The 72,089-nt window shown below is 40.2% G+C and overlaps 1 protein-coding gene across 2 annotated transcripts; it reads right to left on the reverse strand.

The window, feature by feature from the left end:
* Positions 1 to 27,382: 27,382 nt before the first annotated feature.
* Positions 27,383 to 54,938, reverse strand: Prrc1 (proline rich coiled-coil 1). 2 transcript variants are annotated; one of them, XM_048356826.1, is made up of 10 exons: positions 54,796 to 54,938; positions 53,352 to 53,451; positions 51,036 to 51,152; positions 50,053 to 50,442; positions 49,442 to 49,596; positions 45,834 to 45,936; positions 42,920 to 43,083; positions 38,202 to 38,305; positions 35,364 to 35,466; positions 27,383 to 31,396 (listed from the first exon to the last, which is right to left on the reverse strand). In XM_048356826.1, exons 3-10 carry the CDS (start codon positions 51,130 to 51,132, stop codon positions 31,187 to 31,189), a joined length of 1,326 nt encoding a protein of 441 aa, XP_048212783.1. In that variant the 5' UTR covers positions 51,133 to 51,152; positions 53,352 to 53,451; positions 54,796 to 54,938; the 3' UTR covers positions 27,383 to 31,186. The 2 variants fall into 2 exon arrangements, with proteins under 2 accessions (XP_048212783.1, XP_048212782.1); XM_048356825.1 differs by lacking the exon at positions 53,352 to 53,451 and having other exon boundaries at positions 54,796 to 54,937.
* Between the last annotated feature and the right edge of the window lie 17,151 nt (positions 54,939 to 72,089).

Consider the following 72,089-nt stretch of genomic DNA (forward strand, 5'->3'; position numbering starts at 1 on the left):
GGAGTAATCTTCCCTGAAGCTTCACCTTTTCTTGGAGTGTGGTCATTTTCTGGTTGTTGTCAGCTGCTTCATCGTCCAGGCGAGAGATTCTGGATTCCATATGGTCCACTCTTTGTGTTATGGTTTCAATTGCGGAGTTTATGGATGTCAGAGAGCTATTCATGGTTGTCATATCAGCTCTGATCGTGGAAATTTCTTCCTTTAAAGAGTTGTATTTTAAATCTATTTTTTCATGCATTTCAATTCTCAGGGTGTGGAGATTTTCTTTAAAGGCGGCTTGCATTGTATCCATTTTTGCTTCCATTTCTTTAAACGAGGCTTGCATTGTATCCAGTTTTGCTTCCATTTCTTTCTTGGCTTCCTGGGTGTCCTTCCAGATTTCCGCTCTAAACTCCTGGAATTGTTTTCTGATTTCATTTCTGACGGTTTCGATCATTCCTGTTAACATGTCCTCATTTGCTTTTTTATTCTCCATCTCCTCTCCAGTCGTGCTGCTTTTTGGAGCTGGCGAGTTGGCTTGTCCTTTGATGAACTGAGTTATGTTTCTTTGTGATTTGCGCATCTGGAAGTCTGTGTAGATCTTCCCTCCCTTCTGTGTAGGCGTGTCTGCGTCAGCAGGTGCTGTCGCTGTGGCCCCGCCCACCAGTGCAGGGCACGCCTATCAGAGCGGGCGCTTTCGCCGGGGCCCCGCCCTCCTGTGCACTGTGAGTCCCCTACAACAGGCACTTAAGTGGGGTCTGCCTCCCAGAGCGAGCCCTGGGTTGTTGGGTTGTGCTTGCGCCCTCCCGCGAGTCCGTTGGGTGGGGGAAGCAGTATGTGTGGGGCCCAGTGGGATCGACTGTCCGGGTGTGGCTTGGCACCCTCAGACCTCGCCTCCGCTTCGAGGAGGGGGAACGAGATCCGGCTCAGGTGACCCTGCTGGGCTGGTATTGCCCACCAGCGCCTGTGATTTTAGTTGTAAGAGTCCGCAAGGTCTAGGCGCCTCGGGTGGGGCTTGCCCTGCCGGCCGTCCCTGGCCCCTGTTGGGAAGGGGACGGGGCCGGTTCTGCCAGTTCAGGAACCTTTGGGGGCTTGGGGCTGTTCCGCCCTTCCCCTGCTAGACTGGCTTCCCAGTGCCTGCTGGGAGCTTCCCGCCTGATTTGGGGAATCTTTGTTCCCACGGGAGTGGGGAGGGGGAGGGAGGGAGATATATCGTCTTTGTCGGGCTTGGGTCTCCCGTTGGGGGAAGGGATTATGGGGGACTCACTTTTGCTGCTTTGTGTGTGTGTCCCGCACCGCCGTTGGCCCTTCAGGGGTTGGCGAAGTGTCGTGGTGGCTCCCCCGTTCCCTCTTTCTGCCGCGCTGGGTTCCCTTGTCCGAATCCGGTGTGGACCCGAACTTCTCGTCGCTGCTGGGTGTGTCTTGGTCCGCACCCTGTTTTGTGTCCGTGGGGTCTCCCGCTATATGGATTCTGCGCTCCTGGCAACCTGTCTGCCGATCGCCGGGTTTCCCTTTCCCAGCCTGACCCTGTTTGGGCCAGGGCCGGCTGGTGGGGGGAGGGTGCCCCGATTAATCTCCGGCTCCGTGTAGGTTTTCGGTTCTTCTTTTTTGCTCCTTTTTGTTTTCCTGCGTTTCTCCACTGCTTCTGGATGCTGGTTTTGCTGGGTTCTTGGTGGAGTGTTGGGTGTTGGAGTTCCCAGCTCGCTATTCAGTTGGTGCGAGTCGGGGTGCCTCCCTATTGTCTCGGCGCCATCTTTCTCCCTCTTTCTCTTTCTTGATGAGTTGCTCCTGACATGGTATCTAGTTCTTGGTAGTGGGTAATCTTGCCTTGTTTGGGAACTCAAAGGAACAATTTTCAGTTTTATGTTGCTAGTTGTTCAGTTAGCCCATAGGCTTTTCATACACAGTCTTCATTAAATTGAGAAAGTTTCTACTTTCAGTTTGCAGAGAGTTTTTTGTTTGTTTTTTTTTTTTTGTTTTTTTTGGCCAGTCTTGGCTCAAGCCCTGAGCACTGTCCCTGGCTTCTTCTTGCTCAAGGCTAGCACTCTGCCACTTGAACCACAGTGCCACTTCTGGCCATTTTCTATATATGTGGTGCTGGGGAATTGAACTCAGGCCTTCATGTCTAGGAGGCAAGCACTCTTGCCACTAGGCCATATTCCCAGCCCTGAGAGCTTTTTTTTAATCATGAAAGATTATTGGGTTTTTTTTAATTAAATGCCTCTTTTGTGTCTATGAGATGATCATGTGTTTTTTGTCCTTTATTCTGTTTATGTGGTATGTCACAATATTTGATTTTGTTCTGTTAAACAATCTTCACATCTCAAGGATAAATCCTTCTTTGTCATGCTATAGTATAGGTTCATTTGCACTATGAGCAGATAGGCCAGTATTTTATTAAAGGTCTTGTTAATATACATTGTTTTATTCAGAAATATTAGCCTGTAGTTTTCTCTTTTTATAATGTCTTGTCTGGTTCTGATATCTGACTTCAGAAAATGAGTTTGGAAGTATTCCCTCCCCTTCAACTTTTTGGAAGAGTTTGAGAGAGATTGATATTAATTCTTCATTAAATGTTTGGCAGAACTCATTGATGTTATCAAGCTCTAGGATCATCTTCAATATGCTATTTTTTATTACTTTAGTTATTTTTTGGTATGGTCAGGTTTTCTATTTTATTATGATTCAGTCTGAGTACTTTGTATATGTCTACAGATTTAACCATTTCTCTAGATGACCGTATCTATTGGTATGTAATTGTTCACTAGTAGTCTCCGGTAGTCTGCTGTAGTTCTTCAATAGTATTTCAACAGGAGATAGTTGTAATATCCCCTTTTTTTCTGATTTTACTCAGTCTAATCTCTTTTCTCCTTCATCTAGCAAAAGGTTAGTCCATTTTATGTCTTCTTAAAAATACAAGTCTTGGTGAGTCTGGGGGAAGACAGCAGAGGAGCAGCAGAGCCCTAGCTGAGCTCCCTCCAACATCACAGTTTTCCCATCCCAGAGACACTTTTACCCCTAGAAAGACAGCAAAAGTAAGTTCTAACATTACAGGGATTCTAGCCAGGAAGGAAAAATCCACTTTGCTGGCCTGAAAACACAGATTTGAGCTCCAGGTGGCGACCAGCCGCCATGCTAGTGCCGGCGCTGGCACAGTGCCCCACACTCCCCACAGCTAAAGCACTCAGCGGAGACCAGGGAGAAATCCTCTAGATGGCGGCGTACAGACAGATCGCAGGCTGAGCACAGATGGGCTGAAATCGCAGAGAAAGCGTGAGTACCCCCACGAAAGACATTCTCACTCACGCCCACAGAGCAGCTCCTTCCCCGACCGCCAGAGCAAAGTGCCATCTTTGACACTGGCATACGGCCAGACCAGACTGGAACTAAAGCGGGCCTGGGGAAAGCAAGGACAAGGTGGCCATCTTTGAAAAGGGCAAGAGGGACCAATCAGTGAGAGCCAGCTCCGTCCAGGAGAACGCCCCCCTGCCCTGGCCGGAGGCTTGTTCTGGGCTGTGGCTCAAACACTCAGAGTTGCCGGCCCTCCCTGCCAGAATTTCTAAACTAAAACCGAAAGTGGCAAGCAGCTACCAGCGGCATGGAACAACCAGACAGGAGAACAAACAGTTCCTGAGACAGATAATCGGTCCCATCACAGGGGAAGCCCACTCCCAGCCCAAAACAGAGCTGAATTCCATAGTCAGCTCTGCCCAGGCAGCCGCCCGGCCCAGGAGGGAGGAGCCTCCCCCAGGGAAGTGTCTCTCAGCCAGGTAAACAAGGCCAAGGCATCCCGCCCTGCTGAGTCCACAGCCTATTCATAGCCAGGCATTAAAGGCAGCTGCCCCACAGCAGACAGAAGGACCCAAGTCTGTTCACGTCCCCATCTACAGAGGACGCCCAAGGCCTACCTGCAAGCTGTGGGAACCAGAGAGACCCAGGATTTCACTAAAAGGGGAGGAGGGTCAGAACAGATCCACCCCCTGGCAAACTGAAAGCAAGTCAAACCAGCCAAGTGGCAAAATAGACTGCAGACCATCGCAAGGAAACAAAAAACTGGAGAAAGCCCACCCAAACAAGGAAGACTCCTTTTTTTTTTTTTGCAAAACATTTTTTACGTTTTGGTTTTTTTTTTTTCTCATTTCTGAAACATCATTGGTTTTTTGGTTCTCCATTTATACCTGTTTGTTTTATCAAGTTTTTTGTTTGTTTGTTTTTCTTTTTTGGTTGTTCATCTTACCGTATTTTTTCTCTTTTTTAAAATAACTTTTCTCTGTTTTGTGAATTTGTCTTCCAGTATTTTTCTTTATTTCTCTCTTCTCATTCTTTCTTTAAAAATTTACTTTCCTATGAATAACTCCTCTATTCTTTTCTACTAATACTCCATTGACTATCATTGTAACCTTGTTATTTCTACTGATTCTACTCTTCTCCACATTTCCACGTCACTGAAAGTAAACCAAGTCATCACCCCCCATACACTTTACTCTATTCTCTTTACTATCTCTAACTTACCCTCCTGACTTACTTCCAGGATCTCCAGATTCCATTGACCCCTGGTTATTCGATAGAGGGTATCTCTGCTCAAACACAGTGAATCAAAGGGGTTCAAAGACAGAGCCATATAGTCCAAAAAGAACTTAATATAAGAACAAAAATTGCCCATAAGGGTGTAACAGTAAATAAATAAATACCGAATACAGGGGTCAGGAGTGGTTGTTATATCAAAATTGTGTTATTCAGGAACACCAAATCTAACTTTATATACAGGTATACAGGTACCTGTATATAATTGTGAACTAAGATTTACACAGTAGTGCTCGGTAAGGTCTGCTTTGGGTCTTAAACCGTGCTCACGAGTGCTTGTAGATTGGTATTCCCAATCCAAATGGGCAGAAGAAGCACAAGAAAGATGACAAACAATGAAGGCTCATCTCCCACTCAAAACAAGCAGGAAGCAGAGCAATCAATCAAAGACATAGAAGAGAACCCTCAAAATGCTCTACAAAGTCTACTGATAAGAATGTTAAATGAGAAGTTTTAATCTCTTCAGTCAACTATTCTAAAGCGTGAGGAGGCAAACCAAAACTTAATGGAGAATTTCATGGCCTCCACAAATAGAAAGAAAATTGAACTTCAAGAGTCAAACAAAAAGATAGTTACCCAGCTAAAAGATTTGAGAGACAACTCTCAAAACCAAATCAATGGAGGAGGAAGATGGCGCCACCACAGTAGGGAGGCACCCCGACTCGCTCCAACTGAATAGTGAGCTGGGAATTCCAGCACCCAACACCTCTTCAAGAACCCAGCAAAACCAGCAGCCAGAAGCAGTGGAGAAATGCAGGAAACAAAAAGGAGCAAAAAAGAAGAGCTGAAAACCTACACAAAGCCGGAGAATCTCCAGGGCACCCTTCCCCCACCAGCCGACCCTGGCAGGGCCAGGCTGGGAAAGGGGACCCGGCGAATGGCAGACCAACTGCCGAAAACTCACAATGGGAGCACAGATCTGAATAACAGCAGACCTCCCCACACAAACCTACCACGCGTGAAGAGAGTGGAAGAACACCATCCAAGTTCTACAAGCCAACAACATGCAACCTAGGATAAAATATCCAGCAAAGTTGGAGTTCACATTCAAGGGGAAAACCAGATATTTCCATAGCAAAGAGGATCTGAAGGAGTATGTGAATAAAAAACCAGCCCTACAGCGAATTCTAAGAGGGGAATCCCACCCAACAGAAATCGTACAGGACACACAGACAGCAACAGAAAGCAACTACAATAGCCAGAGCCCAACAGAAAGAGCAGCTCACTAAAGACAAGAAAGGAAAAAAAAAAAAGAGGAAAAACAGCACAACAAGAAAATGGAAGAAGAAAAAACACTCTTATCCTTGATCTCTTTGAATATAAATGGTATAAACTCTCCGATAAAGAGGAACAGACTGGCAGAATGGATCCGCAAACAAAAAGTTGCCATCTGCTGTCTACAAGAGACCCACCTTACAGCAAGGGACAAAAACAGGCTCAGAATGAAAGGATGGAGCAAGATCTTCCAAGCAAACGCACCTACCAAAACCGCAGGTGTAGCCATCCTGATCTCAGACAAGCTGGACTTTTCAGTAAAATCAACTCAAAAAGACAAAGAAGGACACTACATTTTACTACAAGGAAAAATCCAGAATCAAGACATCACGGTGATAAATGTATACTCACCAAACAAATGAGGCCCTACATATCAAGCAAATTCTCACAAAACTACAAAACAAGATAGATCCAAACACAATCATAGTGGGAGACTTTAATACCCGACTCTCTCCAAGAGACAGATCCAACACCCAGAGGATCAGCAAGGGAGCTGAAGACCTAAGTAACACCATATCCCAAATGGATCTGACAGATCTATACAGAATCTTCCACCCTACAGAGATCCAATACACCTTCTTCTCAGCAGCCCATGGAACATACTCCAAAATACACCATGTCATGTCCCACACAAAGAACCTCAGCAAATACAAAAGTATTGACGTCATCCCATGCTTTATATCTGACCACAGTGGATTAAAGGTAACCCTCAATAACAACAGTTACCACAGAGGCTATACACATTCTTGGAGGCTAAACCCCACACTGTTATCCAACACTTGGGCCACAGACCAAATTAAAGATGAAATCAACGAATTCATAAGCCACAATGACAATGAAAATACATCACAAAGAAACCTATGGGACACCGCTAAGGCAGTACTGAGGGGCAAGATCATTGCCCTCAGCACGCACATTAAAAGAATGGAAGCAGAGCAGGTGAATAACCTCATGATGAAACTAAAACAAATGGAGAAACAAGAAATGATCGAATCTAAAATGACTAGGAGGAGAGAGATCACAAAGATTAACGAAGAGATAAATCTGATTGAAAATAGAAAGACCATTCAACAAACAAATAAGACTAAAAGGTGGTTCTTTGAGAAAATAAATAAAATTGACAGACCCCTCGCAAGACTACAAAAAAAAGAAGAGAAGAGACTCATATACGTAAAATCAGGGACTCCACCAGAAAAATTACAAGTACACGCGATATTCAATCATAAGGAGCTATTTCCAGAACCTCTACTCAGTAAAAAACAAAAATTTTACAGAAATGGATCAATTCTTAGAGAAGTATAAACTACCCAAACTGAACCAACAAGAAATAAATCAACTAAATAAACCAATAACTTACAGGGAGATACAGGGGGTAATCAAGAACCTCCCAAAAAAGAAAAGACCAGGCCCAGATGGATTCACCAACGAATTCTATAAAAACCTTTAGGGAGGAGCTAATACCAATACTCCTCAAACTCTCCCGCGAAATAGAAACAGAGGGAGAAATCCCAAACTCATTCTATGAAGCTAATATCATACTCATTCCCAAACCAGGCAAAGACCCAACAAAAAAAGAGAACTATAGACCAATATCACTAAGGAACACAGATGCAAAGCTCCTCAACAAAATATTAGTTAACAGGATCCAGAAACTGATCAAGAAAATTATACATCATGACCAAGTAGGTTTCATCCCACAGTCACAAGGATGGTTCAACATCCGTAAATCAATCAATGTAATTCACCACATAAACAGAACTAAAATCAAGAATCACATTGTTATTTCAGTCGATGCCCAAAAAGCCTTTGACAAAATACAACTTCTATACTTATTAAAAGCTCTGGAGAGAACAGGAATAGATGGAACATTCCTCAAAACAATAAAAGCCATATACAACAGATCAACTGCTAGCATCATATTAAATGGAGAGAATCTTAAATCATTGCCCCTAAACTCAGGAACAAGACAAGGATGCCCACTCTCCCCACTTCTTTTCAACATAGTGCTGGAATCTCTAGCCATAGCAATAAGGCAAGAGGAGGACATCAAAGGCATGCACATCAGCAAGGAAGAAATCAAGTTATCCCTATTCACAGACGACATGATCTTATATCTGAAGGACCCAAAAAACTCAGTCCCCAAACTCCTACACCTAATAAACCTTTTTGACAAAGTAGCAGGATACAAAATCAATCCACAAAAGGCAGCAGCTTTTCTGTACACCAGCAATGTACAAACAGAAAAGGAAATTATGGAAACAATTCCATTTACAGTAGCCAAAAATAGAATAAAGTACCTAGGGATCAACTTAACCAAGGACGTGACGGACCTATTTAATGAGAACTTTAAAAATCTAATAAGGGAAATCAAAGAAGACACAGGAGATGGAAAGACCTCCCATGCTCATGGGTAGGCAGAATCAATATAGTGAAAATGGCCATATTGCCCAAATTGTTATACAAATTCAATGCAATCCCTATCAAAATCCCAGTCACATTCTTCACTGAAATAGAGAAACCAATCCATAAATTCATATGGAACAGCAAAAGACCTAGAATAGCCAAAGCAATTCTAGGCAAAAAAAGCAGTGCAGGAGGTATCACAATACCAGACTTCAAGCTCTACTACAGGGACATCATAACAAAAACAGCCTGGTATTGGTATAAAAACAGATCGGAAGATCAATAGATTAGAATTGAAGACCCAGAAATAAAACTGCACTCTTAAAGTCAGGTGATATTCGACAAAGGAGCTAAAGATATCCAATGGAATAAACATAGCCTCTTCATCTACTGGTGCTGGGAGAACTGGGCAGCCATATGCAGAAAACTCAACGTAGACCCAAGCCTATCACCATGAACCAAGATCAACTCAAAATGGATCAAGGACCTCAATATCAGATCTGAATCCTTGAAACTACTGAAGGACAGAGTAGGAAAGATGCTAGAACTAATAGGCACAGGAAGGAACTTCGTGAATATAGTCCCAGGGGCACAACAAATAGGAGAGAGATTCGACAAATGGGACTACTACAAATTAAAAAGTTTATGCACAGTTAAGGGCATAGCCACCAAAACAGAAAGACAGCCAACCATATGGGAAAGGATCTTTACCAGCACAGCAACAGACAAAGGCCTAATATCTGTCATCTACAGAGAACTCAAAACACTAAGCCCATCCAAGCCCAGTAAACCAATTAGGAAATGGGCAAAGGAGCTAAAGAGAGACTTCACAAGAGAAGAAATAAAAATGGCAAAGAAACATATGAGGAAATGTTCAACATCCCTGGTAGTAAAGGAAATGCAAATAAAAACAACCCTGAGATACCACCTCACTCCAGTTAGAATGGCCTATACTCTGAACTCAGGCAACAACAAATGCTGGAGGGGGTGCGGGGAAAGAGGAACCCTTCTCCATTGTTGGTGGGAGTGCAAATTAGTTCAACCACTTTGGAGAACAGTATGGAGGTTCCTCAAAAAGCTCAACATAGACCTACCCTGTGACCCAGCCATACCATTCGTAGGCATCTATCCTGAACAGCAGGTCCCAAGATATCAAAAAGACAGTTGTACTTCCATGTTTATTGCGGCACAATTCACAATAGCCAAAATATGGAAACAACCCAGATGCCCCTCCACAGATGAATGTATCCAAAAAATATGGTACCTCTACACAATGGAATACTACATAGCGAATAGGAATGGTGAAATATTGTTATTCGCAGGGAAATGGTCAGAACTTGAACAAATAATGTTGAGCGAGACAAGCCTAGAACACAGAAAACAAAGGGACATGATCTCACTGATATACGACTGTTAAGAAAGGGTGATGGAGAGACAGTAGAAACCAGGTCTGTGAAACCAAAAACTTCTTGTCAAATGGTATTTCCCACAGGATTGGGGCAGCGACCCAACAGTATGTAACTAAAACCAAACAACTACTCAACATATAAAGGTCAAAAATTGACCTCTCAGTGGAATTCAATAGCCCAAAAGCTATGTATGTACGTTCATATAAGACTACTGTTGACATATTGTCTAATACCGACATTACATTTTAAGCCCTAGCCGAATTTTCTTGGGCTTGGTACGTGGATACTATACATGTTCTTGATACATTGTGTATTGTATATATGTCTACCTGACCTAGAGAAGGGAAAGAAAAACAGAGTGTAAGATAGCACAAGAAATGTACACACTGCCGTACTATGTAACTGTACCCTTTTTGTACAACAACTTGTCAAAAAAATTTGTGTTCAATTAATAAATAAATTAAATTTTAAAAAAATCAATGAAGTAAATGAAGTAAAGAAGTGCATGCAAGACCTAACAGATGAGTACAGCAAGGACATGGAGATCATCAGGAAAGTCCAGTCAGAAGAAAAAGAGATTTGGAATCAAGTAGCTAGCCTACAGTCCCGACTAACTGAAGCAGAGGATAGAATCTCAGGAGCTGAAGATTCCCTAGAATCGATGGAAAAAGATAAAAAATCAATACAAAACCAATCCAATCGACAAAACAGATCACTCCAGGAGAATCAAGATACAATCAGGAAGCCCAATTTAAGGATAATAGGTATTGAGGAAAACCTGGAGAATGAAGTTAATGGAATAGGCAACCTATTTAACAGAATATTAGCCGAGAACTTCACAAATATCCAGAAGGATAGGCCTATACTGATACAAGAAACATTTAGAACCCCAAAACCACCAGACCACAATAGGACATCCCACTAACACATTGTGATCGAAACAGAATCAATAGGGTTCAAGGAAAGAATCCTTAAAGCTGTTAGGGAGAAAAAACAATTACATATAAAGGAAAAGCAATCAGAATTACCCCAGACTTCTCAGCAGAGACCATGAAAGCAAGGAGAGCCTGGAATGAGGTATGCCAAACCCTAAATAAAAATAACTACCAAGCAAGAATAGTTTACCCAGCTAAACTCTCATTCCAACCAAGAATAGTTTACCCAGCTAAACTCTCATTCATAGCCAAAGATCAAATAAAAGTCTTCCACAGTATGGAAAAAATGAAACATTATATCACCACCAAACCAGCTTTACAAAAAATCCTCAAAGATGTACTATACAGGGAAAATAATCAAGATCCCAATGCAGACAGAGAAATGAACCCTAAATAGTAAACCAGAATATCAGATCAAGAAATGGGAAGATTCAGCCGGCCATTCAATGGACAAAGGCCTCATATCTAAAATATATGCAGAACTAAACAAATTACCCTCATCCAAAACAAAACCGCAAAGAACCGATAGCCCCCTCATCATGTGGGCTAAACACTTAAAAAGAGACTTCTCTGATGAGCAAATGAGAATGGCCAAGAGACATATGAAAAAGTGCTCTACATCACTGGCCATAAAAGAAATGCAAATCAAAACAACATTGAGATTCCATCTCACCCCAGTAAGAATGTCCTATATCAAGAAAACTAACAGTAACAATTGCTGGAGGGGATGTGGCCAAAAGGGAACCCTACTTCATTGTTGGTGGGACTGTAAACTGGTTCAGCCACTCTGGCAAGCAAGCGGTATAGAGATTCCTCAGAAGGCTCAACATAGAACTCCCCTATGACCCAGCAGCCCCACTTTTGGGTATCTATCGAAAAGACCACAAACCAAATCACACTAAAGCCACCAGCACAACAATGTTCATCGCAGCACAAACTGTAATAGCTAGAATCTGGAACCAACCCAGATGCTCCTCGGTAGACTAACGGATCAGGAAAATGTGGTACATATACACAATGGAATTTTATGCCTCTATCAGAAAGAATGACATTGCCCCATTGTTGGGGGCTCTCGTGACCCCCTCCCCCCTATCTTCCAGGGGGATGCCTGAATCCCAAACTATGAAAGAACGCTCGGCTTTATCCCTCTCGCCTGCAGAAGGAACAAAGCATGTTCTTATGGACTGCGCTGAGCTGAGGAGAAGGTTGCCGAGACCCCCTCCCCGGTCCCCTCACGTGTCAGGAACGTCGGAGAGAGGCATCAGGGAGATGATTCGATGGTCCATGAGTCTCAGAGGGAGGGGAGAAAAATTTATTATGGTGACAAAGGCGGAAGGAGAAGGACTTGGGGTGACTAGCTGATTGGCTGAGCTGGGCTGCCCATCAGGATGTCATGAAACCTCCTCTGTGGGTGGAGATCACAATCCCCCAAGGGCCAGGCCTCTGCCATTAGACACTTGGCCGAGCTGAGAGGCGGGGACCACTTGCTTCTCTTCGACTGGAAGGTGGGAGGGGTTCCCTCCCACACTGCCCCAGGGCTGGGGGAAGGGCAGCGTGAATCCCCAACACCCCATTTGTAAGGAAATGGAAGGACTTGGAAAAATTCATACTAAGGGAAGTGAGCCAGACCCAAAGAAACATGGACTCTATGGTCTCCCTTGGGAATAATTAGCACAGGTTCAGGCAAGTCACAGCAGAGGATCACTAGAGCCTAAGATGATGCTAAGTGAAATGAACTCCATGTTATGGAAACGATTGTTATATCACAGTTGTAACTACTTTCAACGTGCCATGTGTAACTGTAGCTTCAATTAATGATGATCTTCTTGTATCACCCTCCTGTGGTTGTACCTGCACTATCTCTGTATCTTATCTGAGTATATTGGAAACCGTGTATACTGGTGTTAGAACTAGGAAATTGAAAGGGAATACCAAAATCGAGAGATACAGGGTAAAAAAAGACAAACAACTACAAAGGCCATACTTGCAAAACTGTTTGGTGTAAATGAACTGAACAACTATTGGGAGGGGGAATGGAAAGGGAGAGGGGGGAGGGGGAACAAGGGATGAGGTAACAAACAGTACAAGAAATGTATCCAATGCCTAAAGTATGAAACTGTAACCTCCCTGTAATTCAGTTTGATAACAAAATAAAATACAATTCTTAAGTTTCATTGATTTTTTTTTCTTTTTCTAGTCTCTATTTCATCTTCCTCTCATGTTTCTTAACTGCTTCTTCAACTAACTTTAGGTTCTGTTTTTCCCTTCCTTCCTTCCTTCCTTCCTTCTTTCCTTCCTTCCTTCCTTCCTTCCTTCCTTCCTTCCTTCCTTCCTTCCTTCCTCTTTCTTTCTTTCTTTCTTTCTTTTTCACTTAGCACTATGGACTTCCTTCTCTGAATTACTGCATTTTGATACTATGTTACCATTATCATTTATGGTTGTAGTTTTCTTTTTTATTGCTTCATCTTTTTTATTGCTTCATTGCCATATTATATGAGGGGTTTTTGTTTGTTCTGTTGTGTTTTGATTGTCTTGAATTTGAACCCAGCTAGCAGTGCATTTCCAGCCGCCTGTGCATTTGCTACACTTGAGACCTTTTTACACTTTAATTCTTTTCAAATAGAACTTAATATTTTTTTTCAGACTGGCTTCAATGGTCTTTCTGCTTATGGCCTCCAGCATAGTTAAGACCACAGGTGTCTGCCACCACACACACTTTAGTGATGGAAAGAGGGTCTGGCTAACTTGTCCTGTTGCTCCTCCAACTGGTTTTGAACTGTGATCCTTCCTCCCAAGTAATGAGGATTACAAATCTAAGCCATTATTCCTGGCTGAAATCATGTTCATTTCCATATATTTGTGGCTTTTCTAGTATTATTCTTGTTACTGATTTCAGATTTCATATTATTATGGTCATATACCTAAACTTGACCTTTTAGCCATTGTTTCTATAAATAAGCTTTCTGAACTCTTATCCTTTACAAACCCCTGTTCATAAACATTCATTCTTTTCAGTTTTTCTTTTTTCTCCTCTGACTGAACATTTGCAAATGTCGGATCTTTGAAATCATATGTCCTTTTTTCTGAGTGATTGATTGAGTCTTCTGTTGATAGTTTTCATTGCATTTCTTCATTGACATAACCTGTATGAGGCACCTCAGGGTGCCTTTTCGTAAATCTCTACCCAGACCACAGTCTTGAGTCAGCAGATTTCCTAAACCCAGCTGTGTGCCAGTCCTGTGCTCACTGTCACTTTGCGGCTATGGCTGCTGCTGAATTGGAAAGGGTAAAGTATTAGCACAGAAGAGAGAATTAGAAGAGCATTATTAGAGCATTAGAAGACAGGAAATGGAGTTCAAAGTATATATAGTTCTAAGGTCATTCATTGGGTTGGAAAAGTAGCTGTACCAAGTATTATCAGAATCTTGTGCCTCTGTTCCCTCACCTGAAGGGGACAAGAAGCAAAGACTGTGCTGAGTGTGCCACAGCTTCGTTTTCCTCCTGCACACAGGGAAACCCATGTGTCCTTGTTCCCCTCTATCTATGAGAGACCTAAGTCGATGACAGGAAGTAGACTGTAGGCAAAGTAGTGAGATGCCAGACAGAGGCGTGGCTTCAATAACTCCTACTTGATCTTCCACATACGCTGTCCTCTCTAAGCCCAAGTCTTTGCAATGGTTGAGCCACATGATAAAAGCACCTTAGCACCCAGCTCTTACTTAATGTGAGACAAGCTGTCCAAGGGAGCAACCTAACCAGACAATGTCCATCAGACTGTGTGAGGGCGTGCCACAGGAAATCTCACTGCCTTCTTGGAGTTACTTACTGCAACACTAGCCTGTCTGGGCTAGCATACCACCCTAAAGGTTGCTGGAAGGCGTCAAGATGACATTTTCTCCGTAATAGTCATTCTTATTATCATCATCACCATGAGATTCACAGAGCTCCAAACTAACATGCTAGGGCTGAGCTAGGTGCCAGTGACTCATGCCTATCACCCTAGCTACTCAGGAGGCTGAGATCTGAGGATGGTGGTTCAAAGCCAGCCCAGGCAGAAAAGTCTAGAGGAGACTCTTATCTCCAATTAACCACTCAAAAACCCTAAGAGGTGCTGTGGCTCAAATGGTAGAGTGCTAGCCTTGAGCAAAAGAGGTCAAGGACAATCAATGCCTAGGCCCTGAGTTCAAGCCCAAAAGAGAAAAATGAAAAGGGCTAGGGCTGGGGGGAAATTTGGGGCATGACAGAGATGGTGGGCATGAAAGGTGACAATGGTGGTCAAGAGTTTTGAGAAAAGAAGCTGGGATCAGAGGATCAACATTTGAAGCCAAGTGGGCAGAAAGGTCCATAAAACTCATCAATTAGTCAGCAAAGTAACAAAAGTGGAAGTGTAGCTCAAGTGACAGAGTGTCAGCCTTCAGTGACAAAGCCAAGTGAGCACAAAAAGCCACAAGTTCAAACCCTAGCGCCAGCACCAAAACTTAAAAATACTAATAATTCCGAGAAAGACCATGGACAGGAGGAAGCTCGGCATCTAGGCCTGGTGCCACAGCATGCCATTTCAGAGATCTGGAGGCTGCTGCAGGAGGGTTGTGTGTTCAAGGACAGCCTGGCTGCATGCACAGGGAGATTTTATTGAGAGAGAGAGAGAGAGAGAGAGAGAGAGAGAGAGAGAGAGAGAGAGAGGATGAGAGGGAGAGAAAGTAATGAGAGAAGAACAAAATAACTCGGTAGCACAAAGGAGAGCAAGAACTGTCAGGTGGTGGACACCGTCCCTGTCCCTTTGCCAGTGTCCTTACCCGCAACCTGTGCGGCTCACGAGTGGCCAAGCCCACTGTGCGTGCTGACCGCTGCTGACGGCTCCCCACGCTCCTCCTTCATAGTGTCAAGATCCAGGTGGGGGAACCCGCGCCCGGTCCGGCATACGTCACCATCTGATGGCAAGCTCTTCCCCGAACACTTGCTGGTACTGCTTGAAATGAGTTTCTTTGCATGCCTTCCGGTCACAAGAGCCGAAGGCTGGCAAGGAACAAAGGACAGAGCGCTCTTTGTCTCCGAGGGAACAAAGGACAAATGTGCAGAATGGGACTGGAGGAGCTGCAAAGGGTTTTCCTGTGATACTGCTCTAAGCAGCACAGACATTCCCCAAGGCCTAGGGGCAGCCCCAGGCCACGCCAGGGCATTGCACCTGGGCAACCTGGCCCGCCAGCCCGGGGCGAGGCGGCACTCACCTCCTAGCTGCAGCCCAGGGCCAAGGCGGCCCTTAACTCCTCACAGCAGCCCCTGCAGCCCTCACCTCCTCACAGCAGCCCTGGGGCCGAGGCGGCCCTGCCTCCTCACCACAGCTGGTGCAGGCCCAGGCCTCTGGTGGGGAAGCGTGGCCACTCACAGGTCACTGCCGATGGCTGCTAGGCCCACCAAGGCTGGCTTAGCCAGAAAGCAGTTATAATATTACTGAGCTTGAAGAGTAGTGATAGCTCTTGCTGGAAAATGAATCCCAAACAGGCCAGAATGAACCTCATTTATTATGAAAATCTTGTGGATTAAAAAAATAAACAAAAAGGCTCCCAGGCCTGAGACACAGGAAATAACACAGGAAAAATGAGATCAAGAAAAACAAAATGAGAATGGGTGTGAAATTTGTGCAACTTTATTGTGGTATGTTCTTGCTCCAAAAAGTTCTTCTGTCCAAGTGTTCCCAGTCATCTCCTGGCCCTGATGTTTTCCCAGATGTGTTGTCCCACTCCCCATGGGAGTTTAGGAGCAGTGATTCCCACTGGCTCTCCCTTGCTAACCAAATCCCAACTAACACAGGCACAAATTAAAGCTCAATAGCCCTTCATGCCTTCTTCCTGGAAGGGAAATCCATCTACTTACATGTATCTGTAAATCAAAACTCACTTGCCTATGACATTCCTGCAGACAAGGCAAAATAAACGTCAGCTCCGGTAGGCTGGGATGAGGGCTGAGGGCACAGTGAGATCCAGTTGTACCACTGAGTTTCCAGAGATTCATCAGCCTCAGCCAAAGTCATTGATAGCACAGCCTGATTTCAGAAGTTCACTTGCCCAACTGCTGCTAAAAATACTTCTTTTGAAACAAACACTCAGAGATAAGAAACAAGCATAAAAGGAAATGTCAAATCTGATTGAAAGTTTATCTGTTCAAGACATGCAGTTTATGTTATCTAATGAACTGACAGTAATCAAAAGCACCTCCCATATTATAGTTTACTCCCTTGCAAGGTGTACTATAAAGATGTACTCTCTAAAATGTCTACAAATATTACCCTGATGTACACGTAAACTTCTTTTCTTTTGATTCCTTCCTACTTTCTGTCCTCTCTTATTTCTTTCTGTCTCTTGCTTGCCTTTGATTTTTTTCTTTTTTAATGACAGAAAAAAAATTATTGGAAACTTATTCTGGTGACACTTGCTTTGCGCATGTGATAGTATGAATCCTAACAGTGACTATAGGACTCCTTCTATTGGTCTAATCTGAAAAAGAATTTCCAATGTGAACATTTTTAATAGACTTTACTAAATAGCAATGTTAACTTATTAAATGAAATGTTTTCAGATGTCTAAGTGCTCAATGAGCAGGGCAGATAGACAAGGAGACAGGAAAATTACATTATTTTCAACAAATATCAAAAAGGCAAGGGGCTGGGAATATGGCCTAGTGGTCGAGTGCTTGCCTTGCATACATGAAGCTCTGAGTTCAATTCCCCAGCACCACATATATAGAAAAAGCCAGAAGTGGCCTGTGGCACTCAAGTGGTAGCCTTGAGCAAAAAGAAGCCAGGGAGAGTGGTCAGGCCCTGAGTCCCAAGCCCCAGGACTAGATAGATAGAAAGATAGATGAGTCACAGTGTAGGTGAACAGATGAAAATACATAGTATGAAAAAACAAAAAGCCAGACCCAATCTGAGGAAGAAAACTAAAACGAATCGGCCTCGCTCCACTCCACAAAATTATAAAATTAGGAGATATTGGGGGGAGCTCTCTAAATCTGCCTTCTCCTTTATTTATTTTTGGTGTTGTAGATAGACTGGAGATAAGTGTCCCAGGACTTTCTTGCCCAGGCTGGCTTCAAATGGAGATCCTTAGATCTCAGCCACCTTCTCCTTTGAAATGACAGAAACTCTTCATAGATGGGAATACAAAAAACAAAAGGACAAAGTCAAAAGGAAGTCCTGAAAGTTACCTGTGTTTTGTGTTGGCCTCTCCCATCTTATCCATCCAGAACTCTGATTAAACTAACCTGACCACATGTATTTCTGCCACCCAGAAAGAAGAAAGCCAGCAAGGAACAGCTGCCATTTTGAATATCTAACTCTCCATTTCTTGCATGGACAGCAGGAAATGTTTCTTCCTCTTTTCCTATTTCTTTCTACTTTAACCTTTGCTAAATACTTGCATCTTGTGAGACTCCTTTTTGTGAAACACACTGAAATGATTTTCATGAATGAATCTCAAAGACCTGAGATTTTGCATAGAAATTATTATTTGTCCAATCTCTAAAAGCTTACTCTCCTTTCAATCCATACTAGAAATACATGCACATATAAGCACATTATATTTTATTTTGGAATATCTAAACTAGGTTTCACTGATGGTTTGTTGAGTGCCTCTTCTTGCCTCCTCCCCTGTGTCATCCCCTGAAGGCCTGCATGAGTCTGAGTGCAGGGTGTAGCTGATGCAGTCCTCACAAGGAAGCCCCTCCAGCCTTTGGATTCCTGTCCTGGTGTTTGGGGGCTCATCTTTCCTCTGCCAGCCCTTGGTCCTCCTCATTTGCCCTTGGCTCCTCTGGGCTCCCAGGCAGGATGGAGGCATAGGAAGGGAAGTATGTCCAAAAGAGAAGAGATGTGTCATTACTCAGTACTTTCCTAGAGGAATACTGAGTCTCTTCAGGCTGACAATCTATGGAAAAAGACAATGCCAATGGAAACCAGCTGGATTTATTTAGAAGATTATATGGAACCTTGAGAAAGTCATAGAGAATGTCACTTATTGGGCCCATTTCCATCTTGACAGCCCTGGTCCTCACTGTCCCATAGCCTGGGGGTGACACGTGGCTTCTTACACTGGGGGCTCCATGTTCCCTGAAGAATTGGGACTCCAAAGGGGAAGAGAAGACTGTGTGCTCCAGAAATTGTATATTCTTCCCTCCCACATTTACATGCCCAACAATCCCTTTCTTTGCTATTTCTTCATATTTTCGTCCACAAAACACTATGAAAATTAACCTTCAAATATGCTTTTGGCCAAATAAATTTTTAAATGAAGAAAGTTAGGCTTTTTATTGAAACAGCTCCTAAGATGCATCTGAAGGGAAACTAAGGCTCTGCGGGGCAGCCTCACGCCTCCTGTTCTCCCTGACACCTCTCGGGCTGCCTCTCCGCTGATGGCTGCTGAGCTCTTTGCTCAATAGGAGAGGAGGCTTAGTACTGGTGACAGCTCACTCCTGTAACCCTAACTAGTTAAAAGGCTGAGAGCTGAGGATTCTAGTTCCAAATCAGCCTGGACAGAAAAGACCCTGTGATTCTTATCTCCAATTAACCAGCAAAAAGCCACAAGTGAAGCTGTGGCTCAAGTGGTAGTGTACCAGCCTTGAGCACAGAAACTAAAAGACAGTGCCCAGGTCTTGAGTTTAAGCCCCAGTATTGTCCCCCTACACAAACATGAAAAAAATAGGAGAGAAGAATGATTACATTCTCCACATGACATGGCAGCTAAGACACAGCTCTTTTACATAACTTCTTCAAGTCACAAGTAGTGGAATTTGTGTGGCCACCTGCCTGACTGGAAATCCATATCTGCTGCGCCAGTCCATTTGCAATGGGTCTCTGGGTCACCTGGGCTTGCAAGGCTGGTCTGCGAGCAAATGTTTGTACACCCACGACTATGACTGTAGTTGATGAGTATACGCACATGAACTGTAGTGGACTACATAGAATCGACTCACTTTCATCCGTTATCTGCTTTCACATGTTAACTCATTTTGTGCATGAAATAGAGGCACCAAGTCACAAAGTTAGAAACTACATGTTTTTGCAAAGAAGTGTTATTCTTGTTCAAGAAGTTTCCTCCAAGATCCAGTATTTCTGTGGAGCCTTCTGATATGGTAATATCTATTAGCAATCTCAGAGGCGTGTGACTCAGTGGACCCTTGGTGTCGGGAGCAGTAAAGGGCATTATTTTTGCAGGCATCCTCAGGGACTGACTGGGGTTGGTGGTCTGATTTTTAATACAATTTTCTAGGGTGTACAAGTAAATTGGTTAACTAGAATTTTTTTATTTTTTTATTTTTATTTTTGCCAGTTGTGGGCCTTGGACTCAGGGCCTGAGCACTGTCCCTGGCTTCTTTTTGCTCAAGGCTAGCACTCTACCTCTTGAGCCACAGCACCACTTCTGGCCATTTTCTATATATGTGGTGCTTGGGAATCGAACCCAGGGCTTCATGTATATGAGGCAAGAACTCTTGCCACTAGGCCATATTCCCAGCCTAGGATTTTTTTTTTTTTATTCTTCTCTATTCTAGAATAATCTGGGAACATAGTGTTGCAGAGGCAATGACAGGGCTGAGAGGGGAGGAAGTGAGGGTGCACCGATGGAAGTGATTTGACCTCTCCCAGCCTTGGCTTTCTCATCTCCAGACATCTCCAGAACTCTGTAGGAAATGCTGTATGTGGGGGATGTGTGTGGTCAGAGGTGTGAGTCTTTAAGTCTCCAAATTACTAGCTTTCTGAATGCAAGAAATTCTGAAAGTATTGCAAGGTCATGTTTGCCACACTTGTTTCTCTCCATCCCAGAAATGGAGCTCATCAAGGTCAGGCTGGGGAGAGTCACCATTTCCACTTGATGCTTTATGGTAATTGAATAAAGTTGCATATATTTTACGTGTCTCTGGTGCCCTCTAGTGGCTGGGTGGACAATCTCCAGCCACAGCTATCCATGAAAGCTCACCAGCATTCTTCCCAACTTTGCCTTCCCAGAGGAAAAACTCAGACGCAAAGTACTTCCTCTGTAATTCAGAACACCAAGTCAGCAGGAGTTATGAGATAGAGTTCTTAAAAAGCAACCTAAGAGTGGGGGTGGGAGGGAACAGAATTATTCTCATTACCTACTTACGTAACTAATCCCTCTGAACATCACCTTTACAATGAAAAAAGAATTAGAAGCTTTTTTTTTTATTGGCCCCAATGAGACTTTATTACTAGGGTGATCATTTTCTTCAAGTTTTTTAAATTGTAAAAGTGATGTACAGAGGAGTTCTATAAGTCAGATAGTGATACATTTCTTTATGAACAGTGTCACCTCTCCCTCATTTTCTCCCAGTTTTTCCCTTTCCTATTTCTCTCTCCTAAAAGCTTTTAAAATTTCATTTTGCTTTCAGAGAAAAAAGTCTTTTCTAACTTTCCCAGTGTCTATGCTGAGTTTTTAGAAAATGTCGGTATAATTCAGATACACAGCTCAAACCACACCATCTAGAAAAAGGTAGCTCATGCCAGTAATCCTATCTACTCAGGAGGCTGAAGTCTAAGGGTCCTAGTTGGAAGCCAGCACAGGCAGCAAAGCCTGGGAGACTCTGAACTCCAATTAACTACAAAAACACTGCAAGTGGGAACTATGGCTCAAGTGATAGAATGCCTACCCTTGAGCAAAAACAGCTCAGGGACTGTGCCTAGGCCCTGAGCTCAAGCCCAGGACCAGTGCACGAATGCCCATACACACACACACACACACACACACACATACACACACTCACACACACACAGTGGCAGTCCTCAAACATTCCACAGCCTACACCCAGGACAGATTGTGTTTCCTCATGTCCAAAAACCCTCTAGTCTCTGGTCAACCCTTTTCTGACCCCAGAGCTGATCCTCTGGATGCAGTGCCAACTCTGCTGGCAGCACTGACTTAGCCTGAAGCAGCAAACACATATCTTTCCCAGTTCCCTCTCTGAGTCGGCATTATTGCTAACTACACAAGTCTTCCATTCATTGTCAACTCTGGACACCATTGCCTGAACCCTCATCTTACCTAACCATTGAGACTCCTCCCAATCCATTCTCTCCCACTCACCCCTGCTTTATCTTCTATACTGCACCTTATTTCTCTAGAAAACATACATTAGCATCCAGATATCTTAATTGAAAATGGCCTTGTCCATTTCTTTGGCCTCTTCTCTTTCTTTAGACAGATACTTAATGAACCCTGAGCTCACTCCTTCACTCTCCTATGCTGGCGCATGATCAGCCCTCAGTGTGGATGCCCAGGCCACCCTGCAAGGTCAGCAATGTTGTGGCCCTCCAAGAAGCTCCCCACAAATTCTAGCAGCCCCCACTCTTGAGGCCACACAGTGGTCAGGGGAGATCAGGGGAGGACGACTGCTGTTCTTGTCTCTTTAGCTGCTCCAGAGGAAAACTCCAAGCTTCTTTTTTCTATGTGCCACTGGGTCACCCAGCCTGCAGAAGTATATATGTACTATGTACACGTGGCTCAAGAATGGAAAATCACCATGCTGAGCCTCTTGTTCACTTGCAAATGAAGATGAGGTACCTTTCATGTGAAGTAAAGACTAATAAAGCATTATCTGTAAAGATCCTAGGAGTGCCTAGGATGTGGTAGTTCGTAGAATCGAATTCGATCTATCTATCTATCTATCTATCTATCTATCTCTATCTATCCATCTGTATCTACCTTTCATCTATGCATGCATGCTGCAATCATCCATCTCTCCATGATATGCATATATAGATGAATAAGGGAATTTGATCTTCCTGTAGGAACTGTAGAAGCTCAGAAAATCCTGTGATCTCTGATCTCATGCTGAATCTATGTAATGCCCCCCATGATTCCTTGCACATTCCTTGACTGATTCTTTTAAACCAATGGAAGTATAATCAAGATTGTGGAAAATACTTGCCTATCATTCTTTAGTTTCATCCTGAGAAGGGAAAGCATGTTTTTACGAACAGGCAATCAATCATTCTCCTCCCACCTCCTATAGATTCACTGAGACATAGTCAGCTGAAAAAACAAATAGCATAAGTGAACTGCCCCTTCATCATTTTGTCCCAAAGCGCCTGTGGCTGCACACAGCCCATCTATTCAGAAAGGGGTGTTCTGGAAGAGCCAGACAGACCCAGCCCTCCTTTCCATTTCACAGTTTCATAAAACATTGGCTGGCTGGTTGTCTGGCTTGCTGTCGAGGTTAAAGCAGGGCATGGAGTGGGGGCAGCAAGAAGGAGAAATTAACTAATGTCTCCTGCTGATGAGATGACTTGCTTATGGCCTTAACATAGACAAAGGAATAATGGGAAAGACCTGGCTTGCCAAAAACCCATTAGGCAAATGTAAAAACACAGCATGAAGTCCTACCCTCTAAATATTCTTGCTACAACTAGCCCTACATTAATTGGTGCTCTAGTCACAAAATGACTTCACTTTTCATATTACAGAAAAGGCATAAGAATTTAATTACATTTGTTTAGAAACATGAATACCTCTTTCTACCCACTGTTTCCATGTTAAAGTATTCATAAAAGGGTAAGTTATGCTGTGTGCTGGTGGCTCACACCTGTAATCTGATTTACTCAGGGGGATGAGACCTGGAAGCTCAGTTCGAGGCCAGCCTAGGTGGAAAAGTCCATGAGATTCCATTTCCAATTAACTAGTAAAACAGTAGGCTGAAATGGTGGCTCAAGTGGTGGAGCACCAGTGGGGAGTAAGTGGATGGAGGCAGTACAAGGCCCTGAGTTCAAGCTCCTGTACTGGTAACAGAAAAGAAAAAAAACAAAAAACAAAAAACAAAAAAAAATGAAGGAAAGAGGAAGGAAGGAAGGGAGGAAGGGGGGGAGGGAGGGAGGGAGGGGACAAGTTGAGGAAGTTGTAGGCTATTGCACTCACCTGCAATTCTTCATCATTTTCTTCACTTTCCCTGGAAAACCAAGTCACTCCAAATGGAAAAAAGGAAAATCACCTTTTACCTTTTACTTGTATCAAAAGTACAAATCAAATGGTCAGATTCTAGAGAAATAAAAGGGGACGTGGATAAACAAAGTGATAGACAACTGAATTTAACCATCACCTAAAGTTGCCTAGTGTATATTGTGCAGCATCCTATTCAATTCCAGTGAAATAATTGGGGACCACACAAAAGAAGGATAGAACTATTAGATGTGATCAGATCTGTGTTTTCACAGAAAAGACAACTAAGCTCATGAAGGGGGACCCAGGGCTCACACACACACACCCTTGAGTTAAAAGTACAAAAACATTGTCTTGAATTAAGTATAGTTTAAAAAAATGGGCAGAAGTGTAAAGTGGACAAAAGATGGACTGTTATGTGGTGTTCAGCATTATATGTCAACTTGACTAGGTTATTGTCCCATTACCAAGCACTAATTGAGGTATTGCTCTGAAGGAATTTTGTAGATGTGCTTCCCATCTGTGATCCACTGACTTGAAAACATTCATCCTCAGTTATCCAGGAGGTCCAGCCTTAGAATAGATTGAAGGTTTTCTATGACAGAATTTCACAAGTCCCAACTCTTGCCCCTGAGGATCTGGCCTGCTGTTCTGCAAGTCCACAAGCACTCAAACACATCACTTGCACCAGAAATTCTCTCTCTATATATATACATATATATGCAGATATTATACTATATCATTATATATGTGTGTGTGTATATATATATATATATATATATATACACACACACTACTTGTTTGGTGTTTCTTCTGCTTCTTTGGTGAATCTCTAGTCAATTATATTCAGATTGTAAGAACATAGAAGAGTAGAACATATTGATTTTCATTGAAAAATTTCCAGTGAAAACAAAAAAATCTAAAACAGCCTCCTACAAGTGCTAAGGTCAGTCTCCTGAAAACCCAACTCATCCTAGAAGTTAGTGCTGACCAATGAGCCGCCTACAATGGAGCTCAGATGCTCACCAGTCATTGCAAGCTTGAATTGTAGATTCAGGAATGACCTGGATGGGAATTTGGGGTGGGAGCTCTTCTTACAACAGCTGGCCTATTTCCTTTGCTCAGCCTGGGCAGCCTGACTTGCCCAGAGTCATCATCTCCAGTGTAGCTCAAGCAGAAGTCCCAATAAAGGCTATGCCCATTCTTCTTTAAGTCTGGTATATTTTCTAGTTTCTGGACCCGAGAATACAGAGCTTAAATAATTTCAGTTGTACAAACCCCTCCCCAAAATCTTTGCTATATACAAGCATCCAAAAACTCATTTCAATGCTCTGGTAAATTAGCATGGAGATCTATTCATACAGTCATATGAATAAGACTATTCATGTGTGGTCTTGCGAAGTCTATTCACAATCTTATCAATCCTTACCCTAATGACTTGTTGCAAAGAAAGGCTTAATATCTTTGTCCAAATTTCCTTAGTTAGGGTTTTAAAAAAATAGGAAATTTCTTCACATCTAAATATCTGGGTTCTTTTGGGGAAAAATCAGTGGTATGGCTTATTCACAGATGACATGGGAAGGCCTGATACTGTACTTGCTGCCCAGTTCACTCATGTTCTTCATGACTTCACTGAATCCTGTGCTTTGCTCTAGAAGGAATCCTTTGTTTTTACTTTTTTCCATACTGCATATACTCAGCCTTTTATTACTGCCCTCTTTTCTCATGAAGCTACATTCCTATTTTCATTAAGGTGAGGTAAGTCTTTATCATTATAGTTACTAGGAATACAAGGTTGTTTTTTGTTTTAAATTGACCTGGAATTCTTATGCCGGGATTTAGTTTTTTTTGCTTTGCTTTCACAATTATAAAGGTTCTGATTGATCTGTCCCTAACATGTTATTCCCCAAACTTGTTTCTTTGGTGAGTAGCTGATCATATTCAGATTGTGAGGTCCAGTGAAAAGAAAAAAAAAATCTAAAATAGCATCCTACAAGTGTTAAGTATTAAGGTCAGTTCTAGTTCTGGTACACAATTCTATAGAAAAGCAGGGGCTTGCATAAATACATATACCAACTTATTTGAACACAAAGTCAAAGCCACTTCTGGCAATTTCTTTAAGAACCAAGAGTGAAGAATGATAAATGAGCTCTTCCTCTTGCCTAGGGCCATGCTTACGCAGCTAGCTAGCACTGAAGACTGCCTTTCACAAGTCCACCAGACTCACAGGACTGCAGAATGTGCATTTCCCTACAGGAGTGGAGAAACATTTGCATTCTATGATGTTCAGAATATTGACTGTTTTAAAAGCAGTAATAAACTCAAATGAAACATGGATAACAGACTGAGTACCTCACAAGAGAGGATCCTCCTAGCAAATAGCTAAAATATTGCTCAATTTTATTATTACTAGTGTAAAAATAAGACAAATCAAAACCAAAATAAGATTAAGAGACTTAACAATGCCAACAGTTGACAGAAATGTAGGGCATATTGATGGAAAAAGGGCAACTTCAGGTATAATCAATCACATGAACATTTTTAACAATAACTACTGAAATTGAACACACACAAACCTTACAGCCCAGAAATTCTAGTAATAACTATCTACAGTTACAACAGAAAGGCTGTATGTATATACTAAAAAAAAAAATTGTACAAGGTATGCATACTTCCATTATTCATTACAGCCAAAGATACTAAAAACAGCCCAACTGTCCAACAATGAAAAATGAATCAATGCAGACAATACAACCCTACATAGGAAGGCAACACATCCTGCTGACACAAATGATTTACACAAATACAATGTTGAAGTCACAGACAAAAGACTATGTACTGCGTAATTCCACTGAAGTGAAATTCCAGAGTGACAAAACATCTATGGTATTAGAATTCAGGAGTGGTTACCTGGGAGAGAAGGTAGAGGACTGATTTCAGGAGGCCCAAGGAGTGATCTGGGAAGTGAGTTATTCGTTTTGCTAGTGTTTGTGAGTGTATCCAGGTGTCAATAAGGACTTACTTTACAAAGGTTAGTTCCTTTCTTGCTTTTAAAAAAAATGCTTTCCAGGACTTCAACTCAGTATCTTTAACTTTTTTCTTCTGCAAGTCCTGGGAATTGAACTCAAGGCCTGGGTGCTATCCCTATGCCTCTTCGTGCTCAAGGCTCTACCACTTGAGCCACAGTGCTACTTCTGGCTTTTTCTGAGTTGTTTATTGGAGTCTCACAGACATTTCTGCCAGGCTGGCTTTGAACCTTGGTCCTCAGGTCTCAACTTCCTGAGCAGCTAGAATTACATGTGTAAGCCACCAGCACCTGGCTTTTAACTCTTATTCTATTTGCTCATGGCTTAGACCATGTCTCATGTCTCCAGGCACTTTTCGGCATGGGCTGCTTTCTAACCTGTCAGCAAATCTCAGCCTGAGTATCTAGTATTATAGTGTAAGCACAACTTGCTTTTAATTGTCAAAATGCATTCCCTTTAAGAATTTAAGATGACTGCCTTCATCTGTAAAATTTTGAAGTTTCTTGATAGTTTGTCCTGCCAATTTATTATTTTGATTGTGTGTGTCTGTGTGTGTGCGTGTGTGTGTGCACTATCCTGAAGTTTAAACTTAGAGCATGGGCACTATCCCTCAGCTTTTTTGCCCAAGGACTTGGATAATAAATGCAGTAAAAAAAAAATTTAACTTTATTTTTCCTTTCTAAGAACGATGACCATTTTGGAAGATAGTTTAGCAAAGTTTTTTCAATGAAACAAACCACAACTCTTGAGCCTAACATCTAGTAATCCACCTGTTATTTACCCAGAGTTCAAATCAATCCACATAAAATCCTACATAGAGATTTAAGGCAGTTTTATTTATCCATAATCACCCAAATGAAGACTCAACCAAGATGTCCTTCAGTGGGTAAATGGAAGAGTAATGTGTTTAAATACACACAATATAGCCATTTGTGCTTAAGAAATGAGCCATCCAGCTATGCAAAGACATAGAGCAAGCTTAAACACCTATAACTAAGCAGAAGCCACTCTAGAAAAGGAACACTAGGAGACAGTACAGGATTAATAGTTGTCAAGGAGTTGGACTTAGGATGGGCTTGAACAAGGAAGAAATTTTCAGGGCATTCAAAATTGATATTGTAATGACGAATGTGCCATTAGACATGTATACAAACCCATTCACTACACAACCTCTAAAGTGAATCTTGAACTACAGACTCTGGGTGACTGTGATGTGTCAATGACATTCATCAATTACAACGGACTACTTTATTAGGCAGGACTGATAATGAGTCACGCTGTGTATTTGTGGGGACAAGGGACAAAGGCACAAAATCTCTTACCTTCTTCCTCAATTTTGCTCTGAACCTAAAACTACTGTAAAATAATGACGTCTAAAGAAAAAAAATACTATTTATGGAGGTCAAGAGAGGTAAAATTAAAGCCAGCACTAAGGAAGTCTCCTGAAGAGGCCTTAGCTTCCTGCACATCCCTTTTATCTCCTAAACAACCCGAGTTCTCTGACCTTGCTGTGGTAACTCTAGTGTATCTGAATGTTACAATCCCCCAGAAAAAAATGGTGTTCTGTTTCTTTTCTACAAGAACTCGTGGCAGTCACTAGACCAATAAGACAAAAAAGGAATATGGATCTTTGTAATATATTAATAAAGTAAGCATCTGAAAACCACTATACAGCATTAGGAAACAGCCAAAGTATTATTTATGACATATTTACATACTTACAAAACTGACTATCCAAAGTCCTTTTGCATAAATGAACTCCATATCCTGGGGAAAAAAAATCCCCCTTTCTTAATAATTTATGCTCAATACAACAACTTTGAAAACAGCATTATCCATTTGGCATCACAAACCACAAAGTTCTATTTAGAACTATTTCTAGCCAAAAAACAAGTAAATTAAACATGTTAAATAGTTTAGTTGACCCTGAGTATTGGTACTTTGTATAACTAATGCAAATTAAACATGGTCATCTGGACCTTTTTATACTTCTACTACTATCACACTATCTTTGTTTCTACCAAAGAGCTAAGGAATAAACAATGGGAAAGCACAATGACAAGAGAATCACAAGAGTAAACCACCAGCTTTTTACACTTCACAAGTCTAAGAAGGTTCAGAACGGCCCTGGAAATGTAACAAGGGGTTAAGGATAGGGCTTAGCCATATACTATTTGCTTAGCATGCTTGATACCTTGGGTTCAAGATCCAGCCTTACAACAAACAACAACAAAAAGTGACAAGGAGGACTCTTAGAACTGATCATCTGAAGCTGATGTTTAATTACTTTTATCCATTTTTTCTGAGGATTTTTATACTAATTGTGTTTAAAGTCAAAAAATTCAATGACTTGGAATAAAACATACAAAAGGCAGTAATTTATACCTCCTCATTTCATAAAACCACTATAACATGGTAACAAACTGGGTTAAAAAATCTTCAGAAAGAACAAATGACAGCTATCTACCTATGCCCCCTACAGTACACACACACACACACACACACACACACACACACACACACACACACACACACAGAAATGAGGAAAAGGGACCTAGGAGACCAGAGGGCTGAAAAAGGGTACCATGTACTTAAGATATGCTTGATAATTGGATATATCCAATGCTTAAATACCATCATGGAAACTGCCTGGCTAAGTCACCCTGGTATAAGGCTATGAATTACATTTCCTGGTCCTGTGGAACACGGGGAATCCAGGATGATAAAATAAAAGGTTAGGAAAGCTAAGTGTGTGCAGTTGCAGTCAGTCATGCCCTGAGGTCTTTCAAAGAGAACCCTGGACCCAAAGCAGAAACAGGCCAGGTTAGATCACATGTTTCCCTTTCTACTGGCCCCTTGTTCCTCCTTACCCACATATGCTGCTCCAAAGATCAGAAGGCGACAGTTATCATGGGCAGGAAAATCCCACTTCAAGCCATGGCAGAACTCTGCCACAGCTATGTGTGGACTTAAAGAAAAACACCACTCAGTGGGAGATCAATGTTCACTTGTGGTTCTATGAGAACAACCTTCACAAAAGTAAAAAAAAGATACTGAAGACTTGGTTAAACAAAAACAAAAAAAGGAAGAAAAAGAAGCCAGGTCTTTGTAGGATCTATACAATTTCCCTGTAATAGGAGGGAAAGTAGCAAAAATATTTAAGAGTGGGCATACTTTTTTACCTCAGTCTAAAATTCTGGACAGCTTTTAAAAGCAAAAGATAGAGATGAATGGGAGAAAATGTTTCTGCCTTCTTTCACATAAGAAGGAATGAAAGCATCTGGCTCTACTATCCCAGGACAAAGGGCACCATAGCAACTGGAGGCAGCTCCTTTCCCACTTCCAATGACAGGAAGTCTGAATGTCACCCAACAATCAGGACAGGGTTTGGAAGTTCGCTTAGAAACTGTGTGCCATTTCAAATTAATTCTTAATTATTTTCATCCTCAGTTAAAGCTAGCATAAATGAAATAATTACTTGAAAAAAACATTAATACAAAGCAAACCTTACACATCAAGACAGCCCAAGATGAGAGCTTTAATGCTTTTATAAAACTGCCAGAGACAGTGCTAGTTCATTTACCTCTATATAACTGTAGAGAAGAGTAAATAAAAATTAAATTACATTTAGATATGAAACTATTTTCAGAAAGTTATTTGAATTTACACAGAGTTCAACTGTATAAGAAAAACATTTACTTAATTTTGACTTATGTAAGTCCAAAGAATGGTAAAATATATTATTTGAGGGAAGAAAAAGCTTTCGCTCAATACAAACATAGATCAAATAAACCAGGTTCAATATAAAATAGTTTCTTTGAAAAATGTCCATTAAAAAATAAAGACAGAATAGCATAAAGTTATAAAAGTGGTGTCCTAAGTCAAACTAAGAAGCAATCTTAATTAAAAGAGGCACAGCAACAAGGTATCCCCTCTCTAAATCTATTCTTTGGAGAACGTAAGTGGAAGCAGTTGGGAGTTTATTCTCGGAAGTTCTGAATAGTGTTATACAAAAATAACATGAATAGTTTTGATTTAAAATATACTGGGGTTATTTACCCTTTAATTGTGACACAGCAATGAAAAAAAATTAAAAATGTCTAACTCCAATGTTCACAGTAGAAATCTGTAAACTGCCAAAAATTATTTTTTAAAAAGGAAACAAGTATATTTTTCCAGATAAGACGACAAGCACATGATAACCAGAAAGAAGTGATTGATTTTGTCCTTTGACTCACTGTGTGAGAGGCATACAGAAATATTCATCTCTACAGGTAGGTGTCTTAGGGTCAATTCTTGAGCATATTGTTCACCAAAATACTCTAGTCTGTATCATTAAATTAAATATGTTCACATATCAAATTCACTTAGTAAATCTGGCATATTAAATTGTGTCATAAATATATTTGTACATTTTCTTTTTTTGAGGAACTTGTAAAACTGTGATTGTAAAAAGGATCTTTCTTTTCTCCAAAGGAATGACACCACGCTTTTACAGGAAAAGAAAAAAAAATTGCAGCCTACAGGGAAGTTGTAAAACCTTCTGGATTCACTGACGCTGTCTAGTTTAAGAAGATGGCACACATCTTCTTCCCATGAAGCTAGGAGCGAGGGCAGTCTTGGCTCTAGCTGGGCAGCTCTCAGGCGGTCCTTGGGGGCAGGCGCTGTTTGTACATGCCTGCCACAGCTTTGGCGGCGCTGTAGATCATCTGTCGGCGAGACATGCCAGTGAAGGCCAAGTGCCAATCAGTCCGGCTGACATTTACTAAACTCTTCTCCAGGACTTCGCCCACTGTCACCAAAAGGCCTGACCACCGTAGATTATAGTCCTGGGGAGTGAGACTTTGAGCCTATGGGGGAAAAAAATCCACATTACTTGTAACACTTACTTGTAAGCACAAACTACGTTATAAGTAACATCTCAAAATAGATTATGACAACTCTCAGAAATACCACTTGGCTATCAATGACATAAAGTCACAGGGCTACAAAAGAGACAAAATAATGCTGTATGTCTATCTACTTTGCTAAAATAAAAACATAATGTCAGTCTTTCTGTTGTTGTTACTGTTGATGTGTGTGTTTGTATGCTCCTGAGGAATGAGCACGGGACTTCATAGATGTCTAAGTCTTTAATAGTCATCTACTCAAAGTTCAGTCAGATAGCTTAATTCTAGTTTTATATTGGGTCACTTCAAGTTTATTAATAATAAATGAGTGTTAAAATTATCTTTTATAGTCACACAATTCCAACCAGCAAGAAAGAGATGATGTGTCAAGGCTTTAACATCTTTAGGAAATAGTTTCTTAGTAGCTTTTAGAAAGTACTCTAAACATGATTAACATGTCAGTAAGTTAGGACATATCAAACACTAACCAGGCTAGGCCATCATCAATCACTGCTACTTCATCCCCATGACACAACCTGTATTATTCCACTCAAATAATTTTTTCACAGGAATAAATCATAAAACATTTCATTACACAGGAATAAAAGAAGAATAAACTCACCACCTAATAGCCAAGGTTTTCCTGTCTTAGGGTGTTAACCATAGTCAAAAGGAGATTCTTCTCTATATGGAGAATATATCTATATTGTAAAATGAACTCCCAAACATGCTATGTATTACAATCATCTGCGGGACTTTTCTTTTTCATTAAAATTACTTTCTCATGCCTCAAGTATGACAACTGAATTAAGAACTCTATGGCTTGTACCAAGACAAATAGTATATATTATATAAAATCTCTCTAGCAAATCTGATAGGAACAGCATAGCACAACCAGTATTTCATTATATTTTAAAAGAAAAACATACATTCCTAAGGTTTCTGCACACAGAAATGAAAATGGTTTTCATATTGCTACATGCTCACAAACCCCCTAAAGGTCTTGTTAAAAAGAACATCCCAGCTCCAAAACCTGTCCAGGGCCTGAGAGGCTGTTTCTCACATCAGATTCTCAGGTAGCATTTATGATGCTAGGCCAAGAAAGGGGTAACATTGATCAGAACATATTGTATTCATAAACTGCTTTGGTAAGTGGTAACTCCTTATGTACAACTACTTAAAGACAGTAATAAAAATTATTTTTAAAAATCCAGAGGAGCTGAGTTTTTAGTTGAGGAAAGAACAATTTATTTAATTAGGATAAATTGAACAAAATTCTGCTCTAGATTTTCACTACTATACATTCTGACAATTTAATTTCTCAATAGGCTGATTTCTATTCCATTATTAAATCGTAACAGCAAAGCAGCAGCTATAAAACACAAAAGAAACAGGGAGAAGAACTGTATAGATAAAAAGCAGGCATTTCAATGCACTTGATCCTTTCTTTTGAATTTTGAAACCATGTGTGAAAACAATTAAAGGAAAACAAAATAAGAAAGCAAGCACTGGGTGTGGGTGCTGGTGGCTCCCACCTGTAATCCTAGCTACTTAGCAGGCTGAGATTTGAGGATCACAGTCTGAAGCTAGCCTAGACAGAAAGGTAGCCCTGTGAGACTCTTTATCTCCAATTAACCACTCAAAAACCCAGAGGTGGAGCAGTGGTTCAAAGTAGTAGAGCACTAGCCTTGAGCAAAAGAGCTGAGACAGTGCCCAGGCCACACACCCAACACCCCCCCCCCCAAAAAAAAAGTAGCAAATGAAAACCTTTGAGTAACACTATTTAAGTAACCCTATTAATGATTGAATGTACATCTTTCCAGGCATTTTCCTTCTCATTTGTAAATATTTTAGAACACACATATCTCCTATAAATAGGATCATACTAAATGTGCTATTCTTGACATTTACTTAGCAAAATATCTTTAGGTAGTAGTATATATAAACTCATTTGGTTCCTTGAATATCATGTTGGTTTCTTACCAATATACAGCTCTAAAAATAAAATACAAATTGTCCAGTAGCAATTGTCAGACACCCAAGCATAGGGATGAGTAAACTTTTCAGAAAAAAGGCTAAAGAGTAAACATTTTAGGTTTTGATGTATAACTAATTAATTCTACTATTGTGGTACAGTTACCACTATCAACTATAAATCAAATGTATGCAAAATGGCAGCATTATATCCCAATTAATCTTACTTATTAAAAAAAAAAAACAGGTAGTCAATTTGGCTGTGGGCCATTATGTGCTGACCCCTAATCTACAGCAATATTAACAATGGCAGTGACAGGAACATCCTTAAATCACAAGGTATCTAAGGAACACTCTGATTACCTAGTACATTCATACACACAGATACTTAAACCAAATTAACTACGGTTATTGTATAGTATGCTTATTATTTCTAGCAAATATCCTCAACTCCATGGAAATTTTTGTTTCTTTAATGTCTATGTACTGAACCACAAAAGTGGTTTACTACTGGTGACCCCACTCTTCACTTCTTGAGCCAAAGCTACTTGGTAAGCTACTTGTACTTCTAATGGACTTCTGAACTTTATTAATTTCACTAATGATTTTTACATTCAGTTCTAAGTAATGCACACTGAAGTATTTTTAGTGTTAAGAGACACAATCTCACAGAATTAACTAAAAAACGGACTAGCTATATTTTTGATATTTTATACACCATGAGAATCATGTTTTCATTGAATGCCTTGTAGCTTACACTTATGACACCATTAGAATATAGTTGTTGTTGTTGTTTGGCTAGCTGGAATTTTTCACTATAATACTTATTGAGTAATTAAGTTACACCATAGAAAATTTACAATATTTGACTATTTTTTACTATCAAAGATGGTAATTTTGAATGATTCATCTAAATAGTTAGAATTAATCATGATAAAATCCATATTTTCCAAAAAATTTATCATTTTATCTGTTTTAAAAGAAATAAAATGAACAGTATGAATAGTATTTAAGAACAATCTTTTAATCATTTTCTCATTGTAGTGAGTCTAATGCTAACATCTTTAAGTATTTTTTGAACTTCTAAAAGGAAATTATGGTATAAATAAGTTTCAGTACAAGTTAAAAATATAAACACCAATTATAATACATTTTCTAGACTGCGAACTTTAAAAGGGGCACTTGTTGGCTTTTGGTAATTTTATGAACATATATGCCAAATTTATATGCAATTGTAGGGAGGATAAAATACAACTGTTTTATCAGATTATCAAATATCTGTAAGTTACAAATAATAATACAAAGCTGTCAGCAAAACAACTTAACAGTACAAATACATACAGACACACACACACACACAATAGTCCAGATTATATAGATATATTTCACTAGAGAGCTAAAGAAATTTAATATAGAAATAGAGGAATAAGAATCATTTGGAGACTGTACACTAGGTTTATTTTTTACATCAACAAATCTAAAACTGTGTTCCTATTTTTCGTGTTATTAATACTGGCTTGTACTGAAGATGAACAAGTAAAAATGATGATTAGATGACAGAAAAAGAAATGAGATTCCAATGGAAATAAAGATGGGAGATGACAGTCAAAGTATATGAACGGTGGACTGAAAACTGGTAGGAAGAGTAAACCTCTGACCTCACAACAAAGGAAAACTGATGTTCTTCCTAACAAAGGAAAAATGTTCTTCCTAACAACATGGAAAAATGAAGAAACAATTACTCATGTAGTACATTACCATTCCAAAGACATCTGGAAAACAACAGCAAAGAGAAACTGAAACATTCAAGGAAGCAAAGAAAAGGCCAAATGAGAAAAGGGACATACAAAATCAGGAATATATTTTTAATAGAAATTCTAACATAATTTATACTCAGAAGACAATGGTGCAGGTTTCTCTGGAACATAATGCAGGAGCAAAGTAGAAAACTAACCTGTTGCACAAACTCCAAAGGCACTGGTGTGGCTTGAGTAAAAGTTTCCAGGCGAATGCCATGCACAGGATCTTCAACTACCAAGCACCCAATGTCAAACCACCTGCAACACAGTATGTAAGTTTCAGGTTGCTTATGTACTAAGTGAAAGTTACAGTGAGTAGCCAAGAAAGAAAAACAGATAAAACAAGCACATCTCAAAAAGGAAATGCTTTTCTAATTAATTTTCAGGAGGACAATTTATAAAAATATGCTATTATCTTAATTCCAAGAAGATAACACCTATTAATAGGCACTAATAATATAGAAAAAGTAATTTAATGCTACTTACCAGGAAGTATCCTTCTTGCTAAGATGGGAGAATGATGGAATCAGGGTACTCAAATACTCAACAAACTTACACACATGAGAACATGAAAAGCTTCATCATGAGTAATTTTTTTTTGTCATTTTTAAGTAGTTGGACAAAGAAGTTGCCATTTAATAACAAAAGTTTATAAATATAATGCATCTTGATCAATATCACCCCTTTCATTCCCACCCATCCCTTCCTTCCCTCATTTTTCTTAATTTTATAGGATATACACTAAATTCTTGACTACATTCTCTCGGCCACGTCTCTTTTTTTTTTTTTGCCAGTCCTGGGCCTTGGACTCAGGGCCTGAGCACTGTCCCTGGCTTCTTCCCGCTCAAGGCTAGCACTCTGCCACTTGAGCCACAGCGCCGCTTCTGGCCGTTTTCTGTATATGTGGTGCTGGGGAATCGAACCTAGGGCCTCGTGTATCCGAGGCAGGCATTCTTGCCGCTAGGCTATATCCCCAGCCCCTCGGCCACGTCTCTTGAACTCTGTTCCAGAGCTGCTTTTTGCTCAAGTTTAGCACTCTACCACTTGAGCCACAGCTCTACCTCTAGCTCTTTCAGTAGCTAATTGGAGATAAGAATCTCACAGACTTGCCTACCCAGGTTGGCAATGAACTGCAATCCTCAGATCTCAGCCTTCTGAGTAGTTAGGATTACAGACATGAGCCACCGGCACCCACCCAGCTATAATTTTTTATTGATAGCAAATGTTATATGAACTTGATCAACTATGGGAAATTTCTATTACTAAACTTATTATTACTAACATACAGCTATCTAGGACATTTTAAAATAAGCTTATTGAAAGTCCTCATGAGTTATCCTCATAATTAGCCCTTCTAACTGTTCTGAATTTTTCACCATCAATCTCAGGTTTCAAAAACAGCCTCATACTTGCAAAACTATTTGGTGTAAGTGAACTGAACACCTCAGGGGTGGAAAGGGTAAGGGGGAGGGGGGAGGGGGGTATGAGGGACAAGGTAACAAACAGTACAAGAAATGTATCCAATGCCTAACATATGAAACTGTAACCTCTCTGTACATCAGTTTGATAATAAAAATTTGAAGAAAAAAAAACTTAACAGCCATATCAAAAAAAACACCAGCCTCATGAAATAAAAAAAAATTTTAAAGACACTAATAAATTACTAGCAGTAGGACAATTTTAAATTTACACAAGACAGCTGTAGCAACTCTGTATTTATCTACTGGAATTAGCCCTAAACTCATGAATTTAAACAATGAGAGCATATGGAGCAGGAAAATGTTCAATGCTTTCATTATTAAAGAAAACATAAAATTGGTTACAAGGTTCTTATTTATAAATTTTTTGAAAAATCAGTAAAATACAGAGTATCCCAAGACATTCTGCCACATATAAAAATGGAAGCTTTCAGTAGAAGCACTGAACACGTTTCCTCCACCCAGAATTTCCTATCTATATTTCTACATTTTCTCAAGTTTGACTTTGTCTACAAAATCTAATTCAATACATAACTATTCATGAATTTCCAGTGCTGAGTTATCACACCTGAAATTTCATGTAACATTTGCTATCAATAGAAAACATACCTGGGCACCAATCGCTCATGTCTGTAATCCTAGCTACTCAGAAGGCTGAGATCTGAGGATTGTGGTTTGAAGCCAACCTGGGCAGGCAAGTCTGTGAGATTCTTATCTCCAATTAGCTACCAAAGGAGCTGGAAGTAGAGCTGTGGCTCAAGTGATAGAGTGCTAGACTTGAGCAAAAAGCAGCTCTGGGACAGAGCCCAGGCCTCGAGTTCAAGCCCCATGACCAAAAAAAAATTTTTTTTAATTATATGACCACTTAAATAATTATTTTTAGCTGTCCTTCTGTACCTATAATATGCCCTGAAAGTTAGAGGAATTTATTTTTCCAGACACATTATTATTCAATACTGAAAAAAAAAACAAAAATAAAACCAAGAAATTACCAAAGAAGGTACATTTAAACAAAGAGAAATCATTTTAATATAAAACAATTCAACATAATCAAAAAGTTTCTCCTTTTAAAATACCCTCAAAGATAATGTGGATCTGTGCTGTCTGGGAGTTTTCTCAACATCTAATAAAAGAGTGCTCAGGAGAAACCTAGTGACTGCTATCAAGGCCTCCTTGTCCATGCCTGCCATTACTACATGTAACTGCGTCAAGTTATTTGCTATCCACACCCAGTGATATCCCAGCAATAACACATCATATCATCACTCTGTATTTAAAGTTCTATTAAGTGGTTGTAGCACCTGTAGAGAAAGCAGACATTACTGTCTCCATTTTATAATTACAAAAAAGACACAAGAAAGAAGTCTGAGTTAAGTAATAGGACACAAACAGGTACGTGAGAATGTCAGCATCAGAATGAACTGTCTCACTGGTTCTAAAATAGGAGAGACATTTTGCTAGGCCTCAGCGTGAACTCTCTTTTGTTTTGCTTCAAAATAAAAACAAGCCTCTTACTTGTCAGGTAGCAATTCTGCAATGAAGTTTTCTACCGACACAGCTGTCTGCTTTGCATGGATCACTCCAGTCCGGCGCAAGCTATCTATGCGTTCCTGGGCACCCTAAACAACAGACATAGGTGAGAAACCATTTTGTAAAATATTGAATATATTAATTTATAATTATACAAATAATACTCAAATATATATGTAGATACTAACATACTCACTGTAAATGTTCCAACAATACAAAAGCACATACAGTAAAAAATGAAAATGTCCATTCATATCCCTTTCATTCCAAATGAATTCCCTGTGTATATTCCCTTATGCATTACCATGCTAGCTGCAACTGTGATTTGAAAAACCACATTTTGAAGAAATCTTATAATATTCATCTAGCAAAGGGCATCTGACTAAATAAATTTGCCAGTAATAGTAATCAACTACTTGCCAACGGTTGATTCTCACATGACTTTTTATGAAAATAAAAGCTACAAATGTATACACTACACCAAAACTTACTCAGTAAAAACTAAGGGGTTGAGAACCCTGCACAGACAACTCAGCATCATAAACACACATCTATAACTGAGTACTAATAAAAGCTTGATCATGAGGACAAATTTGCTGTTTCCTACTTTTATCTGAGTCCTTTCATAAAAAAATGACCATAAATGGAAGTGATGAAATTGTGAAAAAGCAAATGTGCTCAAATTCTATTTTTGAATGGGCATAGTGATACATACACTTGGAGGCTAAGTAAGACAGGAAGATCTCAAATTTAAGGTCTGCCGGGGCTACATAGCAAAATTTTGTCTCAAAACAAAAACAAAACTCTCGCCTGGCGCCAGTGACTCACGTAATCCTAGCTACTCAGGAGGCTGAGTGAGATTTGGGTTCAAAGCCAGCCTGGGCAGAAAAGTCCATGGGGCTCTTATCTCCAATAAACTACTTAGAAAAAGCCAGAAGGGAAGCTATGTCTTAAGTAGTAGAGTGCTAGCCTTGAGCACAAAAAGGATCAGGAACAGTGCCCAGGTCCTGAGTTCAAGTCCCAGGACCATCCAAAACAAAACCAAAAATAAACTTTATTTCCTCAATCTAGTCATAGACAATACATGGAAAGGAAAGGAAAGCTAAATAGCGAAAATGAGATTAAGTGGTCCGTTCTTATTTAAATGAAAATTAAGAAGGCTAGGATACTTCTACAAACATTTTTTTTTTAAAGAGATGAAGTAAAATACAAAGAGAATGTAATAAGTGTATTCAGACACTAGTCTGAAAAGAGGAAAAGTGATACAACTTAAAGCACAACAAAATCAATATGGTAGGGGGAATAGCTCAAGTGGTAGAGTGCCCACCTAACGAGAACAAGGCCTGGGTTCCATTCCCTACAGCAGAAAAAGAAAAAAATCAAGACTATCTACTTCTATTACCATTTTTAGTGCTCATTAAAGTGCTAATCTGAGGGGCATGCAGTAAGACCTCACAAGAAGGAAAAACAAAGGGGTAAATGAAGGATTTCATGGTAAATGTTGAGACTATAAACAGGACAAAAAAGCATTATCAAATATAATATTAAAATAAGGAGGCGACTTGATTTTCAAAGAAATACAGCAAATAAGAATAATTCTTTCTCATGGTCACTGTAAATAATTTGCTTAATTCATTCTACCCACGAACTAGTCATGGCTATATTTAGGTTAAAAACAGCTTAAATAAATGGTAATTTAGTAAAAACTCCCAGGGTATTAGTTGAATGTTCACCTCTACATCTTTGATGTTGAGCTATATCGAACAAGACTACATACTCCTAGAGTCTATACTACCAGGAAATAAGAGACCGTTATTTTTTCACTATACTGCGACTTTATACTTTTATTTGGAGCTGAGTAAGGTGACAAGTTCAAAGTTTTTGGAGGCTTTTTTTACTCACAAAATCCAGAAAATACAAAGGTTAGATCTCATCGATTTTTAACTGTTGCATTCATTAAGTGAGGGCTCCTTTTCAGTTTAAGATACTTTAATATATTCATGAATGTAATATTACTGTCTAATATTAGTTCCTATGAGTTTTTTTAATAGGATTCACTTTACTAGTATAGGGTATCAAGGCATGGCTGCTTGGCCACTGAAACACTCCTCTCTAAATGAACTGTGAGGAAGAAGGCCTTTAAAGCCCATATAAGAGCTTATACTAAGGACTTGGCTCAGATGAGTAATGAAAACTTTATACATTCTCACAGATGGTTACAAGTACTATCCATCTCTGTATTTGTTGAATATAAGCTCTGAAGGTCATGAATTTGATTGGCTTTTCAATAAAACTGTTTGCTAATTTTAAGTAACTGAACTGATTATTTTCTTTAGCTTACTTCATATTTATAAAGGACACAAGTACAGCTCGGAAAAACCATTTACTTCACATACAATCTGATAACGAGGAAAAAATGGTTTTAATTTCTGCATTTCAAAATTCTACACTTTTTGTCATTAGCACCCTATTTCTGAAAAAACAAGCGTAAAAATTCTTAATTTCAACATTATGATAAAAACAAGTGCAGAAAAATTAGTTCATGTCTAAATTTACAAGGCCTAAACCAACAGCAAGGATGATCCTAACAAATATGAATAAATTTACAAGAAACTATCAATTATATTTATAAATAAGGTTCTTCTTGAGCGAAAAAAAAATCTTCAATCTTTCATGTTCAAACCCTATCCATTTAAAATATCATCTATTTACTTGTCTAGCGTGATAAAATATTACAGACCTATTGTTTAAAATGTTAATAAGGGGCTGGGAATGTGGCTTAGTGGTAGAGTGCTTGCCCTGTATACAGCACCACATATATAGAAAAAGCTGGAAGTGGCACTGTGGCTCAAGTGGCAGAGTGCTAGCCTTGCACAAAAAGAAGCCAGGGTCAGTGCTCAGGCCTTGAGTTCAAGCCCCAGGACTGGCCAAAAAAACAAAAAACAGAGTTAATGAAAAAGCAGGCTCTTCAACCTAATCAATTGGTTTTAAGACTCATTTTCCTTCACACTAATATAATTGCAGTTCCCCATTTCTTCATAATTAATCAACAATATCTTTAGATATCCTTCTACATATCTTTTATTTGTCCCCTCTTCATGCTCCCAGTGACAAACTCCTACTTGAAGATCTGAATCTTTCTGAAAGCTGAAACCTCAGCTCCACAGTCACCACCATTCTTCAGTTTCTGCTCAAGACTCCATCTTGAAACCCACAGCCACACAATCTAATTGTACTGCCATAACAATGTCAAATGCTACTTTCTCAAAATTTCACTAACCTGTGCCAGAGGACTAATATGTTCCCTTGCCAGGCTTTTTATGAAAGTAATCCCAGTGCCAAATCTCATTTTAACATGCTTCACAGCTCACAGAAAGTCCTTCCTTTATTCCTTCCATGTCTGGCCATTTCTCTATCCAATTACCTATTTTTACTTTATTGTTTTCTCCATGTTACCCTCTAAAACTAAATCTAGAAGTCTTCCTTCCACGCTTACAAACTCTTTCCAATTTCCAAAAGCACAAACTCATTCAAAACATGTGATTTGCTTTAGTCTGAATACATCCATATAAATATCAATTAAGAGGCAGAGTCCTGCACTTGCAGTTGGCAGGGCTAGGTGACCATGCAGCTTAAAATGAAAGGAAAGAATTAGAGAAAAATACTGGAGACTGAAGGACATCTGCTGTAGAAATAAGCAAAACAAGAGAGTAGGTTAAAGGGAAGTGAGGCCAGAGAATGTCTCAAGGTTTCCTTGGCTTATTTCTTAAGGTAGAAAGCAAGCTTTATAGCACCAAGTGTTCATTAATTCTTTCATAACTGTGTGCTGGCCATGACACAAGGAAGAGCACAAAAATGTATGAAAGAGCTAGGCGCCAGTGGTTCAGTCCTGTAATCCTAGCTACTTAGGAGGCTGAGATATTAACAGAAGCCAGCCTGGGAAGGGAAGTCCCTAAGAGTCTTCTCTCTCTTATCTCCAATAAACTACTAAAACAGTGGAACTGTGGCTCAAGTGGAAGAGAGCTGGCCACAGAGTTCCTGGAATTGTAACACTGACAGTATTATTAACAGTAATAATTTAAAAAAAATCTTATGAGATTCAAAGGATACCCCTAATTTCAGTAGTTGATTTGAATGTTAAAACTCGGTTAAAATCTTTGTTAGGATTTTTTTCTTTCTGATTCCCTCCTTCAATAACGAAAAACGTACTAAAGATTTCGGTTTCTTTTGGTGGTACTAGGGTTTGAACTCAGGCCTTTTCCTCTTAAGCTCCATCCCTATTCTCCCTTTGCTTTAGTTATTTTTTTATTTTTTACATAAGCCCTTGGAGGGTTGTGCAGGGCTGGAATGGAACACATTCTATGATTCTCTCAACTACAGACCTCTACATAGCAGATTACAGGTATGCATAATCATACTCAGTTTACTGACTGAGATAGAGATCTTACTAATTTTCTGTCCAGGCTGATCTTGAACTACAATCCTTCCTAGTAACAGCAATTACAAGCAAGCACCCAGTATTTTAGTTTTCTTTAAACTGAAAATCCACTACAATTTTATAATACTACAGAGCAAAAGCAAAGTTGATCATTACTTCAGTGTATAAAAACATACTAGCCCCATAGAGAACACAGGGTCATTACCACCATTATGAAAAGTTTAGGGGGTCAGGTTCCATATTCTGAAAGAGTTCTATTACTTACTTTCAATCCAGCTGCATAGCCCACAGGTTGTGGAGCAATGTTGGACTGCCCAGCTTCCCCAATTACCACAGCTAAGCCAAAGACCTCCTGGAAAGCGTCACGCACAGCAGCCACTTTGACTTCTTTATTTGATGTCACTACAATATCCAGCTCACCCCCAGACTCTATAAAGGACAAAGGAAGTTCCAATTCCAAATTTAAATAGTGAAATTCTCACAATTACTACCATACCAACATTTTATTTACATAAACATTACCAAGCTCATAAAACCATGTAAGATACATATTCATTATTTTTCTGGGGTTGAAGAAACAGGCTGACCAAGTCTGTACAAGGTAACAGCTTTTCAGCATTTACAGGATTCAAACAAAGATCTGTCAGCAGCTGACCTAACAAGACACATTTTTCAACATGTACTCAGCTCCAACCTACATCCTTTTCCTGAGTTTTAAAACTGAATTTATAATATGTTATCTGAAGAAGTTTTGCTTGCAGCAGAAAATGGAACAAGACATCTTTAACAGTTCTGAGATTAACTAGAGCACTCATTTTTCAGCATTCTACAAAATGTTCTACATAGGCAGCTTTGTCTTGAGAGCAGAATTTTGTGGTGGATCATATTTCTTTCTTGGAAACTCAGAGCACATTAACATATCAGTATAAGAAAATCCAAAAATTAAAAACAGTAACTCTTCTAACTTAATTCTGTCCATAATTAATCTGTTCATGGAACATTTTTTCAGTATCTAAGAATGGCTCCTAAAAGTGTTCCATAGATTTAAATTTGGGAAACAACAAAACAAGTCATGAACACAGCTTATTTTTTCTGACTAAACTAATCAGCTTCTAATTCACTTAAATTTTGCATGGACACATTTATTGCATTTTTAAGACTGTAAATAAAAACTTTTCCTGCTGTTAATAATAACACATCTAGCCAGGCACCGGTGGCTCATGCCTATAATCCTAGCTACTGAGGAGGCTGAGATCCGAGGATCATGGTTCAAAACTAGCTTGGACAGGAAAGTCTAGGAGACTCTTATCTCCAATAAATCACTCAAAAACCAGAAGTGATGCTGTAGCTCAAAGTGGTAGAGTACTAGCATTGAGCAAAAGGGCTCAAGGACAGTGGCAAAGCCCTGAGTTCAAGACCCATGACTGGCAAACAATAATAATGACACATCGATAGTTTGCAACTTTCTACAAAATTTGAACAACACCAGTTTCTAGCCCTGGAGCTATAAAGCAATCACAGAAATTAGATATCTGGCTTGTGAAGTACAGTTACACATTTGAGATACTCTATAGGAAATTAAAATAAAGAGTCTCGGGCTGGGGATATAGCCTAGTGGCAAGAGTGCCTGCCTCGGATACACGAGGCCCTAGGTTCAATTCCCCAGCACCACATATACAGAAAACGGCCAGAAGCGGCGCTGTGGCTCAAGTGGCAGAGTGCTAGCCTTGAGCGGGAAGAAGCCAGGGACAGTGCTCAGGCCCTGAGTCCAAGGCCCAGGACTGGCCAAAAAAAAAAAAGTGTTAAAAAAAAAAATAAAGAGTCTCACATCCTCTGTTAGAGTAGTACAAAACTAATATACTAAAATAAACAAAAAGATTTACTTTTTCTCTAGGAAATAGTTTAAGCAAGTGGGTCATCCACCTTCTTACACATTTTCACCAAGTAAAAAGAGCATGTATAGAAGTTCCAAATGACCTGATTCTATGGAGAGCTCAAATAGTACGATTTTTTTAGAAAGACTAAGTCAAAGCCCAACAAAATAAGCACCAGGATATGCGTACTTGCAAGGGGCCAGGGATGGGGCCAAAGGGAGAGAGGTAGATGAATGAAAGGGGGAAGGGGGAGAAAATGCAGTCAAAAGTTCATTGTATGTATCACAAAATTAAGAAAAGGGAAGGGGGGGTCAAAAGGAGGGGAGAATGTTGAAAGGGGCAATGCAGATCAAGATGCATTGTATTCATAAAACTGCTTTGTTAAATGGCACTTCTTTGTACAACTACTTGAAGATAGAAAGAAATTTTTTAAGTTTACAATGTAACAAAAGAGCATATAGTACAAGTAGACATTTATTCGTTAACCATACATACTTCTGTCCTACTATCTGAAAAATGTAACCACATTAAAAATTGACAAGTTTAATAGTATACACTTTATTTGTTCATCAAGTCAAACATTTTAAACTTTTCAACTGCTTTTAAAACCTATGTACTATCATTTAAAAACTGAATAATTAGGCAAAATATTCCATTATTTTCAAAAATTTTATCCTAGCATTTTGTGAGAGGTTGAGTATTGAGTAACGCTTTTCACAAATACTGAAGACTAGTAGTATTTTACAACTCAGACTTACAAGTATTCACTTATACTGAATGAGTTATTTTGGCATTGTATGAGCAAAAGCATTGCTTAAATGTCACCAGTAAATAAAGTCAAAGTCATATAAAGCAGAAGTAACATGTACAATTAAAATCCATAATGCTGCTCCTCCCAGGTTTATTCTGTAGTTTTTTAAACTTATTTAATGGTAAAGAGATAAAAACGAAGACAAAAATAAATAGGGCTGGGACTATGGCCTAGTGGTAAAGTGCTCGCCTCATATACATGAAGCACTGGGTTCGATTCCTCAGCACCACATTATAGAAAATGCTGGAAGTGGTGCTGTGGCTCAAGTGGCAGAGTGCTAGCCTTGAGCAAAAAGAAGCCGGGATAGTGCTCAGGGCCTGAGTCCAAGGCCCAGGACTGGCAAAAAAACAAAACAAAAATAAATTAATAATGCTGAAAACAACCTGACACCCATCTTTGGTGCAAAGGTTATATGACCAGTAGAAATGAACTGAACATTACAATTAGTGTCCAACACTGATGTTGACAGATACTGCTCTAACTTAGGTACATACTGATATATGGGGCCATGCCGGGGTCCAGCGTCGTAATCATGCTCTCTACTGAATGTTTTGTCTTATCAAGCACAGATTTCACCATAGGATTCCCAGCCACACCCTGCAAAGAACAAGAAAAATATAAATGCATACATAAGCAAAGAGTACTATGACCTTCACAACTGTGACAAAAACTTCATTTTCAAAAATTTTGAATGCATCCTCAACCAGTATTTTTAAAATGTAAGAAAAATAAAGTCCTATCAATGTCAAGGATCAATGAATGTCAAATTGCCATGAATGCTCTAATTTCTCTGCCTTTCATATCAGACTATGCAGCAACAGCAGCCCACAACACACACTGAGGAGCAGTGGCCTGCAAAGTATCACACTCTATGTATATACGTGTATATGTATGTATGTATATATATATGCGTATATATATGTGTATATATACACACATAATACAAATGTATAATATATATACACTGCATATAGGTATTTCATTTGCAAATGTATTTATGTATTTCATGGCTATGTATTTATTTAAACCACTAGATAAAACATATTCCTTGAGGGTCTCAAAGACCATCTGCAGATGTTTAAGTCTTTATTTTGCTCCCCAAAAGATAAAAATAGTAACCACTTTCATCTTTAGCTCCAAAAATTCTCCATTTCTTCAGTATGTTTCACTAATGTTATCTCTTTCTCATTTGGTTCATTCCCAAACTCTTCCTTCCCAACCAAATCATTCTTAGAACTGCACTAAGAGACAGAGGACCCAAGTCTAAGGGTTCCCTCCCTCTTGGACTCTTCCCCAAAACACAAAGGCCTAGGGAGCCATGCCTCATTCTACAGCATTCAAGATCAGGTCCTCCTCTTCCAATTGACAGGAAGGACAGTGGTTCATGACAAGATGGGGTGTACAACTCACATTTAAGATTGCTGACCAGCCTTATGTTCAAAAATATCTAAAGCCACTACAATTATAAGCCTCAAGAGTTGGCGTGGCTAGAGCAACTGCTGAGACATGCTCTTACAAAGTAAAGAAAAAGTGTATACATTAACACCTTGTAGAAATACAAAGACATAAAAGGCATGCTTAGAAAAATACCATATGCCTGAAAGTTAAACTCATATGATGTAAATAAGTCAGCTAACCTCAACACTTTTAAATATGTTCCATATATGTAATAAAACTGTAAATAAGCCTGCAGCAGACTACAGTGGGGGGATGATCACTGAGAAAAGTGGGAAAACCCAGCAAAGCATTATGAAGCATATGGAACCAGTTCTGAAGATACCTTCATTATGCAGACATGAACTGCCATTTCTGTCTTATTACTGAATGCTTTCATGCCCACCACAGCACAGAACAGATTTTCAACATACACTAGGTTCACAAATGAGCCTAGAGTTACAAAGACTATGTTCCCGTTGCAAAAACAGGGAGAGCGCAGTGGAATCGAACACAGAAACAGACATTGACACTGGTGCTAACATACAATTTAGTAGGTAAGAGAAAAGTAACATATCAAATTCAAAGATATGATGTGGAAATAGTCCATTAGTTGAAAAATAACTAAATTGATATCTATCTTATATAGTATAGTGATGTATATCAGCTACATCAAACTGTTAAGTGTAAAAGGATAAAGGAATTAGAACATAATCAAAATGACTGTTGAAAATTTTTGTGACACAAAATTTTGTTTAAATAATAAATAAGCCATGTGTCAGAGGTTCATGCCTATAATCCTCTGTACTCAGGAAGTTGAGATCTGGGAGATTGAAAGTTCAAACTAGCCCAGGCAGAAAAATGCGTAAGAGTTCATCTCCAAAATAATCATCAAAATCATCAATTGGAAGCATGGCTCAAGTGATAAGAGTACCAGCTGAGCAAGTAACCTAAGCAAGCACAAAACCTGAGTTCAAACTTCAGTATTAAAATATTAAATTAAACTATTAAAAAGGAGAGGGATGTAACACCTATGTTAGCTAAAATATTCTTTAAAGCTCTTTACAAGCTGTTAGCCCAGTTTTAGTGTTGTGAGAAGCAAACCAACAAGGTATACAACTGAGCAAAGAGAATGAACAGAGATTTCACAAAAGAAACATAAATAGCTGAAAATCTAATGAACTTCAAATTCAGTAGGAAAAATGCATATAAAATGCTCATCTAAATTTTTGTTTCTGTCAAATGAGAAAACTCAGCTAATTTCCAGTGTTGCCAGGTGAAAAATGCCATAGTGTGATTTGGTACAAACTCTTGTAAAGAGCAGTACTCCAGGGAAATGAATGGACCCAGAACAAATTAGGTTAGCTGATGTAAGCCAAGCTCAAAGGGACAAATGGCATGTTTCCTCTTATATGTGGAAGTCAGATCTAAAATACACTGGGATGATAAAGTATACAGGACTGTAGACACACACAGTGAGACAAAAAAAGGATACTTTTAGGGAAGAAACACAAAGGTACAATGCCTATATGCCTCTTTACATTTGTATTTAACAAACTCCATGATGTGTGTGTGTGTGTGTATCTTGAAACGAACCCCAAGATGTACAAACAAAAGATCTCTTTTTTTTTTTTTGGTTGTTTTCTTTTCTTTCTGTATGGTTTATTTGTGTACCCATCTTTGGGAAGGTGAGGGGAAAGGCACAGAACTCCAGGGAAAAAGGGTTAAAAAGTACAGCAGCGGAGCTCACTGGACACTGTGATGAAAGTGAATTATACAACTCATGGGTGAAGATGAGAAGGAGGGACGAGGTGGAGAATGGGAAGGGAATATACTTTATGAAAGGAAAGGTACTCATTGCCTGACTCATGTAATTATAATTCCTCTGTACATCACCTTTCTAGTAATAAAGTAAATTTTTTGTAAAGAGAAAATTAATCCTAACAAGAGATGCCCACAGAGATTTTACATACAGAGAGGCTCATTGCAGGAGCATCTTTACAATTCTGTTTAAAATAATTATTTGAAGAAATTGTAATTCATGCTTGAGTTTCAGGAAAAGAGAGATATTATAGTTGTCATTTAGAGGTCATTTAAATATTACATATAAAAGACTTGTACAATTTAAAACAATAAAGTTTTGAACCTGTTTAAAAAATAAATACTGCCACTGATATGAATTTGTAGGTAATATTTTATGTTAGTGAAGATGCTCATATCATCTCCTAGGTTTACAACAAAAAACACAATGTTATGTGTTACCATCCTGATTTTATTTATTTATTTTTTATTTTAATTTTTTATTTATTTTTGTTTTTTGGCCAGTCCTGGGGGGCTTGAACTCAGGGCCTGCTGGCTTCTTTTTGCTCAAGGCTAGCATTCTGCAAACTTGAGCCACAGCGCCACTTCTGGCCTTTTCTATATATGTGGTGCTGAGAAATTGAACCTAGGGCTTTATGTATATGAGGCAAACAAACACTCTTGCCACTAGGCCATATTCCCAGCCCTGATTTTATTTCTTATTAAATAAGTTCACCTACAAAGATAGGCAACTACAGAAAAATTTTATGCTTTTTTTTCTTATGCCATTTTGTAGTTTCAAACTTCCCTCTAATGAATATAGATCAGTTAGAAAATCAAATACAACTTAAACGTTAATATCCCTTACCTTAATAAAACCCCAGATTCCACCAGCAGATGCTTCATCTGGCACTCTATTAATTCTAGGATCATCCTGCTCCTCTGGGAAAGTAATGGCTGAGGTGGTTCCTTGTGCCAGAGATTCCATGCTAGCTTGCTGAGTAATAGGAGCTGGCAAAATACCTAAAGGCAAAAATTTTAGTATGTGTCAGTTATTCCACAAACTTTCTACAAATGATACACCCCATGAGCATAACTTAAAACTGCTTTAATTACATACCTAAGCATTTCAATATTAAATTCTGAACTCAAAGAATCACCCATACCTTTCTAAGATTCCAAGAGAAATTTCTTTCCCTTTACAGAGACTTATACTCAGAGTCCTAATAAAAGACAACATGTAGTTATGTATGGGATATTATATATACATATACTTTCACTGTGATGAAAAGTTACAAAATTAACTGGCAATGGCTACATGGCTGTGTAAATAAACTAAAAACTATTGAACTGTACAAGTTAGATTGGGGAGCTGTAACACCTGAATTATAAGCTGAATAAAACTTTAAAGTAACCATGATAAACCATTAAATATACAGTCATTTCAAAGTATTTCAAAGCACAGCAGATGAGAATTACCTGTTACTGGAGGTGCAGAAAATGATGGCATGAGCGGTGTTTGGGGAGCTCTTCCCGCATGTCCCCTGGTGATGTCATATGTTGTACCCACAGAAAACCCTGATATAGGAGGGCCAGAAGAAGGTGCAGATGAAACAGGTCCCGGAGCAGAAGTTGAAGGTGGGAAGAAAGCTGAGGGAGGAGTGCTGAAGGCAGCAGCAGCTGGTGGAGGAGCAGGAGGCGGCACAGAGGGAACATGAGCTGGGACAGGAGCTGTTGGTGCCAGGGACACGAACGGCAGTGGTGCTGACGGCCGCATAGGAGGCAGGGATGGCTGAGGAGTGGAATGTGCATGTGGAGGCAGGGACTCCAGAGAGGACACATTTGGAGATGGGAAAGAACTGGTGGCAGCTAGAAAAAAAATAGGACAAAACACAAAGTTGGAAAGGTTTTTAAAAAAAATTATTATTTAGTTTTCAAACTTTCTTCTTGCATAATTTTTAATTTAGCAGACCATTTACCAATAATTGCTTTAAAATGTATAATTTAAGATATACATCAAATACAACCAATTACAAATAACTTAAATTCTCCCAAGTGAAAGAAGTAGCAATACAACATCAAATTACTACAGCAATGTTCATACATAGTCTTCTCTTTTTCAGTTCATTTGTTCCAATGTGTTTTTAAGAAAATAAAAACTTTTTCTTAGCTACTTTGAGCATAAAAACCTTATGCACTAGTCTCACAAAGATAAATAAATAACCACAATCACATACTTTTAAGGAGATTTTTTCATCATAAGAGAACTGACTCATAGTTAGCATGAATATACAGAACAAAAGTCTACTTAAAGCAAAACTTTTAATTAGCAAGACTATTTCTGATATTCTTTAAATCAAATAAGTCTATTTCTCTCCATAAGGAACACTGTTAAAATACACGTTTCTTTATGCAACACTATCTCTCCACCAATGCAGTTAGGTGTTAAGAGTCACATGTACCTAAAGGAATGGAGGAAGAAGACACTGTGGCCAGGCCTACAGGATGCGGGGGAGGCGTCCCAGGGGGCGTTGTCTCTATCCCACTCTCTTCCATCATTTTTCTTCAATTACAGTATACTGCAAAAAATATTTTTAAAAAGAATGAATTTCACAAATGAGTATTGTATTTATTTAAAACAGCTTACTTTGAGAACAATTAAGAGTAATTAATGATAGGTGCCTACTTGTACTATTTATAGTGCAACTTATTTCCAGATAAAGGACCTATCAACATTCCTAATCAGTCTTATGAAAATATTTACTATGCAAACAATCTGTGACCTTCCAGATACATATTTCAGAATTAGGAAAACATTTTATGTTAGCTATACAATTCATTAACCAATATATTCAAATGGTAAACTGTCAAATTGATTTCAATCACATGAATGCCTGTGGCATCCAGTCACTACTACAGTTCAGGTACAATTACATGTAAAATAAAAACATTTAATGTAACCCCTCTTCTTCCTCATAAAGCGTTCTATCTAGAATACTTCTGCTGACATAAAAATGTGAAATGTGCTTGACTTAATAAATGCACCAGGGCTGGGATGTAGTTCAGTGGCAAAGCGGTTGCCTAGCACGTGCAATGTCATGGGTTCAATCCCCAGTACCAAAAAAGAAAAGACAAAAAGGGCTGGGGATATGGCCTAGTGGCAAGAGTGCCTGCCTCATATACATGAGGCCCTGGGTTCGATTCCCCAGCACCACATATACAGAAAATGGCCAGAAGTGGTGCTGTAGCTCAAGAGGCAGAGTGCTAGCCTTGAGCAAAAAGAAGCCAGGGACAGTGCTCAGGCCCTGAGTCCAAGCCCCAGGACTGGCCAAAAAAAATAATAAAGTTTAAAAAAAAAAAAAAAAAGAAAAGACAAAAAAATAAAATAAAATAAATGTACCAATCTCTTCCCTCATAAAGCATTTATATGGACTACATTTGTTAGCATTTTAAAAAGTCAAGATGTGCTTCACTTGATGAGTGCATTAGTTTCCTCAGTTCACATTTTGAAGCTCATGTAGTAATTGCTAATATGCCTCAGATTTTAGAAAAGTTAGAGCAGAGTCCTAGTAGGTAATAATAGATCGCAAAACATAGGAAAACTTCCTTAAAAATTAAAAAATCTTAAAACCAAGCTCTAAATATGACTAACAGTATAGTTCAGTGAAGTTAACTGCTTACCAACCTCTAGAAGTGCAATGGTTAACAGAAGCAAACATTATACTTGGACTCTAGTGTAAAACCACCAATATACAATGAGACAGATGTAATACAATAATACAAAATGTAGAAACATAGTCTGAATTATGAACACTGAGGGTAAGAACTCAGCTGTTTTGACAGGAATGTGGTTTTGGTTTGTCAGGAAAAGGTTCTCCAAATCACAGATACATTGAGAACTAAAGTTAAACCAAATTGAAGGCAGGGGAGAGGATAAAGAAGGCAACTACTGGAAAAAAAAAGGAAGGAAGGAAGGAAGGAAGGAAGGAAGGAAGGAAGGAAGGAAGGAAGGAAGGAAGGGAGGGAGGGAGGGAGGGAGGGAGGGAGGGAGGGAGGGAGGGAGGGAGGGAGGGAGGAGGGAGGGAGGGAGGAGGGAGGAGGGAAGGAGGGAGGGAGGGAGGGAGGGAGGGAGGGAGGGAGGGAGGGAAGGAGGGAGGGAAGGAAAGAAAGAAAGAAAAGGGATAAATGCCATGTAAGGTAGAAGGAACAAGGAAAGTCATACAGCAAGGCAGGAAAGAATCCACGTGGGGATAGAGGCAGGAGCCAAGATCCTGCAGGCCTAATCAGCCAGGTGAAAAGATGGGTTGCTTAAAAACTGAAAGTCATTGTAAGGCCCTCAAGGTGAAGACAGCATATTTATCTTTGGTTTTGTTCTAATTTTTTGAAATTTTAAATTCACAAGAAGTTCTCTAATTTTTCTATAGTTATAAAAATACTGCACAATGACCAAATGCAGAAAGTTGACAAAGGTACACTATTACTTGAAATTTAACCTGTTTTTACATCCACTGTGTCTGTGTGTTCATGCATGTGTATGTATAGTTCTACCACGCTTAATCATACACACGGACTGAACACCACCATCACTATACATTAGTATTTCATCACTCCAAAGAAACTCCTTCCTGCTACTCCTATGTCATATCTTCCCACCAAATGTAAGCCTGAGCAGCTGATCATCCAATCCTGCTTGCATTTTCTCACTGTTCAATGTGGCATCTATGGAACCAAACAGAAAGTTTACTTAATCATCATAATACCTTTGAAATTCATCCTACCTGGTTGACCTGTTTAAGACTGCCGCCGCGAGGTCGTGGTTCCCGCCGTCCGTGGCTCGGAGTCCCGGCCTGGACTTTGCTCCGGTGCTGGTGCCGGGTGCTGGCGGTAGTAAAGTAAGATCTCAAACACAATGCCAAGCACCACTCACTATCTATGCAATGATGCAAGCCATGCACTTCCTTCTCCTCCCTGTTTCTATTACCCACACATTTCTTCCATCTGTCTGCTCTTCATCATCTCCTCAGTCTAGGCTAGTGATTCTGTAGAACTTGTCACTACTGACACTTGGGGCCAGATAACTCTTATGGGTGTGATGTGCCATGAAGGGTTTTCAGTGGTATATCCAGCCAACAGTAAGTACCCCCTGTTTGTACCAACCAAAGGAGTCTACAGACAATAGTCAAGAGAACCCTGAGGAACATAATTTTCCTAGGTAAGTAGAAAACTACCCTACATCAGTTGTGTCTACCCAGTAGCCTAGTCTACATACTTTGATCAATGTATGTTATGTGAAACACAAATGTGAATCGTCAGTCCCGTACACTTGACCTGCTTAAACGTTCTTGAACAGGTAGGTGTATAGACAACTGGCTAAAGGAGAGCTCTAGGCCCTTTGTTTAAGCCCCAGTACGGGCATAATCATTGAGGCATCACAGTTGATAAAGCTTTTAGGGAATGCAAAGTAATACTGATCTATCAAGGTTTAAAAAAAAAAGAGATAGAAATGTCCCGAAACACCATTTTAAAGAAGTACTGTACTCTTTGGTAGAAGTTCAGAGCCCCGAAAGCTGTTATTACTGACGTCTTCTGTCACGGGGTCCGTGCCATCCTCAACCCAATCCCGAAGTAACCGCGCCCCGAGGGTCGCGGCTCACACAGCGGCCTCCGGGGCGCGACAGCCGAGCGTGCCACGTTCACAGGAAAGGACTCGCGGTCCCTCGCCCTCGGACAAAACCTCTGCCGACCCAGGAACCGCGGCGCCGGGCGGATTTGAGGGCGTGGAGACGGCTCGCGCGGGGCCCGGGCGCGGAACGTGGCAGGCCTGCCCCTCCTCCGAGCCGGTCGCCGGCATACTGCGAGGACAGCGGCCACCGGTGCTGCCACGTCCGCGGGCCGGGCAGGACGAAGGTCCCATGGCCAACGCGCGGAAGGCGGGGCCGCGGTCAGGACTCGGAGCTGGGCTCGGCACCCGGCACCAGCACCGGAGCAAAGTTCAGGCCGGGACTCCGAGCCACGGACGGCGGGAACCACGACCTCGCGCGGCGTCAGTCTGGCCTCGCGCCCTGCTTGGCACCCGCACCGTCGCTTGCGGACTCCGCCGCCGGAGGCTGCAGCTGACCCCGGCCCGCCCCCGCAGGGCCCGCGCTCCTCAGGTCCCGAGCTGGCGCCCGCTTCCCACGCCACCGCACCGGGCACGCGCGCCACAGCCAGGCTGGAACTCACCTGGAGGCCCAGCGAGGACCTGCACGGCAGCCGCAAACAGGGGGACAAGGGGAACAGAGAGGTCGGGGTGCAGGATGGGCGCTCCGTGAGCACCAGGAAGGCACGGGCCAACGCTCAACTCGGCGCGGCCCCGCCTCCAAGATGGCCGACGCAGCGCTGGGCCCCGCCACTGCCACGTAGTCGCGTCGCGCGCCGCCCGCCTCGCTCTCTCGGGTCCCACAGCCCCGCCGCTCCCCGCCCCGTGCGCACCAACTCGCCCCGCCCAGTCCCTCCGCCCCGCCCCGTGCGTACCACCTCGCCCCGCCCCGCGCGCACCACAACTCCTCACTCGCTCCGCCCCGCGCGCACCACAACTCCTCACTCGCTCCGCCCCGCCCCGTCTCGCCCCGCCCATGCCTCTGCGCCACGCCCGCTCTCGCCAGCCCCATGCCTCTGTGCCCCTTCACGCCTGAGCCCACCAGATTCCTGGGCTTAGAAGTCTGCAGAAACCCACAAAGATCTAAGGATTAGTCAGGTTGGGCTCTGTCCCTTGCTGCCAGACGCGGCTGCCTTGTCCTGGGCCCTCGCCGCCCGGCGCCGCCCCACGCCTGACCCGTCTGCCTCGGTGCTACGTCCCCACCGACACAGAGGACGCACCTGTTGCCTGTGTTGCCTGTCAAAGTTCCCTACCAAGGAACGGTGGCGGCCAGGGAGAGGACTGCGGGCAGGGTCGTTTTGCCCTAGTAAGAGTTATTACATGTACTTGTTAAACTAAAGAAAGAAGACAAAGATGATCAGTTTCTATCCATAGATTAGATTCTGTCCACAGATTTCTATCCACAGATTTCACTTGAAGCAGTACCTGAAACAGCTCATGTCCAGTACGGTTATCAAACAGCCGGGCACAGGTGACTCACTCCTGTAAAATATATATAATACACACACACACACACACACACACACACACACACACACTAAACAAAAGAGTGAATGAAATGCAATGGAGAAAAATAAGGAGTTGGAAATCTGAGTTCTTGAGCCTGGATTATCCAAAGGTCAGTTGTGCAGTAGTCCTTGTACAAGTAATTTAGTCTCCTGGTTTCCACCTGAAAAATGAAAATGAAAAAGTCACATAAAATAAGGTATATGGAAACATTTTTAAAACTGCTTAGCGGGGCTAGGGATATAGCCTAGTGGCAAGAGTGCCTGCCTCGGATACACGAGGCCCTAGGTTCGATTCCCCAGCACCACATATACAGAAAACGGCCAGAAGCAGCGCTGTGGCTCAAGTGGCAGAGTGCTAGCCTTGAGCGGGAAGAAGCCAGGGACAGTGCTCAGGCCCTGAGTCCAAGGCCCAGGACTGGCCAAAAAAAAAAAAAAAAAAACTGCTTAGCACTGCCAGGTGCTTTTGGCTCACACTTATAATCCTAGCTACTGAGAAGGCTGAGATCTGAGGATTACAATTCAAAGCCAGCCAGGCAGGAAAATCCATGAAGTTTATATCTAGTTTATCACCAGAAACTGGGCGTGAAGCTGTGGCTAAAAGTGGTAGAGTGCTAACCTTGAGTTAGTAAAAGTTCAGGGACAGTTTAAGGGCTGTGAGTTCAAACCCCATGACTACCACCACCCCCCCCCCCAAAAATAAAGGAAGGAAGGAAGGAAAGCATATGAAAAATTTAGCTTTGTGTCAGTTTTCATATTTGTTGATTCTGGAAAGTATAGTTTTAATATTTGTATATCTCCTGAATGTGACAACCATAAGCACTGAAATATACCTTGCTGAAAAGTAATAGTCCTTAACAATTCTAGCTGTAGATCTAGCTTTGCAACCACAATGGGTTGTTCCCTGTGCTGGCAACTCCTAAACACCGAGAAAGTGAGTAGGTGGCCTTCTGGGTTACTCTTCTTTCAGTAAGTGCTGTTTGGGGTGGTGATGAAAGTTGATACCATCTCCATCCCTTTTGGTCTACACCCTTAATGACAATAAGGTGTTTTGGTTTCTTCATTCATGTAACAAATATTCATTAGTGGCTGTAGCATGCTGAGCACTGGTACTGGAAATGCTGTAATGAACAGGATAGACAAGATCTTGACACTTAGGTAGCTTTTTAGGACAACAGAGGTATGAAAAAGCAAATAAACAAGGAAAGACAAGAGAATGGTGTGACACAGTAATTCCAGTGAGCTATTTTGGATAGGATGAGCAGGCCAAGTCTTCTCTGAAGAGAAGAGAGATGAGCTGAGATCTGTCAAGAGGCAGGTTGTGATTTTCTGGACAGAAGGAAGAGAAAGCATGCAAAGTTGTGGAAGATGTGTGTTTGGCACAAATGCAGAAGAGCAAGGACATGAACAAGTAGTAAGAAATGAGGTGAGATTTGGTGCAGGTGGCTTGTGCCAGTAATCCTAGCTATTCAGGTGGCTGAGATCTCAAGGTTGTGATTCAAAGCCAGCCCAGTCAGGAAAATCTGTGAGATTCTTATCCAATTAACCACCAAAAAGCTGGAAATGGAGCTGTGACTCAAGTGGTAGAGCACTACCCTTGAGCATAAAAGTTCAAGGACAGCTTCCAGGAACTGAATTGAAACAAAGAAAAAAAAAATGAGGGTCAAGACTTATTAATGGCTTGGTAAGATCTAGCCTTGTAGGCATGACAAAGCCTTTGGATTCCATTCTGAGAGAAGTAGTGGGGGAGGGGAGAGGAGAGTGTGATTAACACCTGACAAGATTTGGCTTTAGTTTTCAATCACACTTTAATTTCTGTATGTCTATAGTACCTGCAGGAACAAAACAAGAATGACCAATAATGTGATGATGGAAACTCCGAGTCATTGGTGGGGTGGAGATGGTATTTGGAGATGGTATGTGATATATCAACATTCACAGATGGGCTGATGTGGGCCACAGTAGTTTCTTGCTTTGATCACAACAAATTATTACAACTAATTGCATAAAAAACAGAAATGTATGCTTTCAAGGTTCCAGAAGCCAGCAGTCAAAAATCAAATTGTCAGAACAGCTTCTCTAGAGGAGAATCCTCCAGTGCCTCTTCTAGCTTCCGGTGCTCCCAGTGCTCCTGAACTTGTATGGAATATCCCTCCATCTTTCTCCTAATAAATGTGCATCTGTCATCACATTTAGAATTTAACCTAAATACAAATTTATCTCATCACAAGACAATTGAAAAGAACATATACCCAAGTAGGGCACATTCAAAAGTTCAGATGGACTTTGCTTTGTTAGCGACCAGTTCTAAATCTGCTTTATAGATAAATGACAGAAATCAACAATAAGTAGGACTATAAGATGGACTTTAATGTTGTTGATCTTGAATTATATTTACAGTGGAGTCTTTTACTTGCCACTTAATTTGAACTTCAAAAGAGAGATAATGTAATTTTTGCATATGAATTATTTTGTGAAATTTTCAACACCTGTCTTCCACCCCCTCCCCCAGACACATATAATCATCATTACAGAGTTTCATTTAAATTTTCTTTAAAGAAGAGCTAAGCTGGATCCTGTGGCTCAAGTCTGTAATCCTAGCTACTTGAGAGGCAGAGATTGGAAGACTGTGGGTCAAGGTCAGACAGGCCTCTCAAAGAATAGCTGAGTATCTGTCTGTCATCCAATGGTAAAGAGAAGTACAAGCAGGAGGACTGAAATCCAAGCTGAGCCAGGCATATTTCAAACACACACACACACACACACACACACACACACACACACACATACACACACACTCCCAGTATAATAGGGAGGTCAGATCTGGCCAGTACCATCATTAGCTGTGGAGGAACTTCAGGTTGACTCCAGCTCAGATTAGAGCAGAAGCCAACTCCATCTTCACTAAGATCTCCCCCACCCTATCCAGGGAAGTTCCCCTTTGCTGTGATAAGGTTGTGTAAACTGCTTGACCACCTGAAGCATGGAAAGTTCAAGGAACGTTCAAGGTTAAACCCGTGCCCTCCTATGAGTAGGCGTATCCACCTGCATCATGTGAGCCCCCCAAAATCCATGCGCCAATTCCAACTAGAATGATAGGTTGGTTCAAATAGATACTATGAGACAGACTGTAACTCTATTGGCCACCTGCGTGCAGCCTAGCATGCTCTGTAAATGTTGTATCCTCTTTGGCCACCTGCGTGTGGCAAGTTTGACTGTGATGTTTGCCTTATAACCAGGCTGGAAGGCCACACGGACATGCGGTTCCAGCTCCCGATTCTGGGCTACACAGGTGCCGGCGGCTCCAGCTCCGAGTCTGGGCCCTGATCCTGCACACATGGTTGGCAGTTTCGGCTCCCGAGTCTGGGCTGCGACCAAGGCCGGTCGGTTCACTTTTTGTTCACTTTTTACTTCCCCAATAAATCTGTCTTTTTGTCATCTTGTAGCTGGAGACTGTGTGGTGGACTCTTGGGGGAACCAGGAATCCCCTCCCTTGGGGGGGGTCCTCATTTCATTGTAGCGAACCCCCACTCTACTTCACCAGAAAGAATTGGTGGAGTGGCTCACATGGTAGATCACCTGCTTAGCAAGTGTGAGGCCCTCATTTAAAACCCCCATACAGCCAAAAGAAGAAAAGAGTTTATCTTCATAAAATATGTATTTGTAAAGAACAAAAAAGTTCTGTGACTGTTAGCTTTCTGTTGCTATGACAAGAAGTCTGAGGAAAAAAAAAACTGAAGTTATGAGAGGAAAGATTTACTTGGGCTCACAGCTTCAAAAGTTTTAGTGCTTGGCCACTTGGCTTTGTTATTACTAAGGGCTACTGACCACTGTGGGAGGGAGCAGAGCTGGAGACGTGCTGCTCAGCTTCCAGTAGTCAGGAAGGGATGCCACCATGGAGAAAGAGGGAAGGCAGGCTCCTAATGTCCCAGTCAAGGGCACACCCACATGACCTACTTACTCCACCCACACCACATCTCCTAGAGGTTGTACCACCTCCTCCTATAGCCATAGACTGACAACCAAGCCCAATACCTTACCCCCAGAAAGCTCTCCACCCTTGTTGTTAACAACTGGTTCCTCACTGACTGGACTCCATTCTGGCACATTCTTACTGTTTCTCAGAAGTTTCCAGCCTGCTCACACCTTGGGCCATTTGCAGCTTTCCCCTGGCTTAATATAGGCTGCTTCCTCCTGTCCTTTGTGTCCTAAAGAGGCCATCTCTGTAAGTACTCCGTTTTGTCTTTATAACACTTGGCACACTCCGGCATTACAACCTAAGTCCATTTGCTGCCTGTCCATCTCCTACATGGTGGAAATCAGCTTCATGAGCAAACTTTTTTGTTTTGTTTTGCTTTGCTTTGTCCCCCACTGTATTCCCAGTGTTACTTCCAGCCTCTTAGTACACACACAGCCAGCCTTTGCATTGAGTGAATAAGTGAATGGATTGAGACCCAAGACATTTTATCTCTGTACTGCAGTTGCTGATTCTGCAGAGCGCTCATACCTCTCCTTTCCAAAAGACTCATAATTTTGATTCTGTTGAAAATACAATGGCAGAGATCATTAAGTTCTTCATTTTCTTCATATACATAGAATTCATTTTCCTTCATGTGAGCTAATTAAACTTGGCCTCAGAAATGTGATCTGAGATGGGAGTTAAGAGTCTGTACCGACTTTATAGGCTTATGCATATGTATCATTTGTGGCTTAAATTTCTACCTGTCATAATTCCTGGAAATATTTCAAAATATTCATACAACTGACGTTCGTTTTGTAAAGCTCTACACTAGAAGCCATGACCAGAAATAAGACAAAAGAATTTCTTTCCTGAAGAAATAGGCAAGCAGTAAAAATGGCATGTACCCAGAGCAGGAAAATGCTGCCACTTCCCAGACTAATACACAAAGGACCGGGGAGAGCACAAACCTGTTACATGGAAAGGGCTGAACCTTTCTACTACAGCTTCAAGGAGAAGAGAAAACACAGCTGGACCCAGAGATGAATCTCTGCTGGTGCTGTTATATGCTGTATTTGTTCATGTACTATTGCTGTTTTAGACAAAAGCCATCACTTTGCAAGACCCTGTCATCCCTTGAATGCATGATGCTGCACTAACAAGTTCTTTTATTTCATTTGACTACTCCTTTTCTCTTAGAAGACATGTTTTCACCTAGGTTTCTTTGCAGTCTTCTTTGAGAAATGCCTATTCCACATGGACATTGAGAGTAGTATCTTTAACAAAGGCTGCTTGGTCACATTAAGGAGTGTAGGATGTAGGAATAAGTTCCTACAGTCTATTGACACATACCTCAGAAAGCCAACACCAGGGCTAACATCGCATTCATTTAATGGAGAAAGTCAGGAACCAGCAGGGCGTCGGCAAATGTTGAGGAAGTGGATTGTAGGAGTCACAGTGTATCACCCCTCACTGCCCTGACTGCTCCCATCTCTCTCCTCATACCCACCCCACTTCCCAACTTCATGCATTCAAGCACCTTTGGACTCTCACCCATTGCATATGTGTGTGTGTGTGTGTGTGTGTGTGTGCGCACATATATATGCATATATAGGCATATATCTTGGAGCTTATTCCCCATCACTCTAGACTTCCAGTGATAAAGAGATGCATATTTTTCTTTTAAATAAATTAGATTGCCAATTATTTCTTTTTAAAAAATTTTTTGTCAAACTGATGTACAGAGAGGTTACAGTTTCATACATTAGGCATTAGATATATTTCTTGTACTGTTTGTTACCAATTATTTCTTTAACTTGCAGCAATTACTGAGCATTTGGGTCACTCTAATATTTTACTATAGTGTATTTATTCTGCTTCCACAGGTATCCTTTCCCACATGTGCAAGCATATATGTAGTAAAAGTTTTTTAAAATGAAGTTACTTGATCAAATCTTATGTCTCTGAATTTTGCTAATAATGTGTGATAATCCTTTTTATTTCTGTAAAGCCAATAGTAAAGGCCTCCACTTTAGTGTTCCTTACTATTTTTCTTGATCAACTTAACTACAAGTCTGGCAATTTTGTTTAACCCTTCAAAGAACCAACTTCTGGTTTTGATTATTTATTCATCATTTACTACTCTTTATTTCATTCAGTTCTACTCTTACCATTATTATATGCTTTTTTTGTTTGCTTTGTATATATTTTCATCTTGTTTTCTACTGTGTACAGGTAGTCTTTTACTGTTTTTAGATCTTTGTTCCCTCTTAGTAGCTCATTTGAACCCCAAATAATTCTAAAAGGCAAATACTGTTCTTGTTATTTTCTGGCTTCAAAAACCAGTAAGGGCTAAACTTCACACAAACTATTAATGGAAGAACAAAGACTGAATCTTTGTTAAGTCTCCCAGATTCCAAATCTTTGTTAGTCTCTTTGTACCCCCATTCCTGTCTTGATATCACACTCAATCTCCTCTCTTTCTCTCTCTCTCTTTCTCTCTCCCAATCTGTTTGTGGTTTGATGACTTAATTTCTTTCATTGCTGAAAAAAATAGTCTATTGCATGAATGTACCGTGATTTTCTTATCCAATTACCCATCGAAGGATATCTTGATTGATTGAAATTTTGGAGAAATTAGGAATAAAGCTGTTAAACATTCAGTTATGGTTCATTTCTGATATTAATAATTTGTGTCTTCTTTCTAAGTTAGCTTGGCTTGAAGTCTATCATTATACTGATCATTTCAGGAACCAACCTTTGGGATTATTGATTTTTGTTTGTTTGTTTTTTTGCCAGTCCTGGGGCTTGGACTCGGGGTCTGAGCACTGTCACTGGCTTCTTTTTGCTCTAGGCTAGCACTCTACCACTTGAGCCACAGCGACACTTCTGGCTTTTTCTACATATGTGGTACTGGGGAATCGAACCCAGGGCTTCATGTATGCTAGGCAAGCACTCTTGCCACTAGGCCACATTCCCAGCCCGGGATTATTGATTTTTACCTATTGATATTTTAAATTTTACTGATTTCAAGTATTTTTTTTTTACTTTGGATTTAGCTGGTTCTTATCTTTCTATTTTTCTAAAGTAGAATATTGATTATTGACTTTCAGAGCTTTCTTCTTTTCTTTTTTTTTTTTTTTTTTTTTTTTTTTTTTTTTTTTGGCCAGTCCTGGGGCTTGGACTCAGGGCCTGAGCACTGTCCCTGGCTTCTTCTTGCTCAAGGCTAGCACTCTGCCACTTGAGCCACAGCGCCACTTCTGGTCATTTTCTGTATGTGTGGTGCTGGGGAATCGAACCTAGGGCCTCATGTATACGAGGCAAGCACTCTAGCCACTAGGCCATATCCCCAGCCCCTCTTCTTTTCTAATAGATATATTTAAAGTTACACATTTCCCTTTGAGCACTGTACATGCTGCATTGCACACATTTTGATAAGTTCTCTTTTGATTTTCCTTGTCTTAAAATATGTTCTTTATCTCATGTTTATCTTATGTTGCTGCAAGCCTTCAGTCATAAACATTTTGGGAGTATCTTTCTATTATTGATTGAGACTTTAATTTCATTGCGTTTGGACTATACAGTATTTTATGATTTCCATTCTTTCAATTTTTCTAAGGCACACTCTATGGCCCAGAATGGGGCCTATATTGAGCTTCTCCATGTCATCTGGAGAAGAACATGTGTTGAGCTGCTGTTGAGGCATTGTATAAATGCCCCATGTTCAACTGATGGTTGAGACTGTTCAGTTCAACTATGTCCTTAATGATTTTCTGTTTCTTGGATCTGCCAGTTGCTGATACTAAAGTCATGAATTACAATTGGGGATTCATTCATTTTCTATTTATTTTATACTTTTACCAGTTTCTGGGTCATGTGTTTTGAAGTTTTGCTATGAGGTTTAAACAAGTTGGGATTAGTTGTCTTCTCAGATACACAAATCTGTCATTATTATGCATATCCTTATTTCTGAAAATTCTTCTTGCCCTGGATCATGTATTGTATAGCATCAGCATAGTCACTCCAGCTTCTGATTAGTGTCAGCATGTGTATATTTTCCTCAGCTTTTTACAGCCACACTTTGAAGATGTTGTAAGTTCACTTTCAGACCACTATACTGAAGCACAATAAAGTAAGTCATGTGATTTTCTTTAGTTTTCTAGTACATATGACAGTTATGTGTATGTAGTACAATGATATCTAAAATGATATAAAATAACAATATTAAATAATAACAATATTTGATTGCCATCAAATGCTAATGGCCACCCGAGTCTTCTCAGAGTCATGTTCTTTCTACTGGTGAAGGATCTTACCTTGATGTTTATGTGTGTGGACTGATCAGAGTTGATGCTTGTTGAAGGTTGGGTGGGGTGACAGTTCTTCAAAAAGACAACAATGAGGCCTGTTGTATCAATTAACTCTTGCTGGATGCCATTTAATGTTGTGTACACTCAACTGTACTTGTTCCAAAATTGGAGTCAATCCCGATATCCTGTTACTGACTTAACTAAAATTATATCATACCTGGATAGTGGTGGCTCACGCCTATAATCCTAGCTACACGGGAAGCTGAGATCTGAGGACTGTAGTTTGAAGCCAGTCTGGGCAGCAAAATCTGTGAGACTCTTATTTCCAACTAACCACTGAAAAAGTCAGAAGTGGAGCTCTGGTTTGAGTAGTAAAACACTAGCCTTTGAGCAAAAATTGCAAAGACAGCACACAGGCCATGAGTTCAAGCTTTAGGACCAGCATAAACAACAATAACAACAAAGCAATATTCATAGTATCTTTTCTAAGAGTAATTTCTATTTCAATAATTTCCTTTTCTTGCTCATTCATAAGAGACAATTCCTCATCTGCTATGATTTTATCATGAAATCAATAAAATACAGTCATATATTTAAGCTCCAAGTCTAATTCTAGATCTCTTGCTCTTTCTACCACATGTGTAGTTACTTCCTCCCTGCAGTCTTGAACGGTTCATGTCATCTGTGAGTGTCAGAGACAATGTCTTCCAAATTCTTATTGATGTTGGCATTTTGACCTCCTCCCGTGACTCACTAATGTTTGTATACATATCTAGAATGGCAAATCCTTCTGAGAAGGTTTTCAATTTACTTTACCAAGATCTACCACAGGACTGTCTAGACCAGTAATAGTTCTTTTAAAAATGCATAATCTTTACTTGTATGAATTCTTTCCTCGTTCAAGTTTAGTCTACTGAGAAGCCCACAAAGGCATTCTCTCTGATTTACCCTTGCCATAAGTTATTTCAATCTGAGTTATTTCAATTCTGAGTGTGATTTTTCCAAAACCACTGACATACACAGTCTGGTTCTGTTGTCTTGTGAGTTCCCAAAGAAGATAAGACCTGATATTCGAAGTTCCTTGCATAGTCATCCCTATTATTTCACTAGAGCCTTCTTGACAAAACGGTAGGGTATGAGGTGAAGGGCTTTATCTTCTAGCTTAAAACTAGTCTTAATCTTCTAGTGAACTTGTGTCTCTGGATTATAAACTCTATACATTCTTCTCAGTTATACTTTACTCTCTCTCTCTTTCTTCCGTTAGAGAGAGAGAGAGTTGGGCTGGAGTGAGAGTTATCCATTTCCTGATGATACTACTTCTGGTAAGGCAGTTTCCTGGTGGAAAGGCTTTTGTTAGGGAAGACAGAAAGCTCTTGCTTACTTTTTCCAGCTCCCTGATGGAAGCATGAAGAATTTTTCCTCTGATCTTTACCCTGAGAACGTGGTTATTGGGCTGGTGGATATTAAATTCACAAATGTAGTATGGAGGACGTTGAGAGTAGGAATCCTTGGAGTTTTTCTACTGTCAAGATTTTGCACATTGACCCTCTTAACAATTCACTCATTACAGCTTAATTTCCTACCAGTATTGGCTGTCTAAGAAGGCAGTTTCTGCCCCCATTTTAAGCTATGTTTCTCTAAATTCTCTTCTCTGTTCCACTTTCGGGACCACCATTTGTTCTAAAAGGTCACCTCAGTCTTCTGATCTGCAAAGTTGAGTAGTCATTTATTCAACTTTTCTGTTTTGTGTGTGAAGGTTGAAGTGATAATTTCTAAGCTCCCTAGTGGTACAACACAGCCCAGTCTCCTTTCTGTTTTTGCTTGTTTGTTTTTATAATAAAGCTGGCTGATATAAACATGTGTGGCTGCTATTTTAGGTCTAAATTTTGGCCAGTAATAAAGATAGTGTGAGCTAACATGGTATCACAAGCAATCTAATCACAATGTCATCATGGCTACAACTTGTATTTGTGCATAATTACCAATTCCTAGGCACTGATCCAAGCACTTAATGTAAAATGTGTTGCCATCACAATAAAATGGGGGAAATGATCAGTTTCCCCATTTTATAGCTCTGGCACATGAGGCACAGAGTATTCAAAAGTTCCCAGTGGCACAAGTCTCCAACCAAGATCTCTAACTGGAGAGTCCACTTTGACAAAACTTAGTACAGTCTGGCCAGGATTTATTATTACTGCATCATTAGCACATCACCTATGCTCTTTCATTCTTTTGTGCCCCTCTCTATTTTCATGAAATTAAAAAAAAAACCAACTCCTCTAAGTAGTAGATTACACAAGCAGAAGCTTTATATCTTGGTCCAGATCAAAGTCTAACATACTCAACAAATATGGATTGATTTAAGTTGAATGATATCATGGCCACTAAACCAATAATTGCACAATATACAAGAAAATTCATGGACATTAAACAAGCAATCTAAGTGAGTCTGCAAACATATATATTGATTATCTAGATTAAACTTTGAGAATAAATTCTCTTCTTGTTATAAGTAAGTTTGTTTTACTTCCTTAATCACAAAATGGTAAACTAAATAAATCATATCATCCCCAGTTATGTACATTTCATTTATAATAACCTCAATTTGGAAATGTAGATGCAGTTTTGGTAATACTGGGGTTTGAATACAGGGCTTCGCACTTGCTGGGCTGGTGCCACACATCTGGCACTTAGTTTGGAACTATTTTGTCATTTTGTAAGCATGCTCTCAGTGTGCTTTGATTGGTAATGCAGGCAGAAGAAAGGGCTGCCGTGACATTCAGTAGCTCAGACTTCCGCCATCACAGATGCTCCACGTAAAGTAAGCAGCAATCTGAGTACTTCTGAGATACTTTAAACAGCTTTGTTGTGTATTTATTAACATTATTTATTAATTTACAGTTGTTTGTTGTTGTTGTTGTTGTTTCTAGGATTTTTTTCCTAAAAGCCAGTAGAGGGAGCCCAACGCTTAGAAAATTTATTCCCTGCCCTGTCTGATGGCACTGGCTGACTCTTCATTTTTAAAATTTTATTGTAAAGGCAATGTATAAAGTGGTTATATTTACATAAGTATGGTAATGAGTACATTTCTTTCTGAACAGTGTTACCCCCTCCCTTATTTTTTTCTTTCTCTTCCCCCTCTAACTTCTCTCCCCCAAGTTACAAAGTTTATTTCCAATACAGTGTCTAGTGAGTATCACTGTTGCATTAGTTCACCCTTTATCCCAAGAGACTCTTCATTCTTAAGGAACTGAATTTGTCTGGACTTTTATTGTTAGTTATGATGCAAGAGGGCTGGGAATATGGCCTAGTGGCAAGAGTGCTCACCTCGTATGATGCAAGATATGTAACTTGGTGTGTTTCCTAGCTTATTAAAGAGAATAAACCGCTTTTAAGAATTTGTTAGTTTAAGGAAGTGGTGCTGTGGCTCAAGTGGTAGAGCACTAGCCTTCAGCTGAAGAGCTCAGGGGCAGTGCCCTGGCCCAAAGTTCAAGCCCATGACCAAAACAAACAAACAAAGAATTTGTTAGTTTAATAATGTGCAAACAAGCTGATTGGTAATGGCTCATGCCTTTAATTCTAGCTGCTTGGACATCTGAGGTTTGAAAGGCTTGTGGTGTAAAGCAAACCAAAGAAGAAGGTTTGTGAGATTCATTTCTCAACTGACAGCTAGTTGTGATGGTATACCCACTGTCATCCCTTTTAAGACCAGAAACCTAGAATAGGCAGTCACCCCACCCTTCCATCCCAGGTGTATGGAAAAGTAGGAAGCAAGGTCCTGTCTCAACCGTACCCAGCACAAAAAGGGCTGGCTGTGTGGCTCAATGCTACAATGTCCAACAAACCTGAAACCCCAAAGTTCAAAACCCAGTACTACCCCACAAAATAAGCACATAAATATATGCAAACATTTTATCACAATATTTAGAGAATATATTTTACTTTACAGAAAATAAGACATTAAAGATATTCAAATAATTGTTTTTCTAAAAAGATATGCAGATAATACATGATCCAATAAACAAAATCTATAAGCAAACAGCTTGTAAAGGTTTAGTGAAGGTTGAAATTTTTACTCAGTGTTCATCAAGTTTTTTTTATAATATATATGTCTAAATGTCTTTTAAATTATACATATACAAGTTTTTATAAATAGGACTTTGGTAATCCCATTTTACTTATTTTATAATTTTTATTCTTCTTTTCTGACATGGCATTTAAAATTGTGTTTTACATTTTCCAATCCTATGAGAGAGGGTTTTATCTTCTTATTTGTTGATTTCTAATCTTTTTGAACAGATATACAGAACAATGTCTATAACATGCACATCTTTAATATGTGTTGCAACTTCCATTGTGAATTTTTAATGGTTCAAATTGTGGCATGTGGACACATACCACAATAATATATGAAGGCGTGTGTGTGTGTGTGTGTGTGTGTGTGTGTGTGTGTGAAAAGCAAGATGTTAACCATGCTTTCACATACTATCCCTAACTTTAGGCCGAAGCCTCATAGTTTTCCATTTGCATCTTTTCCATATAGTGTAAGAGAATGGTGAGACTGGTTTTCTATTTCTTTGATTTTGGGTGAGAATGCAGAGCTGTTTATAGTCGATTAAGTTGTAAAGTGACAAATCAAGGAGACAGAGAGAGAGAGAAAGAGAGAGAGAGAGAGGGAGAGAGGGAGAGAGAGAGAGAAAGAGAAATACTTCCTGCTCCTCATGTTAAATTGGAGCTAAAGAATCCTGGATTTTTATATACATACACATATGTATTTGTGTATATATACATATAATACATTATATGTATATATAACATTGTACGCACATATATATGCTTATATATTAACATGCATATACATATATTTATTACTTTCCTCCCCCCCCCTTCACTTTTAGTCTCCCTTTTACTTTAATGACCTGGGTTGTGTTGTGCTGATTGTATTGTTTTATTTTCTTCTAGCTTCCTCAAATGAGAGAAAATGTGACATCTGTCTTTATGGAATTGGCTTATTTCACACACATCATGATCCCCATTCTATCCATTTCCTTGAAAATAACATAATAGTAACTTCCTTCCTTCCTTCCTTCCTTCCTTCTTTCCTTTTTCTCTCTTCCCTCCCTCCCTCCCTCCCTCCCTCCCTCCCTCCCTCCCTCCCTCCCTCCCTCCCTCCCTCCTTCTTTTTCTTTCTTGTACAAAGCTTGGTTTCAGGACTTTGCAGTCTTAACCAGCTTTTTAATTTATTTCTGGCACTCTACTAGTTACACCACATATCTTGACCAACTTCTTGCCAGTTATTTTGAGGATGAAGTCTTGAAGATGCTACTGCTCTGGTTGGCTTGATCCTCCAGGTCTCAGCCTCATGAACAGCTAGGATTTTAGGCATACACCACTAACACCCAGCTTTGCCAAGCAAAACTCATTGTGTGTATACCACAGTTTCTTTGCCCATTCATCCATTGATGGGCAATTGGGCTGATTCCCTAGTTTGTCTGTTATGAATAGGGCTCTGATCAACGTGGAGATCCATAATCTCTACAGCAAACTGATGTCGCTTTTTGTCTGAACCCGTGAGGGCAGCACAGCTGCACTGCAGTATCACTTCCCTGTGTCTCCTCTCCCCAGGTTTCTGTTCTTGTGTGCATGCGGTATAAATTCTTCTTCACTGATATATGTATATGTCTTTGTATTCTAATCAACTGCTTGGTGTCACTGTCTTAAGGTGAAATGTTGTGCTAGGGCCCTGTGTCTCTGTTTGGTTGGAGAGCGCCAGGGTTGTTGTTCCCTTTTGGAGGTATGTATGTACCCATAAGTGGTATGACCAAATTTTAGGGAAGTTCTATTTTTGATTTTTGGAAAATCCTTCATAGTGGTTTTCATAATGGCTGAACAAATGTACATTCCAAACAATAATGACTAAGAATTCCCTTCTCCCACATTTTGGTATTTGTTTTCTTAATGATAGTCATTCTGACTGAGGTGAGGTAGAATCTCAATGTAGTTTTGATTTTCCTTTTCCTGATGGCTTAGGAAGTTGAACATGTTTTCATGTATTTATTGGTCATTTTTGCTGTTCATTTGAAAAAGTGTCTGTTCAGTTTGTTTTCCCACTCATGTATTATATCATTCATTATTTTGGTGTTAACTTTTTAAAGTTCTTTCTCCTTTGGGGATTTTAGTTCCTGTTGGATAATCTCTTCATTCTGTTGAGTGTTTTTTTGCTCAGCAGAGCTTTTTCATTTGTGCTTGTAGGCTTCATGTAACCAAGTCTATGTGCTGCCCGTCATTTGATACCCAGTGTGGGAGCTGCTGTTCTGAGTCTCGCTATGAAAGTTCTCTCAAATAGAAATCATCTTCTTTTTTTCTATTTTTTAATTTACATTTTATTGTAAAGGTGGTGTACAGAGGTGTTACAATAATATAAGTAAGGTAATGAGTGCATTTCTTTTTTTTTTTTTTGGCCAGTCCTGGGCCTTGGACTCAGGGCCTGACCACTGTCCCTGGCTTCCTTTTGCTCAAGGCTAGCACTCTGCCACTTGATCCACAGCGCCACTTCTGGCTGTTTTCTGTATATGTGGGGAATTGAACCCAGGGCCTCATGTATACGAGGCAAGCTCTCTTACCACTAGGCCATATCCCCAGCCCCAAGTGCATTTCTTTTTGAACAGTGTCACCCCTCCCTCTTTTTCTCCCACTTCCCCCCACTCCCTCCCCTTCAAGTTATAAAGTTCATTTCCAATGCAGTGTCTCTGTAAGTAGCACTGTAGAATTGGCTCACCCTTTGTCTTGCCATTTCTGTGATCTTCCTCTTTTCTAAACAGCAACAGGAGATAAGGCATAGAACCCAAAAGATCTGTATGTTTCTAAAGGATTTTGTGGCTGCCAGTTCTTCCCAGACTGTTTATTTATTGTGAGAAACTTAACTTCTTGGAGCCTTTCAGTCACTCACCCCTTTTGTCCATGTCAAGATGAAGTGGTCTCTTGTTCCAAACAATGGACTATTGGAGGATCACATCATCAAAGCCACTGGAAGTGCACAAAGCATGAAGGCATGTCACACTGTGCGAATGGCCTTCAGCTTGACTGCCTGGAACAGTCACCATTGTGTCCCATGAGCAGCAAGGACTGTGCCACAGAAGATAACAGGGCCAGGGGACCACACTATTACCCTGGATGGGAAAATTCACTTCCAATGCACACACAGCCATGACCTTACTCATGGAGCTTATTTACTTGAACTATTGATCACAGCCATCCGTAAGCCTGATTCTCAGCTCCGTGTGAAAGATGACTGTAAATAAAAGGAAAGCACAGGGGAGGATAGTCAGAAAAGACTGTATTAAAGAACAATTCTTCCCCACAGAGAGAATGGCATTTTCCATTCACAACTAATTCTGTCTGGGTTTTTGCTTGCATTTGCTTTCTTTTCATGAGAATCTGTCTAAAGATACAAGTGAATGTGATATTTCAAGCTAGTAAATGGAGGTTACTTTTTTCCAAAAAGAATTGGGCATAAATATATGTGTGTATTATATGTTTGTACATACCTACATAGTGATATAACATATTGAAACCCACCAAATACTCTATGGAAAAGAGGACAGAGGAGAGTCAGGAGGAATGGAAATATGGTGGCAGGAGCAAATTTGTTCAAAATGCACTGTGTGCCTGTGTGGAAATAGCACAAAACTCTCTCCTGTTACTATTGTCTGTTAACTGAAAAGCTGAAAGCAATCTTTCTTTGGTGGAACTTACATTCTTTTTTTTTTTTTTTGGCCAGTCCTGGGCCTTGGACTCAGGGCCTGAGCACTGTCCCTGGCTTCTTCCCGCTCAAGGCTAGCACTCTGCCACTTGAGCCACAGCGCCGCTTCTGGCCGTTTTCTGTATATGTGGTGCTGGGGAATCGAACCTAGGGCCTCGTGTATCCGAGGCAGGCACTCTTGCCACTAGGCTATATCCCCAGCCCGGAACTTACATTCTTGATCACATAGATCAAGAACCTGAGTTTAAGCAGCAGCCAAGATTAGAGCTTTCCTCTAAATTCCCATTCTTCTAGCTTCTTTTACTTAAGAAAAACTGCACACCAGCTGTATTTATCAGATTTT

This window comes from Perognathus longimembris, chromosome 11 (assembly GCF_023159225.1).
Source record: "Perognathus longimembris pacificus isolate PPM17 chromosome 11, ASM2315922v1, whole genome shotgun sequence".
Lineage (NCBI taxonomy): Eukaryota > Metazoa > Chordata > Mammalia > Rodentia > Heteromyidae > Perognathus > Perognathus longimembris.

Bases quoted from the DNA above. Each gene is read 5' to 3' on its own strand.
- Prrc1 (XM_048356826.1), bottom strand. From the start codon at position 51,132: ATGATGGAAGAGAGTGGGATAGAGACAACGCCCCCTGGGACGCCTCCC. The intron at 49,597-50,052 runs GTAATTCTCATC...TTTTGCCTTTAG, and splicing joins TTCTGCACCTCCAGTAACAG to GTATTTTGCCAGCTCCTATT. The intron at 31,397-35,363 runs GTTAGTTTTCTA...TTTCCCCCATAG, and splicing joins CTTTGGAGTTTGTGCAACAG to GCTCAAAGTCTCACTCCCCA.